Source organism: Thermobia domestica, chromosome 18 (genome assembly GCF_964235325.1).
Source record: "Thermobia domestica chromosome 18, izTheDome1.hap1.1, whole genome shotgun sequence".
NCBI classification, from domain to species: domain Eukaryota; kingdom Metazoa; phylum Arthropoda; class Insecta; order Zygentoma; family Lepismatidae; genus Thermobia; species Thermobia domestica.
The window spans coordinates 131,487,432-131,559,520 of NC_137471.1; the positions used below are offsets into that span (position 1 = coordinate 131,487,432).

General features: G+C 35.3%; 1 protein-coding gene across 1 annotated transcript; it reads left to right on the plus strand.

The window, feature by feature from the left end:
* The first annotated feature begins 5,209 nt into the window (after positions 1 to 5,209).
* LOC145675482 (uncharacterized) lies at positions 5,210 to 53,863 on the plus strand. Its single transcript, XM_081745920.1, has 2 exons — positions 5,210 to 5,801; positions 46,272 to 53,863. Exons 1-2 carry the CDS (start codon positions 5,392 to 5,394, stop codon positions 47,575 to 47,577), a joined length of 1,716 nt encoding a protein of 571 aa, XP_081602046.1. The 5' UTR covers positions 5,210 to 5,391; the 3' UTR covers positions 47,578 to 53,863.
* Positions 53,864 to 72,089: the final 18,226 nt, after the last annotated feature.

The window sequence follows — 72,089 nt, forward strand, 5'->3', positions numbered from 1 at the left end:
GAACACAACATAGCACTAATAAAATTTAAAAAAAAAATATGAAAAAGGAAAGAAATGTAAATTCACCAAAGCCAATTAATACAACAATTAAAAATAATCCCACTAAAATTCACACTATCAAAACAGCATTTTCAATAATTGCTTGATACAATTACTAGAATAATTACAAAAGACACTCTGAACAAGTATAGCACCGTTTTTAAAACATAGAATTTAATGAGAACAGTTTGTTCCATGTACCTGTTGATATACCCGAAATCAAAACAATGATAAAATAGTTAAAGAACAAAAAATCATGTGGTCCAGACGAAATACCAGATGACACTATCAAAAATTGTGCTGACGAACTGGTCACTTCCATTTATTATAATTAATCTTTCGCTAAGTACTGCCATCTTCCCGCATAAATTAAAAGAGCAGAAGTAATACCTACACATAAGCAAAAACAGAAAGAAATCATGTCTTAATTGTATGCCAATATCACTATTATAATAAATTTCCAAAATATGTGAAACAGTTATGGATAAACCGATGATAAATTTCTGTGAAAATTTTACAATAATAAGCCCTGTAAAACAGATTTCTCAAAATAATAATAATAATAATAATAATAATAATAATAATAATAATAATAATAATAAAATAAATAAAAACACATCTACTCCATTAAAATTATGTTAAAATCATATTTACATCCTTTGAAAATAAGACTTCTGCGATTCTGCATAATACAAGGGCAAAATAATATATACATGTTCCTTCATGCAGACTGAAAATATGTAGGAAAAGATACTTTTGGATATGAATTAAATTTGGTGTACAGAACGCAATATATTCAACACAATACAATGGATACTTGTAACACATTTTTTCCAGTCAAGACAGAGAGAACATTGCTAAAAGTACACGCTGACTATATGAATGTCCCTCACTCAATAGCTTGTTCCTGCTATGGTACGGCACCAAATGGACTAGAGAAATAGGCCTCAAACTCATTTCTTATTTCCAGTGGAACCTGCCCTATCCTATTCCCTGCTAGTTGAGAAACACTATGTAATGTGTTACGAACTTCTGCAGATTCTTGTCAACTGTGCATACGAATATGCATTATGTTCGCAGAGGAAATTATGTAATGCACAGATCGTAAGCACTATCTTCTGAACTTTTTCAGCACTCAAATTAATCTTACTGAGCAAAATGCGGAATCTGTTACTCATAATGCCGAAGCAACATTTCACTACTCGCCGTGCCCTACTTAATCGGTAGTTATATACCCGCCTACTCTTACTTAAATTACGATTAGGGTACGGTTTCATTATGTCCCTGCTAAGAGGAAACGCTTCGTCAGCAACGAATACATTTGCTACAGGCTTTGATCTTCCTGGTAAGGGTTGATCGTCCGGAATGTGTAATGCATTGCTCTGAATAGCTCGTGCTAACGAGCTGGCCCTAAATACGCCTCCATCACTCTGCCTACCATTCCTACCCACGTCTACATATACCAATTTGCACTTAGCATCTGCTACAACGAGGAGGACGATGCTGTGTGTCCCTTTATAATTATAATAGTATGATCCCATACTTTTCGGCGGTTTAAATTCAACATGCTTTCCATCCAATGCCCCAATACAATTGGGGAAATATCACATTGTTTGGAAATCCTGGGCTATTTTCTCCCATTCTTCTTTGGTCTGAGGTACCTGTAATACAATAAAGTTGTTAGTAAAGGCAGTGTATGGCACATTTTCCTTTACTAATACAATAACTAATCTGCAAAATGCTATAATACCTACACAAGATGAAAAGTTTTCGATAGCCAAGCCTGTTCGCTTCTTCAGTCACCAACGGAAGACGGGCTCACATGTACACAAACATTTTAAAATCAAACAGTTGGAGTAACATAAGATAAATTATTTCACTAACTTACTTTGCCTATATAAGAGTTGCAATACGTTCTGTTTCGACTGGGACAGTGCGATTGGATGGCTCTTGTTCTGGTGTGCCGTTGGTTAATATTTTGTCCCAGTTCTCAGTTCTGACAAATTTGTCAGATCTTGTGTGCTTGTACTTCCTTCTGTATTTCTTGTGTATTATGACTTAGCGTACCATGCTTAGATCTGTATGAATACTAAGTAAACCTCAAATATGTTCTTAAATATATTATTGTCTACCATATTTTTCTCAAGAAGTATTCTGCCTGCCACCAAGTCATGGTTTAAATAGTGAAATCTGTCTTCAGCAAAATTCTGTCCTGGACGACAAAAGTGTCTTGGCTTTTCAGATACTTTCCATCTAAAATATGAAATAGCTTAATGTGAACAGAAATTACCCTTGTGAATAACCAACCAATTTTGAACCTTGCAATTCAAAGTCATGTTTCTTCATAGGGTTTATATTTATTCTTTCTAGAGGTTTTTGGAATTAATTATTCCTTCCCAGCACCAAAGTTATGTGAAACACGGACCTTGAGCTTAACGCAGGATCCAAACTTCATAAGCAGCACCAATCAGGAATCGAACACAGGCTTACCGCACCAAATGCGCGTACGCTAACGTAGCTACAAGGAAGCTGGATATTGTCTACAGTAATATCCTGTTCTGTGTAAATTTTTTTTGGTGCACAATAAAGAAGTCATATCTTAAGAAATGCAAATCTTTTCGATTATTATTTTATACAGTTATTCCAAAAATAGGAACGTTTTCGTTGCCCTTAACTCTCCAAACTGACAGCTTCGTTTTCGGTGAGTGGATGTATTATTTCATTATTATTAGGATTTTTTTTCTTCAACAATTGGAAAAGTTATACCAGTTTTTGAAGGATTTAATGCGAAACAAATATAAATCATTCAAATGCCAGACAATTAAAAAACAACTTAAATGCCGGTCGGACAAGGTGAAAAATGATTTAAAGAAAAACGGATAAATGGCAACCCTAATAATACAGAAATTATGAAACAAGCAAATACAGTAAATATAAGACGGTATAAATATAGAATTCCGTATACGCATAATATTATAATACAGTAGTTGTCTGTCTACGGTACATTTTAGTTGTAAAGAAGATATTACAAGGACTAAAATATAAATGTCAAAACTCGTTCATCCATACTTAAGGTGAGGTGTACTCCGACGCAGAAGCAGAAACTATTTAGCTGTCAAAATAAGAAGTTACAAAATAAACAAATTATGCAAGATATACATCTATTTTAACTATAGATTTTCCAAGTTTAATATAATTTGCTTTAAACAGCAATGAGCCTAAAACTGTTGGTTTATGCATGCCATGCTAAAGAAAATATCGTACAGACTGAGGATCAGGGAAAAATCAATATAAGTGATACTCATATTTCTTCATTCCAATACAATTCTTTAGCAGTGGCTACGCATGCTGATATCCTACTTAGAACAGGTCAAGTTCTGAAGTACCACAAGCAGTATCTTTTTTTATAAATTACAGTTCATTCCCTAAATAATTCTTAATACCGGTACCCCTTTATTTTCTTTATACTTATCCACCAATTGTGTACAGATTCATAATATGACTAACTTGTATGGGGTAACAATATACTTACATATACTTATGCTATAAATAATATACGTACCAACTAATAAGCTATTAAAAAGATTACTTCTGAAAAAACACGCACCTACCTATTCTAAGTGGCCACTACAAGATAGCTTACCATTTATTTTGATTCAGAGCTAAGTCAACCTAGATGGCTCACGTAGGTGTGAGTAGTGATGGGCAGTGGGAATATTCCCGGTGGGAAGGAATTTAAAAATGGGAATATTCCCGAATTTTTTCCCTGGCCTATAAATTCCCGGGAAGGAATTTATTTCCATTTCTTTACTTTATCTTCCAAATTATAAGAAGCATACGACTAGTTACTTTGTTTTAATATATTATGATTTACTTCAAGGTTTTAAAGAATTTTGAGGTTAAAAAATTTAAAATTATTTGACGGAACTTTATATAACTAATAATATGATTTTTTTTAAAGTTATATTTCAATTTGAACTAAAAAGTAAGGGAATTGTTTAGAATTGGGGGGGCAAATCTACCAAAAAGGAGGATGATTTACGGAAGAAATGAGTTGATAGTGATGTTCAATTAGTCAAGAAAGTATCAAACACATTTTTTTTAGGGCAGTAGGGGATTTATACAATACGGAAAGGTAAGTGGAAGTGATTTATGTGAGAAAAGAAAGTGAATTGTTGGTGACGAAGAAAGAAAACAACGTGCCATGCCGGGCTCTACCCGCCTTCACTCACTAACGCTCGCTTTGCAGTGCTGTCTGAATGTAATGTTGGTAACGTAGTTTAACGTATGAAACCCTAAAACAACAGCATCGGAAAAGAATATCGCAAAAAAGTAGGTGCAAATGTTGGTATCCCAATGCTAAACAATACACAAAATTAGCAACCTACTACGGTAATTTACAAATGATGAAAAGGAACCATTTTGTAAAGTAATGTAGAATTATGTAGAAATAGAGATGAAGTACTATTAATAAACCCTGAAGCACCGTTAGTAAAAAACGTCGGTCTGCCTCCTCTCTCTGACTCGAATTTCTGAAGAGGCACTCTGTTAAATGTGAATTAATGCATGAGATTTCGAAAAATAGGTAGGAAGAAAGATCGTGCATGGCAATGTTACGTGCTAAATTATAAAGATAAATCAGTTTCTTGCAAATTTTGTTAACAGAAATGAGTATGCGCAAATGTTGATAAATTGGAGAGACATGCATCTTACGGAAGTTACCCAATCTAATTTGTTTATAACATTAAAAAAATTAATATGTTTATAATATCAGTAGTAGAGTCAAGTATAGAAAATCCACTTACTTATAAATTTAAACTGTTTAACGGTGTAAAAATATGTGGACTTACTATACCATTTTTTCTACACTTTTATTTTCATAGAGCATAGTGTAAGTAAATATACATTTATGCGTATTATCTAAACATAATAAAATATTAATAAAGCAACATAGAACCGTTCAGAATATACATTTTAAAGAATCTCCTGGAAACAAATGTAATAATATCCTGTAATAGAAAAGGAATTTAACCTCGAAATCTTAATATAGTAATAGAATGCGCTTTTCTTTGTGATTGTATTTAAATTCCCGGAAAAATTCCCATTCCCTGGGATTATTCCCGAAAAATATCTTCCCGGGAATTTAGCCATCAGTAGGTATTGGCAACGCTGGTCCTTGACCTCTTTATATTCTGAGCTTGAAAGAAGAAGGAGGCGCTCAAACGTGTTGCTTTTAAGAAGCAAATAACCTATATTTTCTAAATATCTGCTTGTATGTGTGAATGCAAGTATTAAGTTGCTTCTATGAACGTTCCTGTAAGTCATTTCATTAAAGTGACAGCATAAAAGAAAATGGAAGTATCAATCACACATGAAAATTCTATTAAATGTGAAGATAAGGCGGAGGGTGAGGCGAGTGTTAAATTGGAATTGGTGTGCAAAGAAGAAATTGAGAATAACTTCTATGAGGAAGATCCACTCGAAGGGAAAGGGTGGATATACGAATTGACGACTGACAACAAAAAATCAATATTATCTAACACGGAAGGAGATCAAATAAAGGAGAAGGATCTAGCTATTTATTCCCCGGATATGAAATTGAACATTGATACAGTGAAGTCAGAATTTCCTGTAGGAGATCCTGCATTTGAAAGTAATATAGAAGCGTTAAGAAAAATAGTGGTTGAAGAGACCTGCGCGTCGTACTCTAATGACTACAAGCTTTTAACAACGGAAAGTTTCAATTCATTTGAGCGAGAAAGGTAAGGTTAAACTTTCTATGTAGTAGTTGGTTAAGATGTTAATGCAGTTACACGGGTTCAGAAATTGTATAGTAAACAACAATACTTCACGAGAAATAGTTAGGTATTTTTGATACTGGAACTTAAATTAGTAATCTACGTAAATTAATATTTAATAATCTACGGCACACATAGACTTCCTGTACACAATAAAGAAAAATGAACGATACCACACATACAAATTTTATGTAGGTCGTATCTCAATGGGTACTAATAGATTGTAAGTAATAATTACCGTGTTATTGATTATACATTTTTCACTAACTCTTGTACATAGTTACAAAATGGGTATTCTACGATAATGTTTCATATATAGAGCCCTCTGTGAAAGAATAGTGAGCGTGACGAAAGGACGTCCCATAAGTTCCGAAATGCACACGTATAATATATTGTAGTTGAACAAAATATATGGCCGTATTTTATTTTACCGACGAATTATCTCAAATGCTTCAAGCGACACTTTCCGGAGGGCATCCAAACACATTAGCAAAACAGGAGATACGGGATAGTTCTAACCAAAAATTGGTGCAGATTTATTTTAAGGGTATATATATACATTAAATTCATTGCATTTTTCCAAAGACATTAGGAAAACAGAAGATAAAAGAAAATTATAACCGAAAATGAATACAGATTTATTGTAAGCTTACATACATAAATTCATTGCATATTTGCTTACTTTTAGTTTCGTACTTTCGAATTGGAAGTTTCGGGGCCGTGGTGGCTTAGTACTAGATCGTTCACCTCTGACTCATGGGATCCATGGTTCAATTCCAGCTCGCACCAACTGAACTTATTTGTGAATAGTCAGCATTTGCGTGTCTTTTCTCGGAATGCTCCCGTTTCCTTCCACTTTTTTGTTCCACCATTTTCTTCATTTTTCATCAAGGCAATCTTTACTTGGCCATTTCATTCAGTTAAATCGGTCAATGAATTGTTTCCTCGGAATAGTTTGTTAGTTATCACCAAGAACTAGTTCCTTACGAATCGAATCGGTTAGAAATCATGGTGGTTCCGACTGTAATGCTTCTACTATTATTTACAATATTTCAGGTTTCAAGTATTAATACATATAGAACTAACTGAACTTCATTTCGTACCAGTTGTAAATGTAACTAAGCTTGAAATACATTATGTATTAAATAATAGATGAAACTACAGCAAGAACAACCACACTTTCGTAATGAACATGAGGAAGGGCAAGTCCTCTCTTAGAAAGGAAAAATAAATTATGAGCATGAAAGGAGCACGCCCTTCTAACAACATTACAGTTTAAAAAACCGCAATTAATGCACAACGGAAATTTCACCGAACTATATAGTAGTTCAAATTAAACAACAGTAAACGAAACCAAATCAATATTATACAACTACGGAAAAAATAATAAAGTCTAAATACCTGATATTTCAATGCTGAGTGTACAATTCCACAGCATTTCTCATATATAATACTTTTGCCAAATGCTGTAACCGGAACAAAATTTCCTATTCCATATATAATATCCAAACAACAATATCAAACTCACGTGCTTCCAACCTAGATCTACCAATAAATCTGCCAGTTGGCACAGACAACTGTTTCAAGTATCATAAACATTGAAAATTATAACATCCGTAGTACACTTTTAAACGATTATGTCGGACAGTGCTCAATAGCTTCTGCTCCTTTTCACTACATTTCTATGACTTCCACATCGAAAGGAAATTCTATGGCATTTAACGTGACACAAAGATTAGAAAAATACAAATGAACATCCCACACAACAATGCATCAACTCTTGATCGAACAGAACCTCCATTCTATGGCATTTAACGTCACACAAAAACCACAGTAAGGCAAACGAACCACTCGCACAACTAAACACGTGAAACTGGAGACAATGACACAAGATTACATCCCATTATATCCTTAATTCCCAGTTCAAACAGAACAGCATCAACATAGAAACATTACGTAGACTTACGTTCTTATACCTCGTAACTGCAGAGACAAATATGTAACAAAGTATAAGATTCTCACGTTAACATACAAAGTACACTTTTAACCGATTATGTCGAACTCAATAGCTTCTGCTCTTTTTAACAAACTACCACTTCTCTTAAAGTCCTATAATTTAACAGTACAACAAAATCTATAAGCATCAATATCATTATCGCACAGTAATTTGGTTTTGAAACGGTTCGGTTTGTACAATGGTTCGGTTCGGTTTAAGAACTGTTGTGCTCTTTTTGAGGACTGTTTCGTTCGGTTTCAGTTCAATATTTGAAATCGACAGGAATGCAGTTTGCGTTATTAAGAACCGTCCACACAAACATTACAACAAGGCTGAATGTTACGTTTTTCGGTATAACTTTATTCAGATTAAAATGATTTCGATATTACTGAAACAATTGAGGGGTCGTACTTGTGTGCGTACTTTTACTGATGCTTTGGATTTTGGAATAAAACTCTTAATATCAGTTGGAAGACAAATGTACGGCATGGGCGGATTAAGGAGATATGGTGGTAGGGAGGCAGTTACTTGAAGGGTGGATGCTATTCCAGGAGAAGCTACGTTTAAAATGAAACATTAAACTCATCTTGAAATGAGGGGGCGTGGTGGCTCAGTGGTAGAGCGTTCATCTCCGGTGCTTGGGGTCCCTGGTTCGATCCCAGCTCGCGCCGTGTGGACTGTGGTTGACAAACACTGTACTCGTGGGTTTTCTCGGGGTTCTCCCGTTTCCTCCCACTTTCTTCATTCCACCATTTCACTCCTTCCTCATTATCACCGCCTCCTTTAGCCTAACCTGCATAATCATGGGACGTTAAACTTAAAGATTTCATTTCATTTTTTTATCTTGAAATGACTAAAGGGGAGGGAGTCATGATTTACGCCCTGGATGTGGAATATATCGTGGTGTAATATTATGAGCTAAACAAGAAAATCTGTGCTGTTTTTGAGAACAGTTACTTTTGTCGCGTTAATGTGATCAAATTGATTCTGATGACGTTACACAGTATGGCGCTAAATTCGTTGTACAAAAACTGAGGGATGATTCCTGAGAGCAAAACAAACAAAAAAAAAGTTCCAGGACACATAAGACGAGAAGCGTGTTGTTTGCGTGTTATAGCCAGCCGAAAGCGTGGGAAAACAAACTTTAGAGTTAAATATTGCACAAACTACTGATTGTAGACGTGATGCGGCATGATATCGACAAAGAATCCTAACGTGCTTTATCCAAATTTCCACTTTTCAGATTTGTGCAATGGCGGCGCAGGGGATTCCCCAAAGGACGTTAGGGGTTCCCGGACATTTTATGACGTAAATTGAGTGGACAACAACATGTAAAGGACATTTCACTGCCTGGAAATAATACGGCAGGTCAATACTCATACACGAAGATAAAAGATAGCGGATGAAGTAAAAATTACTGTGTGTGGTTGCATACCTCCTTAAAATATACTAGTAACGTCTTTGTACAAGAATTCACTGAAAACTTTATGTCACTAGAATGTAAAAATACGTACGGCACAAACCGAAAAGTAACATAAAATAAAGAAATTGCGATTGCTGATTTGTTCATATTAATGATATGGCAATGCTTTTGAGAACGCATATACCTTTACAGCTACAGTAATTGAACAAGAACTACAGACAAATAAAGAATGCGTAATAATAATTATTATTATATTAATAATAGAGGAAGAAGAATACACATAACTGTTTTAACACATTTACTTCCATCGGTACATCACACAAATGTGACTACAGTACTTTTTTTTTTTTTTTTGTTTTTTTCATTCAATGTTTTAAACTGACGGATGTGAAACAAAATATTCCTTCAATTCACGATATTTGTACGTACAGTAACAGACGCCGATATTTCTGGTTCCAAAACATATAACGGGACTGCATACAGAAGGTAGTTGTAGGGAGCAAGGTACAGAGGGGAATTTTTGTTTACATGGAAAGAGGTTGGTTTTAAGAACGGACACTAGAAAAGGTGTTGAAAGTTTCGACCCGCCACTTCAAAGCAAAGATTACAGCGGCGTCGAAGGGAAAGATGCAAACGCGTTGAAACACTCCTGGCGTTTCTTGAATGCTCCAGGCTGCAGCAACATTTCGAAAAACCAAATCCTCCTCTGACTTCACAGGCGTCGCGTAGGTTAGTTGTTTCATATGGCCCCCGAAAAAGAAATCTAAGTGGTTAAGGTCGGATGAGCGAGGTGGCCCAGATACCGGTTTTTCTCTGCCCTCTATTGTTCGGAAAGGATGCGTTGCGACAATTTCGCAGCTCCACAGCAAATGTGCTGGAGCACTGTTGTGCATAAACCACATGTTTCGGTGAACAGCCAGTGGCACAGTCTCTAGTAGTTCAGGCAGAATCTCTTTCAAAATTATCAAATACTCCCACCCGGTTAGGCATTGTGGTAGTAGGTACGGTCTAGTGAGAATTATCAATGATTCATGCCCACACATTCACAGAACACCGTTCCTGATAGGCACGAGTTGTCATTCCATATGGGTTTGCCTCAGACCACAAATGTTGAGTGTGAGTGTTCATCACTCCATCATGGGAAAACATACCGTATCTTTGAAGCAAATACGAGACATGAAGCGGATATATTAGTATGGTTCGCGTAGCCACTGGACAAACTCCCGCCTACGTGGTGTTTGTCGAAAATAAATTTTTAAATTTTAAAGTTACCTATATTACATGTAACACTAAACTCGGTCAGACAGTGAGCTATGGCTATTCGTCTCTATCACAAATTTTTTTTTAAACTTTTTTAAAATTTGAATATAATAAATTATATTCAGACTCTTATCTTAAAACAAAATAAGTAATGTCTAGGGTAATTAACTTAATAAACAGGTTTAAAACTCAGGATCTTATCTACATATGAAATCATAACACATGAGTTATCTCTATTAAAAGTTTATTTAGAAAAAAATGATAATTCTATGAAATATCTCTCTTTTAAAGTGCATGAGATATACCTCTTGGGTATTCCCTTCTCTAATCCCTTAATTTTTCTCTAGTTTTATTAAACTTTATTAAGCTAAGATTTCTCTAATTATGTGCCTGTGGCAGACAGAAGGGTTAGCCTTCACTAAAAGCGTCCTCTGTCAACCTTAACTTATAAAGGCATCGAGTCACTACATCAAAAGCACTGGCCTACGACCCTATTTCGTGTACTCCCTTAAATAGAAGATGCACTAGCAGGATATCTATCTTAATACTTATTATAGGGATAGGTAGGTAAGGAAAATGAGTTCGCCTTATAGTAGCGAAAGATCCTTAAATAGATCTGGCAGGTAAAGGTGAGATAAGAACCATACTCCCTGAAATAGGAGACGTGATTCAAAAAAAAATCTAAAAACTCTATCAGTAACCTCTCACGAGTCTACTTCGAGGGATTGAATCCAGGAATCTGTGTTCAGAGTATTCATAAAAACCTAATGTGTCCTGCAAGAGGAACAAAATACTTTATAAGCGACCAAAGCCGTATACAGCTTCAGTTTTGAACATATTCTCAAAAATTGTAATAGCAGGGAATTGTTAATCTAAATGCCATTTCCACCTAAATATGGAATGTAGCATTTCAAAAATCAAATCCTGTCCCTATTCTACAGGGCCTAATTCCCTAGCAAAAATCTTTTTCTTGAATTATTATAAGAAATATTTTCTATATCCCTTCTCTCAGGACCTCATTTTAGTCCAAGAAAGAAGTCCTTAAAAATGAAAACCTACTAGAAAGTAGAACCTAATATACCTCATGCCTTCTGCCCTATTTAAGACTCGGGGATCCTAACGAGTCTAAGCAAGACCTCCGTAATACTCCCCCTGACGAGCCAATTTCACTCGGTCTTATGTACTGCTGAAAGAGTAGAAAAAATGAAAAAGAGGTTTAAAAAACTATGGGAGAAGGAACTCCCAAAAACAGCTAAAAAACAAAAAAGACGTTGCTGCTGTCGTAAGTGTTTAAATCTAGTTAAACTGAAATTTTATAGAGGCAAAAAATGTTTTTCAGATATATGATATATGCTAAAAAAGCACATAATGTTACACTTTTAATACATAAATATATCACATTGTAAATACACTTAACATATAATATTAAATTAAGATAGAAGTAAATAATATTAAGCAGGTCTGACCAATTTCCTCCACATATATAATATATAAATTTTATATAATAATACTATTATACTATTCTAGCATTTTACACAATATAACTCAGCAAGTGACCCAAAGTGACACTTGCAGTGAATTGCGTGTAATGCGTGCACCCTTTGAACATGTAAAGAGTTAGTGATGGGCAATAGGAATATTCCCGGTGGAAAGTAATTCAAAAAATGGGAATATTCCCGTGTTTTTCCCTAGCCTATAGATTCCCGGGAAGGAATTTATTTTCATTTCTCTAGTTTATCTTCCAAATGATAAGAACTATATGAATAATTACTTTATTTTAATGTATTATGACTTACTTTTAGGTTTTAAAGAATTTGGAGGTTAAAAAATTTAAGATTCTTTGACACTACTTTATATAACTAATAGTATTATTTTTTAAGTTCCAATTCCATTTGCACTAAAACGTGGAGTAATTGCTTAGTATTGGGGGGCCAAAATTAGCAAAAAGTAGGATGATTTACGGAAGAAATGAGTTGATAGTGGTGTTCAAGTAGTCAAGAAAGTATCGAAGTATTAAGATAGTAGTAAGATCTACATCTTTTAGATCTTAAATAATAACAAATAATTTCTCTCACTCAGCTGATAGGGATTGTATTTACTTTAGATTGTATTTCAAAGTATTTCAAGTTACATCTTTTGGGTTGGGAAGCAAAAGAAATAACAATCAATTCACGGTTCAATAATATTTCAAATAAAACGATTGGTAACTTCTTTGTAAAATATTTCGGTGTGCCTTTGATTGCAACTATTCTCATTCCAGCTACGGAATATATAATTTTAGATCTTGTCGCTTTTATTAAATAAGTGTAAGGAATTACGCGTTTTATCTTCCTAGAATTAAAAAAAAAAACACTATAAAAATTTCCCTACCTACAAGCTACGACGGATGTTCGGTTCGTTCTATTTAAATCACATTCCAAATTTGCATATCTGATTTGCTCCTCACTGAAACTTACCGTAGAAGTATGTATTTGACATCATGCTAACCTAGTAGCAGAGTGAAGTAAATCGTGATCTGTTCTCTTACAATGAAGAAGGATGTAGAAAACTCTACTGACAAGCAATGAAAAAATTCGCGATCGTTCTACTTGTGTTTAAACTTCTTTCAAACTTATCCTCTGAACTCTTTTCTTTTTTTCTAACTGGTTATAGTATAATTTCAAATCCTGTCATTTCTTTTTGGCGAGTTCTCGAGTTTAGTTAAAAGTTAAGACTTAAATAAAAATAATATTATTTGGATGAACTTTTCGCGATTATCTCCCGTTAGTATCATCTTAAAATAAAAAAGGTAAATTAAAACAAACAAACAGTGGTTCCAATCAACAAAGATGCTTTGTAAATGTTTTCCCTTGGCGTTTTTTTCTTTTTTTGTTCCAAAAATCACTTTTTTATTTTTTGTTCTATTTTCATTTGTTGCCACAGTAAACATGAACAAATCTGCGACCACACACATATATTATAATGATCATTAACACGATAAGAAATTGAAGTTTAATTTTTTCAGATTATTTCCAGGAAACTTGACTTTATTTATAACAGATTACCACGTCTTCATCTATAAAGGTATATAGTTTGTGCTAAACCAATTTATGACTTTTCTTCGTTGTATTCTTTTTCTCAACATATTCTGCAGTATGCATTTAACTAAGTTCTGAAATTTATTTGTTTCTATATTTCCCTTTCTGATGTTATCCCAGGGCTTGCATTTTAGCTTATTTCTAATATCCATAATGTTCTCACTCATTCCGGCGTTTGGTCTAGCGTGGAGTAACATGCTTGGTTATATTCCATGTTTGAACTTTTAATACAGGATTTAAGAGGAATCATGATCTCTAACACTTACTTGTTTCGTTGTTTAATTCTTTCTTTTTTTATTTCCGTATTTTAACGGTTGGTACACATTATTTCAATTTCTTTTGTGTTGTTGAATTTTTCCAGGTTATTTGCTGTCTTCTTTCGATGACTGCTTGTAGATTTTCTGTACTAATCGGAATTTTTCCAATTATTTTCAAAATATTTGCTCTTCCTTTGTTTAAATACAATTTTTGTTGCTCTTTTTCTCCAGTAGAATTGCTTAAGTATACGTCTGATAACGGGACATTCATGACAGTGCTGATATGCCCCGAAACATAACAGACCGGAATATTCCTCCATTGGAAGCAAGAAACAATGAGTAGCTCAATATCACTTACGAGGGAACCTATCCAAGTGTAACTCTGAGTCGAGACTGGCCGTTGGATACCTTGTCCCTGAAAACATAACACGGAAAGGGATACATCCTCGATCCCAACCGTTCCGGAGATATAAGCGTGAAAAGTTAGAAACTGAGCTTCATACCATACATTAAATAGTCAGATTCCGGGTCAGATTTTCCGGAAATTGTCAGGTAAGGAAATTCAGCGAATACATATGAAATTAGTGTGGGGAGCACAGCACTATTTGAATGGAAAATTTGTGTCCCCAGGACACTCGCAGGGTCCCGGGCGGGGTCCAATTCGAAATTTGCAAATGGAACTAGGAATCAAGTAGCATATTGTGTGAAAGCTATTCTTAAATAAAAGAAGATAGAATAAATCTCAACTCTCTACGATAACCCTGTGCAAACGGGCAATTGGGCAAAATGTCAATACAGCCTACATCAGAAAATCTATGGCCACGCTTTTGAATCCGTTAAGTTGCGACAATAACAAAACAGAAAAACACGTTTAAAAGCGCAAGGTATTCAAGTAAAGCAAATTGCTGTAGAGTTTGTCTCTCAAAAGCACCCTCCGACATATTTTATTTCTGAACCATTATTAGTTTTCTCCAACCCCACTCCTCTCCAAGTTGTCTCACAGTTTCAAGGTTACTCCTTTTCTTCTTTACCATCACGTTTCTCGTTCAGCAAATCCCCCAATAGAAATTTCACAGTACAATCTGTGAATACGGGGTCCCGATGCGCGACGCGTATACCGTTGCCTTTTGACCTTCTCACCCTCCATGATTATTGCAATTGACAATATATCTTTTGCCTTGAACTTTCAACCTGTTTTTCTATTTTTTCATTGTCGCAACTTAACGGATTTAGAAGTGTGGCCATAGATTTTCTGATGTAGGTTGTATTGACATTTTTACCAGTTGCCCGTTTGCACAGGGTTATCGTAGAGAGTTGAGATTTCTTCTATCTTCTTTTATTTAACAATAACTTTCATACAATATGCTACTTGATCCCCGGTTACATTTGCAAATTTTGAGTTGGACCCCGCCTGAAAACCTGCGAGTGCCCCGGGGACAAATTTTTCATTCAAAAGGTGCTGTGTTCCCAGCACTAATTTGATATGTATTCGCTTAGTTTCCTTACTCGACCTTTTGTGGAAAATCTGAACCGGAATCTGACTTTGTAATGTATAGTATGAAGCTCAATTTCTAACTTTTCACGCTTATATCCTCGCAACGGTTGAGATCGAGGAAGTATCCCTTTTCGTGTTATGTTCTTTTGGGACAGGGTATCCAACGGCCATACTCTCAACTCGAAGTTAAACTTACACTTGGTTAGTTTCCCTCGTTAGAGAAACCAGCAAATAGATAGGAAAAACTCAATTCACATTGAGTTGTAAGCGATGAAAAGTAAGTAAAGGAATATAATATGCATCATATAGTGGCAGGGAAGTGTGGACAGTGAAAGGAAATAATAACGCTCTAAGATAAAAAAAAAATCTGCGTTCCGTTTTACCTTCTCTCTGTTATTGGGTTTTCTTCCTTAATGGGTTAGAGTTCTTTCAGTAGCAATCGCTAACATAATCTACAGTTCTTAGTACCTTGAAGAAATACTGAATTTCCAAGCTGGGAGTTGAACCAAGAACCTTTAGAGTGAGAGTCGAAGATGCTGTTTACTTAGCTGCACAGACCACGAGAGGCATATAATTAAATTACCCATTAAACTCCCAGCTGTCATCGAGTTACCACGGTTCCATTTTAAGTTTGTTTATTGTTTACGGTTTTTAGTCGTCTGTTGATCAGCCTTACCTGGTTTCTTCAAAAGCATTTGATCTGTAGATCAAACCATGCAACGTTAATTCACTATCTTGAGAACTTACTGTTCCACCAACATATATGTGGTATTAATTGAGGATTAACAGAGTGACTTTGTAAATGTACGTAACGATTCCTAGTTGTAAAAGGAGGGTTAAAAGTCTGATTTCGTACATGTATGAAACGAGTTTTAGCTCTTGAAGGTGTCGCACCAATAATTCACGTGCGAATGAATCTCGTACCGTTGGTATGTTACATATGTGCGATATTAATAAAGTTTCAAAAATGTGATTTGGAAGTTCTAGCATGCATACATCTGTAAGATGTTGGATTGTTCAATGAAACAATCTGAGCTCAAATGTCTTCAGGTAAAGTTATTTTTTACTTTCAAAACATATTTCTATATGCTCATATTTGTTATTACTTTGCTATTAATAATTAATTATTGCGTTTTTCGTTGATTATTTTAAATTAGTGATCATTGGTTGGTGGAGTCTAGTTGTGTTCTTTCACCTTTATGGTTTTATTTCTTACGACAGCGTCTATTATTCCGTCGACTGGATTGTGGTTTTTAGGGTGTTACGCTGTGTATAATACGCACATATTTTACAAATTAATTGACCAGTAGAAAATATGTATGTTAAAATTTGTATTGGATGTACCTGAATATCCACAATTTTTTTACAGTATAGTTTATAGCGATTATATCAGAACTGGTTTCAAATTGCATCAGCTTTTTGGACGTAAGGACTCTGTCACTTCACGTTTTCAGCAACACGTAATGCATCGATTCTGGGACAATATTACGGCTGATTTTGAACTATATACATGGGTTTCAATGTTATGTTATTATTCATAATGTGCATAAAACCAAACGCAAATTTGTAGACTTGAAATATGCTGTGGGTAAGTGACTGAAGTCTTCCAGAACGGATACGTCCGTCCACCCGTCTGTCAACAAGTATCAGAGGAAAATGAAAAACGGTATTTAGATACGTTTTCTTGCAATCGGTTCACTGTATAAGGGATAGGTTCCATCTCCTCTGTTAACTTTCTATTCAAACCTGAGGAGGCTAGAACAAGCCGTTTAAAATTTCAACGTTAATCGCTATAGAATGAAAATGGTAATATAGCGAGAAACGGTTCTTTGCAAACGATTCAGAGTCTTAACACGAAATTCATGATTATCCAATATATTCTATCAAAACCGAAAATAGTTCAAATTTCCTATTACGTCTGGTTTTAAAAAGTGATTTCCGTAGAGGATATATGCTAAATGCTTTCAAGATGCTGTTTGTTTATTATTATTTATGTGTCCTAAGATCAGGCCCCATTTCCTCCGTTAACCCGACCGTAAGTAGTTGAAATTAGCCATTTCCAGTTTGCAAATTTAACCGTTACAGAAACAAAGTGGTAACACATAGCGAAAAGTGGCTTTTTGCAAACAATTCAGTGTTGAAATGTAACATATTGTGATTATTTATAGCACTCCGCCAGTATCAAAAACTGTTCAGATCTAGTATTACTTCCTGTTCAATATATTTTTCAACTTTTACTAACATACAGCAGAAACGGTAACATATAACTAGACTCAGTTTTGTGCAAACGATTCAGCGTCTCAATGTAATATATAATGACTATCAAAGAGACTCGCTCAAAATCCCATGACATATTTTTGTCTAATTTCAATACTGATTTTCTTAAAACAAACATGTTAAGAAGAATTAGGTTGCGGTTTCTTGTAATTGATTCGACATTCAAACACTATTTTCATTTCTCCATTGAAATTAAACTAAACTGGAAATGATTACAATTAAACATTTCTTGTTTCTATGTTTATTGTCACAGAACAAACATGACAGTAGATGGCGAGAAACGCTTTCTGCAATCAGTTGAGCGTCTCAAGACAACATATCGTGACCGTTCAAAGCCCTATCAGAAACGAAGGTGCAGGGTTGGCAAAAACCATGGTTTTTATTGAAAAAAAAAACAGGTTTTTTGGTTTAAATCCGGTTTTTTGGTTTAAACCAGATTTTTTTTGGTTCAAAAATTTTGCTGTATGTATTTATATCACATATGGACAGAAGTAAGCTTGTTACGTCTTAGTGTTAGTTTGCAACAACCGGGTTATGCTGTAAGGAGTCATATAAGCTTAAAGCGGAATCCAGACAGCTTCTCGGCTTACATCCAAGAGAAATTGTCCTCCATTTGAATTCGAAACCGGGACTAATTGGCCGCAAATGCGATATGTCTGCTGACTCACTCACGAAGGACTCCTGGTAAAAATACGTTTACTGATCTTTACATATTTGTTAATATAATCGTCGAGAGTCATTAGTACAGAAGGACAAAAAGATAAAAATTGTACAAGTGGATCCATTGTACAGAATTACATATGAACAATTTCAAAGTACTACAGAGTACAGAAGAACTAATTTAGTCCAAGTCAGTTCAGTACGACTCTTATTAGTCCAAGTTAAAGAAATATAATGACTTACTTTGCATATCAGTAAGAAAAGTGAATAAAGATACGAATTGTTTGAGTCCACTTTGGCTCTGACCCATTTATACATAAATAGTTACCAAAGATTTTTGTTATTTCAATAATTGCCTCTCGTGGGGTTTGTATGACCCCCTCTCCAAAAAGTACAGCATATCGATGTTTTATCGACATAGAAAGAAAATGGTAATAAATTGCTATTAGCTTTTGTTTCACAAATGATTCAGCGTCGCAAGAAAAGAATGCATAACTACCAACAACAATCTACCAAAACAGAAAACGGTTAACTTTATTAGTACTTTTAGTATTAAATTTTCATAGAGAAACACTGCAAGAGATATCGAAAAGCCTTTTTTTTGTGATCGGTTCAGTATCACAAGGATAGTTTCTACCTCCTCCCTTAACTTTCTATTTGAATTGGAAGTGCTTCTTATTATCGATTCCTTTCCACCTTTGTCTCCATAGAAAAAGCAGTGTAAGATGTAGCTAGGAATTTATTTCTTATTTTTTGACATGGATTCAGCATCCAACGGACAGGCTCTATCTCCTATCTTGCTTCTCTATTGCATCCAGTTGTTGTAGATGTACCAACGTGTCCAAAATAAATGTTTTGTATAATGTAACTCTATTATTCACATTTATTCCTTCTTCGTTACATTTGTGAACAACATTATGTTATTAGGAAGTGGAGATAGTAGAAAGCAGTGCATTTCCAAAATATGTAATAAAATAAAAATATAAGCAAGGAACACAATTATGCTCGGTTTTGTGTATTCTGGGAATCATGCCTTCGAAGGATTTTTGCAGTAGCTAAACACGATTGCAAAGGGAAATTGACAACTTCTAGTAAAAACACGTAGATCAAGGAACTGGAAAGTGGAGTAAAGTATTGAATGTATCGCTAATTCTAGCCTCTAGACTGCTAAATATAACGTCTGTGACCAAGATATCATACGCAAATACAGAAACGAACAGGAAATCTTTTGTCTTCAGATCGGAAGTGATACCCGCAGTGACTGAAAGAAACCAAAAACCTAAACCAGAAAACAAACCTACAGCAATCTTCGTAGTTTGGTGGGTAGATTAGTTAACTAGAAGTAGTTCTATTATTTTGAAATCAGATCGAATTCCATCCTATCCCTTTCTTTTTCTTTTTCTTTTTTTTTTTTTTTTTTTTGAAACTTTATAGGAAGTGTATATTTTTCATGATATCCGAAAGAATATAATAAGGAAATACCTTATTGATCTTTCCTTTTAATCGACGAATTTATTCAGGGTTAGAGTACCACTAGTAACAGCGATTGTTTTCATTTGATGGTACTCTAACCCGTATACTTTTCCTTCCCCTCCCCGTTTTGGCACAGCAAAGAATTCAACTCACTTCGGACTTGTGTAAATCAGGAACGAAAAAAACACATACGCGACCTGCAGCCTGTCTAATCTGAGCACCAAACCTGACCAAATACAACGAATGAAATATAAAAGCTTGTTGTCGTGAAGGAAAGGAAAAGCTGACGTCAAATTGTTTTCTTGTGGTTTTCTGCTTTTTGGAGTATTGAAAGTTTATTTTCTTTTGTAAGAGTCATTTTCAGGAGTGCAAGGAATGCCATCATACTCATAAGTCTGTGTAATGAATAAGGAATGCTTTCTTTGAAAACCAATGAATTGTACACGTCCTGGTGTGCGGAAAAGCAGACCTTTCAGATACCATAGGTATGCACGATAATCATACCATTCGTCTAAAATATATACTAGCGCGAACAACCAATATTATAAAGATACAACAAACAGACATAAATTATTTTTCCCAGCATGACAAGACATAAAACATTTTTTTTTTTTTTGGAATGACAGATTATGATCTTACGTGTCGGTGTAGGCCTATTCATGTTCACATTCGAGAGACAAAGAAGGTAATGATAGTGATAAAAATCAAATTTGAAATTTCGATTGAATTTAATATTCATTGCCTCCAGCATATCGGTAAAATCAGATTTCGGCATATGTTCTTCTGTTGATCTGTCTGTTCGTCACTATTTACATGCAATCAAAAAGACCATGCCATTCAATGTCTATTCTGCGAATTTTAGACATATTTTTATAATATTATATCGTTTCAAATCTTCCTTCTGGACCTAAATATAAGCGTAGTTTTTTAGGGATGAAAATTTAAAATAACTCAAATTTCTCAAAATCAGCTGTAGCGAGTTTATTTTTTAGAAATAAACATTTTATCAACAATGCTAGACCTTTGTATGTATCATTGCTCGAAAATATACAAAAGGTGTATTTACTGTATGGGATGAGTTTTTTGCACTATTTTCTCAATGAGAGCTCATACATCATTATTTCACAAATACCCTAACAATATGGCATAATTTGTTTGTCATATAATCAGTGAGATGCTTGAGTCAAGGGTTAGCATTTACTCATAGGGTAAGATTTCCCTCTCAACTTTTTTCCTGTTAACGCCTCAGCAATATTCATATTTCGAATAGAAATGTTCCATTAGCAACCTAACAATACTGTATAACTGGAGGGTAAGTCATGAATAAGTGTTTTTCAAGGGAGATTTTTCTTTTGACAATTTTCTCAGAAGCAAGTAGGACGAATGTGTTCATACTTGATTAATAATCATTTGAGTAATTATCTTACAATATGGCATAACTCGCTTGTCTCGAAAGAATCCGTAAAAGGTAGTTTATTTGAGGGTGAAACTTTTCCCAACGATTTTTCTTAAAAACGACTCGAGTTACCTGACCCATATTTCATTCATAAATGGTTCTTAAATAATTTACAATATGACATAAATCGGTATCCTCAAAACTTACAAATGGGGTAGTTTATTTTGAGGGTGAATTTTTCTTGGTGACAATCTCGGAAAGTTTCAGGCGATTTTGTTCGTATTTCATAGAAGTTTTTTTTTTTTTTTTTAAACTAACATTACATAACTTACTTATCCTAAGAGGATCCACAAAGGGTACTTTATTTTTGTTTGTGACTTTTCTGACGTTTCTCTCAGAAATTACTCTTACCATTTGTTCTTATTTCACAAATAATTATTTCTTTAATAATTCTAATATATGGCATAAGTTATTTCTAACGAAAATATTCTCAATGAATGCTTTATTTTCGGGCATAAGGTTTCTTCCAACAGAACGTTCCAAAGCACATTATTTTATTGGTATTTCCCGAATGAATATTTCAGTAATACCAGCTACCTAGCACGATTCAATATGAGAAATTAGAGCAAGAAACTTTAGTGCCTTTATCGCGCCCTTTCTTAAATATTTTTTTTAAAATTTTATAACTAATTCCTTTTTTCCTAACAAACTCGAAACTATTTTCAAATGAAATTCTGCATTGTAGTCGTCAATTGGTTAAAATGCATTGGTTTTGAATTTTATTCCCGGTGAGATTAAGTTTATTTTCATCCAGCCTTAAGGTAAAGATGACACATCGGTGCAAACTATGTTTAAATAAGCTTAATCAAACTAATCACTCATACAAATGAATAATAAATGTTATTGAAATATGAATTATACGTTCTTAGTATTAAGTTGTTGCGACTGAAATGTCCAACGATGTTTGTTCATTTAAGAAAAAATAGAAAAATGCAATACGTGGTTAATCAGTGGCTTGCGACTGTTCTGGTATAAAGTGATTTGGTATAAAGTGATAATCGCTGTCAGCTCTATTAGGAAAATACAGTGGTTGATAAACAGTTGATAAACAGCAAATAATGCATTGTCGCACCTTCGTTTGAGAGCAAATATTAAAGTGTGTATATAGGCGTATATTGAAATAAACATTAAAACACAATATCTGTTAAGAGCTCCTTCGTGGCTAAACGGTTAGCTTATGCGCATTCGGTTCACGAGACCGTATTTCGATTCCCAACGAAAGGTCGTGTGGTTCGAATTCCACGTTAGTCAGTAGTCCCGTCTCCTATAACCTCAATGCAGAAAGGGACGAAATCAGTATCAACAGCAGCAACAACAATATCTGTTAAACATTGCTTCTTGCTTGTGGACAAGTTTGCAGTGCATTTAAGAGGGTTCGATATTGTAGCGACTGTAGTGAACACCTAAGCGTAACCCCCTGTACACTATTATTTAAAATTATGCTAAATTAAAACTCTTCTTGTTTAAGATTAAGAAATGTATAATAATAACAATAAACACGCAAGTAAACGATCATATATATAATTTATAACTAATTGCTATTAAAGCCTTTTTCTTTTTCTGAACGCAACAGCCCTCAGAGTGCCAAGGCGCAGATGTGGACTTGTGGCACTCATCACTTTGCTGTGGTGTGTGGTCAGCACTTCGGTTTCCTTTGTTGTTAGTCCTAGATTTCTAGACCTGATTCAATTATCCTACTATAAAAATATACAAAAATGTACTTTTCTATTACTATTAAAGTAAATAATTATACTAATTCCCTGAATGTGATATTTCCCTCTCCTTAAAACTATAGAGAGCTGATCCTTTGAGAAATAATATATATATATATATATATATGTGTGTGTGTGTGTGTGTGTGTATGTATAGGCTAAATCAGTATGTTTATGAATTCACACTAATACGTTGATCAAATTTTCAACATGGTTGCGGTTTCGCCCTCGCATGTCTTTTATTATTTCAGTTTGACTGTAAAACGTAGAGGAGTGATTCTTATATAAAAGGAAATAAAACTTAATAACTCGTGAGTCACGAGCCCAATTTCGATCAAATTTGCACATAGATGAAGTTCGGGCTTGGGTCATTTCTGCTCGACGGTACAATTTGGTGGAGGGGTGACTTAATAACTCTTAATCAGAAGACCCATGGAGATCAAATGCGCCATATAGATAAGGTTCGAGCATAAGATGGGTTTTTTCTATTACTTTGGTCGTACAACATAGGGGAGTGGCGAAATATAAAAAGTGATTAAAAAATATGACCGATGTTAGTGTCGTATTCATAGGTTTCGGTGGTGCTGAAATAAACAGTGACACTGCCGATGTTGTTTAAATCAAAATTCAGCTCTGCAATTTAAGGAACGGGGGATCAATAAAAAGTGATCGAAAATGACCGATATTCATGACCATTTCATAGGTTTTGTGGTCTCTGAAATTAAAAGTGGCACTTCCGATGCAGTTTAGGCCCAAATTCAGCCTCGCAACTTGCAGGCGGGGAGGGGAAGATATAGGAAAATTAATCTAAAATAACCTATATTCAGGGGTGTAGCCAAGGGGGACTCATCGGGGCCAGGCCCCTCCAAATGGTTTCCTGCCCCCCCCCAAATGACCATCTTTTAAAACATCATAGTAAAATTATCTCGCTTCATTCATTTAAAAGTAACAAAGTTTATTGACAATTAATAACTTATGGTAAAATAGTATGGAGAAGTATTGTTTGTCCATACCGATCGAAAAATAGTATAGTATCTCTTCCTTATACCGATCGAAAAATAGGATACTTTTTTGTGACAGTAGATTACACAATTTACTGCGATTTATATTTGACAGTTTGAAGACAATCGTATTAGTAAGGTACTACAAATACAGCCATAAAACAAAGATACTAAACTGATTTGTAAGTACAGTATATTTTTATATGCTTTAGCAAGTGTTTTAAAAGTGCGTCGGGACCGGAATACAGCAAATTATTGATGCGTTAAAATACTAAATAATACTTTTGATAAAGTGGATACTTTCAAATATCTAGGATCAATATTAACAGAGGAAAATCATATTCACGGAGAAATTAAATGTCGACTAAAAGCAGGGAATTCGTGTTACTATTCGGTTCAAAATCTCTTGTCGCGAATTCTGTCGAGGAATTTGAAACAAAATATACAAAACGATAATCATGCCTGTTGTTCTGTATGGCTGCGAAATATGGTGACTTACTCTGAGGGAAGAACATAGACTGAAAGTATTTGAGAACAAGATCCTGAGACGAATATTCGGACCCAAAAGGAACGGGAATGGCGGAAATTTCATAACGAGGAAGTACATAATTTATATGGTTTACCCAACATTGTTAGGGTCGTCAAATCTAGGAGGCTTAGATGGGCGGGTCATGTAGCTAGAATGGAAGAAAGTAGAGACGCTTTCAAAGTCTTGACTGGAAGACCAATCGGAAAACGACCATTAGGAAGACCTAGCCGCAGATGGAAGGACAATATTAAGGTGGATCTCGCAGAGACTGGAATACAGAGTAGAAACTGGATGCAGGTAGCTAAGGATAGAAGTCAGTGGAGAGCTTTTGTGAACGCGGCATTGAACCTCCGGGTTCCATAGGCCATAGAGTTAGTTAGTTAGTTTTGATCGACGACAATTTCCATTTAAGAGGACTGAAGGACGGAAAAGACATAGAGGATGGAAAATTTGGTGAGAAACAATGCTTTTATTCAATTTGGATTTCATTCGCTCTCTCTTTTATTTCTACTCAGTGTAATAAAATAATTATGTTTTTCTTAGTCACGAATAATAAATAAATATATTTGTCAGGAAACCGTAAAGAAATTAAGTGAAATTTCTAAGAAAATCAATCTTGTGTAGATAGGTTCTGTATACAAGGTCTTAAATTTAAAAGTAATCAAGAAAAGTTTTGTTGGTTTTCCACCCATCACCTTCAAACATTGATATGTCACCTAACCTGGAAAATCAAAAATAGCCCCCTTCAGCATCGACGACCTGAAAACGTTCTGGAAGGCCATGGAATCCATCGCGGTAGAACTTGGTGGGCCGTGAAACGTAGAAAGTATCAGGTGCATTTTGGACTTTTACTAGAGATTTGAACTGGCGTCCTCTAAGATGATTGTCCAAAGAATGGAACAAGTGGTAATCGGACGGTGCAATAACCGGGGAATATAGTGGTTAGTAGTAGAAAAATGATCGATCTGGAACAACCTAGCTCAACCTAGCTCATATTAGAACAACTCACAAGCCACTGAGAAAATGACCACCGTGCACCGTGAGCCCACGGTCTTTTACGACCTCAAATTTAGGGGTGAATTTATTCCCTTTTATGACCGCTTTTTAGGGGGTGTATTCGTTCTCTTTTACGAGCCCATTTTAGGGGGTGAACTCGTTCCCTTTTACGAGCCCCCCTCGGAATTGACCACCGTACAACGTGAGCCCATGGTCTTTTATGACCTCCATTTTAGGGGTGAACTCGTTCTCTTCTGCGACCTCCATTTTAGGGGGTATACTCGTTCCCTTTTATGAGCACTTTTTCAACCCTTATTTTAACATAGGAGATAACACATAAGATTACGAACACATAGAAGAGAAGATAACACATAACACTACGTAACACACAGCAGAACAGATAACAGATAAGAATATGAAACATAGAAGGGGTGTATTCGTTCTCTTTTATGAGCATATTTTCCAACCCCTATTTTAAGATAACAGAAATTACATAAGATTACGAACACATAGAAGAGCAGATAACACATAAGAGTACGTAACATAACAAGGGTGAACTCGTTTCCTTTTATGAGCATATTTTCCAACCCCTATTTTAACATAGCATAGAATACATGGAGACTATGAACATACAGCAGAGCAGATAACAAACACAACCACCTCCATTTTAGGGGTGTATTCATTCCCTTTTATGAGCATATTTTCCAACCCCTATTTTAACATAGAAGAAATTACACTGAGACTATGAACACACAGCAGAACAGATAATACATAGCACAGCTAATAAAAGAACATGGCTTATTTTCCAACCCCTATTTTAACATAGCAGAGCAGATAATAAACACAACAACCTCCATTTTAGGGGTGTATTCATTCCCTTTTATGATTACTTTTCCAACCCCTATTTGAACATAGTAGAAATTACATAAGATTTTTTTTCAACCCCTATTTTAAGACAATGAATACCTATGTAACATAGCGATTCGATACGCTCTTTGAACCGATTTGGATGAAACTCGGCATATGGAGGTTTTCGATCATGCTGAGTACGAATATCATACTTATTTCTACCTGGGTCTGATAGTTTATGTGGGATACGCCCTTTGTATGACACTTAAAACCTAATAACTCGGAAACGGAGCCAAATATCGAAGTGGTGTTTCCAAATATAGTAATTGGTCATTAACTAGTACATGTTAAAAAAGTACTGACCATCGAGGTCAAAGGTCAAAATACTTAAAACCTAATAACTCGAAAATGGAGCCAAATATTGAGATGCTGTTTCCACATATAATAACTGGTCATCAACTACTACAAGTTCCAAAATTAGTCGCCATCGAGGTCAAAGGTCAAAATACTTAAAACCTAATAACTCTTAAATGGATCGACATACTGAGGTGCTGTTTCCACATTTAGCAAGAGGTCATCAACTAGTACAAGTTCCAAAATAATGATCATCGAGGTCAAAGGTCAACATACTTAAAACCTAATAACTCGAAAACGGAGCTAAGTATTGATATGCTCTTTCCACATTTAGTAATTGCTCATCAACTACTACATGCCCCAAAATTAGTGGCCATCGAGGTCAAAGGTCAACATACTTTAAAACCTAATAACTCGACAACTGAGACACATATTGAAGTGCTGTTTCCAAATCTAGTAATTGGTCATCAACTACTACAAGTTCCAAAATAATGATCATCGAGGTCAAAGGTCAACATACTTAAAACCTAATAACACGAAAACTGAGCCATATATTGAGGTGCTGTTTCCACATTTAGTGATCGGTCACCAAAGACCACATGTCTCAAATGTGTCAACCATCGAGGTCAAACTCGAAAACGGAGTCAAATATTGAGGTGGTGTTTTCACATTTAGTAATAGTTCATCAATCACAGCAAGTTCCAAAATAATGACCATCGAGAACTCGAAAACTGAGCAAAATATTGAGGTGCTGTTTCCACATTTAGTAATCGGTCATCAACTACTACAAGTTTCAAAATAATGATCATCGAGGTCAAAGGTCGAAAACTCGAAAATGGATCCACATATTGAGGTGCCGTTTCCACATTTAGTAATTGGTTATCAACTACTACAAGTTCCAAAATAATGACCCTCGAGGTCAAAGGTCAAAATACTTAAAACCTAATAACTCGAAAACGGAGCCACATATTGAGATAACGTTTCCTCATTTAGTAAATTTGTGTGATATATTCAATTTTGTACAAAGCCGAAAAAAAGTGAAGAAGGAATAAATTTGAGAATATAATTTTAACTAGCGCAGAATTTCTGTACCTTTTTAGGCTATTCAAAAGAAAGCAAAGATATGCCATATTAACTAGCTGAGAATTATTTAAGCAAAACGAAGAAAGCGAACATGGACCATTTTACTCAAATTTGGATGGAGTATTTATATTTGTATGAACCAGAAAAAAATGAAGAAGGTCCGTTTTGACTAGTTCAATATTTCTGTACATTTTTGTACTACCCAAATCAGAAGAAAATCAAAGAAGGGTCATTTTAACTAGATCAGCATTTTATACCTTTTTGTGCTATTCAAATAATAGAGGGAACAAATTTCAGTGGTCTATTTTATTTTTGTACCAATCAGAAGAAAAGCAAAGATATGCCATTCTCAGACTTTTATACCATTTTACTACTCAAATAAACAATGAAGTATTTAGTTTTGTACGAACCAGAAAAATTTGATTGGATTATTTCCTTAGGTACCAACTGGAAAAAGTGAAGGGTCATTATTCAAATAAACGAAGGAATACCAGAAAAAAATAAGTGAAGAATGAATAAAATTTAGGTGGATTATTTTCTTTCGTACCAACTGGAAAAGAGAAGAAGAGCTACTTTAACTAGCTCATTATGTACTGTTTAAGAAAACGAAAATTGACCATTATGTAACTTTTGAACTACTGAAATGTTCTATTTTTGTATCAATCAGAAAAACCCGAAGAAGGATAATTTTAACAAGTTGATAATTTCTGTAACGAAAGAATAATTTCGATGTTCTACTTTTTATACCAACGAGAAAAAATGAAATAGCTGAATATACGAAATAATAAATTTAACTGACCTATTCAATTTTGAACCAATGAGAAATGGCTCAGCAAAAGGCGAAGAAGGACTATTTTATATAATTTTACTACTCAAATAAACAATGAAGTATTTAGTTTTGTACCACCAAGAAAAAAAATTGCACCATTTTGGAGTATTCAAATAAACAAAGGAATAAATTTGAGTGACTTATAATTTGTGTCAACTCTAAAATCAATTAAACGAAGTAATGCATTTGAAAAACCGAAGTTGAGTATTTTATAGCATTTTGTATTATTTCAAAAAACAAAGGAATAAGCAAAAAAAGGATCATTTTATATCATTTTAAACTAGTCTAATAAAGGAAGGCATAAATATGAGTGAGCTATTTAATTTTGTAGCAACCAAAGGATTTTCACGAAAGAACAAAATTGTACTAATCAGGAAAAGCGAAGAAGACCTATTTTAACTAACTAAGAATTTCTGTACCTTTTTGTACTATTTAAACAAACGATGGGATAAATTTGAGTGACCTGTTTTTTGTACTAACTAGAAAAATCGAAGAAGATACCTTTGTACTAGCCCAATGAACGAAAGAGGAAATTTGAGTGTTCTACTTTTTATACCAAACAAAGAAGAACCATTTTGTACTACTCAAATAAACGAAAGAAAAAACGAAAAAAGACCAATTTAACTAGCTCAGAATTTATATACGTTTTGTTTAGGTGTCCTACTTTTTGTACCAGCGTGAAATGCCATTTTAACCAGCTCAGTAGTATTCAAATAATCAAAAAACCTAAGAAGGATCATTTTAACTAGCTCAGAATTTCTGTACTTTTGTGCCATTCAAACAAATCAAAAAACTAAATTTGGATGGAGTATTATTTTTTGTGCCAAGCAGAAAAAGGAAAGAATTTGTACTGACCAGAAAAGGCGAAGAAGGATCATTTTATACCTTTATACCAATCAGAAGAAAAGCAAAGAAGGGCCATTTTAACTAGCTGAGTATCTTTGTGATACACAAATCAACAAATGAATAAATTTGAGTGACCTATTCAATTTGGTATCAATAAGAAATACCATTTTAAATAACTCAGCATCTTATACCTTTTTGTGCTATTTAAATAAACGAAGAAAGCGAAGGAGGTCCAATTTAGCTAACTCAGAATTTTATACCATTTTGTACTAATCAAATAAACGAAGGAATAAATTTTTGTGACCTATTCAGTTTTGAAAACAAGCAGGAAAAGAAAAGAATTAACATTTTGTACTAATCAAATAACCATATTAACTAATTCAAAGAAACGAAAGAATAAATTTTGAGTGGCTTAAGCAAAGAAGGTCAATTTGTACCTTTTGTGCTATTAAAACTGAGTGACCTATTCAATTTTATACCAAGTAGAAAAAATTTTGTTTGCAATTAAAAAAAACGGAGAAGGTCTACTTTTTGTAGCAACCAGAGAAAAAAAAGAAATACCATATTCTGCTACTCAAACAAACGACGGAATAAGCTCAGAATTTTATACCTTTGTGATGCTACATTTTGTATTATTTTTGTGTCATCCAGAGAACAATTTAAATTGACTCTCCCTGACAATTCAGTTGCCAGAGTCCAATGTTAGTTAAAAAACCAGAGTTGAGTCATAATTGTGTAGAACAGACTCCATAGTAAGTTGCGTAACATCATGCATGGCCATTTTTGATCACAGCAGAAGAAGAGATCATATCAAAGTAAGAAAAGTTTTCAAAGTTCCATGTTGCTGCAGATATTTAACATTTGTAGTGCTAGTATAGTGAGGGTCCTAAGGTACTGCCTATTGTTCAACGATTCAATTATTTTTAGACTTTCCTTCCTCGTCTAAGTCAAAAAGACAAATATATATTTTTGCATTTATGTATTTTATTATAATGGAATATAAGTTTATGGAGTATATTTGGAAAATAATAGAACATACATCATGATGTTGTATTGTTTTGAAACATATTATTAAACACAGAGAACACATCTAGGTAAATAAATAGATGTATCACACTTGATTTGTTTTTGCTGAAGAGTAGAAAAATGACTAGCATGGAGATTGTTTATGTTTCACCTAGAGAAAAAGAAATTCAGCGTGAAAACGAGAAACCTATACTGTTAATCCAGCCGTCTGACCCCGATTTGCCAGATGAATTACGTGATAAAGTGAGAATCATATATCCAACACAAGAAATAGAAGTGTATTATTTTAGACGCTATAATAGATATAATGATGAAATACTCCCGGAGAGTGATGATGACAGTGTTTCAAATATTACCTGTTTTGAACTGGAAGCTAATGAGTGCGAGTGTACTAGTGAAAGTATTAGTCATACATGTGTTATACAATTATTTAATGAGTATACACCAAATTCAGTATTATTATGTGAAGCATGTTCTAAACATAATGAGAATGAAAAAGATCACAGCTGTTTGCTGCAGTATGATTACGAATTATTGCAAAAGGTGTGGACGATCTTAATTAAATGTGAAATGAGAGAGAAAATCTAGAAACTTTATATAAAGAAGCATTTTAAAGGTTGTAATATTAAGAACACTTATACTTTGGAGAAAAAATTTAATCTGGTATATGAATACATTACAGAGTGTGATTATTATATCAACAAAATAGTAGAAATGTTTTTAGAGAAAGATAAACAATTATTTAATTCTGTAAATGAACGCTGAGCCCACTTTAGCATAAGTATTTGATTGTGTTAGAAGAACTTGAACTGTTAACTGAATCAATTTGTAGTAAAGTAATATTAAGAATTTAATAGATAACTAACATTGGACTCTGGCAACTGAATTGTCAGGGAGAGTCAATTTAAATTGTTCTCTGGATGACACAAAAATAATACAAAATGTAGCATCACAAAGGTATAAAATTCTGAGTTTATTCCGTCGTTTGTTTGAGTAGCAGAATATTGTATTTCTTTGTTTTTCTCTGGTTGCTACAAAAAGTAGACCTTCTCCGTTTTTTTTAATTGCAAACAAAATTTTTTCTACTTGGTATAAAATTGAATAGGTCACTCAGTTTTAATAGCACAAAAGGTACAAATTGACCGTCTTTGCTTAAGCCACTCAAAATTTATTCTTTCGTTTCTTTGAGTTAGTTAATATGGTTTTGATTAGTACAAAATGTTAATTCTTTTCTTTTCCTGCTTGTTTTCAAAACTGAATAGGTCACAAAAAATTATTCCTTCGTTTATTTGATTAGTACAAAATGGTATAAAATTCTGAGTTAGCTAAATTGGACCTCCTTCGCTTTCTTCGTTTATTTAAATAGCACAAAAAGGTATAAGATGCTGAGTTATTTAAAATGGTATTTCTTATTGATACCAAATTGAATAGGTCACTCAAATTTATTCATTTGTTGATTTGTGTATCACAAAGATACTCAGCTAGTTAAAATGGCCCTTCTTTGCTTTTCTTCTGATTGGTATAAAGGTATAAAATGATCCTTCTTCGCCTTTTCTGGTCAGTACAAATTCTTTCCTTTTTCTGCTTGGCACAAAAATAATACTCCATCCAAATTTAGTTTTTTGATTTGTTTGAATGGCACAAAAGTACAGAAATTCTGAGCTAGTTAAAATGATCCTTCTTAGGTTTTTTGATTATTTGAATACTACTGAGCTGGTTAAAATGGCATTTCACGCTGGTACAAAAAGTAGGACACCTAAACAAAACGTATATAAATTCTGAGCTAGTTAAATAGGTCTTTTTTCGTTTTTTCTTTCGTTTATTTGAGTAGTACAAAATGGTTCTTCTTTGTTTGGTATAAAAAGTAGAACACTCAAATTTCCTCTTTCGTTCATTGGGCTAGTACAAAGGTACCTTCTTCGATTTTTCTAGTTAGTACAAAAAACAGGTCACTCAAATTTATCCCATCGTTTGTTTAAATAGTACAAAAAGGTACAGAAATTCTCAGTTAGTTAAAATAGGTCTTCTTCGCTTTTTCTGATTAGTACAATTTTGTTCTTTCGTGAAAATCCTTTGGTTGCTACAAAATTAAATAGCTCACTCATATTTATGCCTTCCTTTATTAGACTAGTTTAAAATGATATAAAATGATCCTTTTTTTTGCTTATTCCTTTGTTTTTTGAAATAATACAAAATGCTATAAAATACTCAACTTCGGTTTTTCAAATGCATTACTTCGTTTAATTGATTTTAGAGTTGACACAAATTATAAGTCACTCAAATTTATTCCTTTGTTTATTTGAATACTCCAAAATGGTGCAATTTTTTTTCTTGGTGGTACAAAACTAAATACTTCATTGTTTATTTGAGTAGTAAAATTATATAAAATAGTCCTTCTTCGTCTTTTGCTGAGCCATTTCTCATTGGTACAAAATTGAATAGGTCACATAAATTTATTATTTCGTATATTCAGCTATTTCATTTTTTTCTCGTTGGTATAAAAAGTAGAACATCGAAATTATTCTTTCGTTACAGAAATTATCAACTTGTTAAAATTATCCTTCTTCGGGTTTTTCTGATTGATACAAAAATAGAACATTTCAGTAGTTCAAAAGTTACATAATGGTCAATTTTCGTTTCCTTAAACAGTACATAATGAGCTAGTTAAAGTAGCTCTTCTTCTCTTTTCCAGTTGGTACGAAAGAAAATAATCCACCTAAATTTTATTCATTCTTCACTTATTTTTTTCTGGTATTCCTTCGTTTATTTGAATAATGACCCTTCACTTTTTCCAGTTGGTACCTAAGGAAATAATCCAATCAAATTTTTCTGGTTCGTACAAAACTAAATACTTCATTGTTTATTTGAGTAGTAAATGGTATAAAAGTCTGAAAATGGCATATCTTTGCTTTTCTTCTGATTGGTACAAAAATAAAATAGACCACTGAAATTTGTTCCCTCTATTATTTGAATAGCACAAAAAGGTATAAAATGCTGATCTAATTAAAATGACCCTTCTTTGATTTTCTTGTGATTATTTGGGTAGTACAAAATTGTACAGAAATATTGAACTAGTTAAAACGTTCCTTCTTCATTTTTTTTCTGGTTCATACAAATATAAATACTCCATCCAAATTTGAGTAAAATGGTCCATGTTCGCTTTCTTCGTTTTGCTTAAATAATTCTCAGCTAGTTAATATGGCATATCTTTGCTTTCTTTTGAATAACCTAAAAAGGTACAGAAATTCTGCGCTAGTTAAAATTATGTTCTCAAATTTATTCCTTCTTCACTTTTTTTTCTGCTTTGTACAAAATTGAATATATCACACAAATTTACTAAATGAGGAAACGTTATCTCAATATGTGGCTCCGTTTTCGAGTTATTAGGTTTTAAGTATTTTGACCTTTGACCTCGAGGGTCATTATTTTGGAACTTGTAGTAGTTGATAACCAAATACTAAATGTGGAAACGGCACCTCAATATGTGGATCCATTTTCGAGTTTTCGACCTTTGACCTCGATGATCATTATTTTGAAACTTGTAGTAGTTGATGACCGATTACTAAATGTGGAAACAGCACCTCAATATTTTGCTCAGTTTTCGAGTTCTCGATGGTCATTATTTTGGAACTTGCTGTGATTGATGAACTATTACTAAATGTGAAAACACCACCTCAATATTTGACTCCGTTTTCGAGTTTGACCTCGATGGTTGACACTTTTGAGACATGTGGTCTTTGGTGACCGATCACTAAATGTGGAAACAGCACCTCAATATATGGCTCAGTTTTCGTGTTATTAGGTTTTAAGTATGTTGACCTTTGACCTCGATGATCATTATTTTGGAACTTGTAGTAGTTGATGACCAATTACTAGATTTGGAAACAGCACTTCAATATGTGTCTCAGTTGTCGAGTTATTAGGTTTTAGGTATGTTGACCTCGATGATCATTATTTTGGAACTTGTACTAGTTGATGACCTCTTGCTAAATGTGGAAACAGCACCTCAGTATGTCGATCCATTTAAGAGTTATTAGGTTTTAAGTATTTTGACTTTTGACCTCGATGGCGACTAATTTTGGAACTTGTAGTAGTTGATGACCAGTTACTATATGTGGAAACAGCATCTCAATATTTGGCTCCATTTTCGAGTTATTAGGTTTTAAGTAGTTTGACCTTTGACCTCGATGGTCAGTACTTTTTTAACATGTACTAGTTAATGACCAATTACTATATGTGGAAACAGCATCTCAATATTTGGCTCCATTTTCGAGTTATTAGGTTTTAAGTAGTTTGACCTTTGACCTCGATGGTCAGTACTTTTTTAACATGTACTAGTTAATGACCAGTTACTATATTTGGAAACACCACTTCCATATTTGGCTCCGTTTCCGAGTTATTAGGTTTTAAGTGTCATACAAAGGGCGTATCCCACATAAACTATCAGACCCAGGTAGAAATAAGTATGATATTCGTACTCAGCATGATCAAAAACCTCCATATGCCGAGTTTCATCCAAATCGGTTCAAAGAGCGTATCGAATCGCTATGTTACATAGGTATTCATTGTCTTAAAAGAGGGGTTGAAAAAAATCTTATGTAAATTCTACTATGTTCAAATAGGGGTTGGAAAAGTAATCATAAAAGGGAATGAATACACCCCTAAAATGGAGGTTGTTGTGTTTATCTGCTCTGCTATGTTAAAATAGGGGTTGGAAAATAAGCCATGTTCTTTTATTAGCTGTGCTATGTATTATCTGTTCTGCTGTGTGTTCATAGTCTCAGTGTAATTTCTTCTATGTTAAAATAGGGGTTGGAAAATATGCTCATAAAAGGGAATGAATACACCCCTAAAATGGAGGTGGTTGTGTTTGTTATCTGCTCTGCTGTATGTTCATAGTCTCCATGTATTCTATGCTATGTTAAAATAGGGGTTGGAAAATATGCTCATAAAAGGAAACGAGTTCACCCTTGTTATGTTACGTACTCTTATGTGTTATCTGCTCTTCTATGTGTTCGTAATCTTATGTAATTTCTGTTATCTTAAAATAGGGGTTGGAAAATATGCTCATAAAAGAGAACGAATACACCCCTTCTATGTTTCATATTCTTATCTGTTATCTGTTCTGCTGTGTGTTACGTAGTGTTATGTGTTATCTTCTCTTCTATGTGTTCGTAATCTTATGTGTTATCTCCTATGTTAAAATAAGGGTTGAAAAAGTGCTCATAAAAGGGAACGAGTATACCCCCTAAAATGGAGGTCGCAGAAGAGAACGAGTTCACCCCTAAAATGGAGGTCATAAAAGACCATGGGCTCACGTTGTACGGTGGTCAATTCCGAGGGGGGCTCGTAAAAGGGAACGAGTTCACCCCCTAAAATGGGCTCGTAAAAGAGAACGAATACACCCCCTAAATTTGAGGTCGTAAAAGACCGTGGGCTCACGGTGCACGGTGGTCATTTTCTCAGTGGCTTGTGAGTTGTTCTAATATGATCTAGGTTGAGCTAGGTTGTTCCAGATTGATCATTTTTCTACTACTGTGGTTGCAATATTGTTTCCCATCCAAGGCGGAAAATGGTGTACTGAGTCATCTTAGCCACGTGGGACTTAGCGTTGACGTAAACGAGGCTCCCATTTGCAATTCAGAAGTGATGGCTCCAGAGTTTTGAGTTATTGTTGAGCACAGCTCAACTGCTGACACTACACAGTTGCATCGATACTCTGACCAGCTGGTGGCAGTTCCCGATGCACGATGCACCAAACACACAGGAGGGCCTTCTTCTGGTACAGTGCTGGTTTCGGCTGTTTTGAAATCGGTTCATGGGATGTTAAAAATGATGACGGCGCCTTGGAGCTTCGTATAAGACACACTTTTTATTACATGTCAACGCCATGTCCAGAAATGGCTCCGAAACAGTAAATAAACACAAGCGACTGCCGCGTTGCCTTCTGGCCTGGAGTCAAAATATGAGAGACCCATCGACTCAACTTGTAGTGCTTCACAAGCTGATGGATGTGCTACCGAATGGTTTCTCTACACACTGAATTGTAGTCCCAGTTCCTCTTTGTACATGTGTTGGTCTTCTGGCACGTGGTGTTTTCGGGTGTTTCGTCATCGTCCTTCACGCAATCTATCGCTGCAATGTCCGCGTCGTTACGACACCCTCACCAAAGGCCTGGCATATCTTCTGTCCCGCTACAGCGGCGTTTGACCTCCATTTGAACTCGTTCAGGATACATGCTCTTATGACGCTCTGTGGATGTCCCACGTTCCCTCTTCTTTACGCAAGTTCACAGTGTGTCTGAATTGACACAGACAGGTAGTATGTTGGATATACCCACACCAACAACTGACGTTCGCCTTATTTCCACTCGCATTCAACTCACGGTGTGAGGTCCAATTGAACACAGATCTCCACGAAAAGGGACAGAACTTTCTTGATTACCTTTATAGTTATGCACTAAAGTATAGCGTTTGGTCCCAGGCAGTAGTTCTTGATTAAGCATAATAAAAACTATCTTGAATATAATTTATTAATAATAATAATAATAATAAGAAGAAGAAGAAGAAGCTAAAATAGTGTTTTTAGTTTTCCAAAAGGAAACCAAAATTTTCCTTTCTTTCAGGCCTCAAAAACACTAGCAGCAAAACATTTTTTTGGCTTTGTACATTGTAGCTGGCCCCCTCTCAAAAACGTCGGGCCCCCCTACACAAAGCTGCTGGCTACACCCTTGCCTATATTAGTGTCGAATCCAAATAGAGCGCTTTTCACAGGCGCCAACACATGAGATATTGATTTCTACATTTAAAGTTTTTATTTTAACCCAGCAAGCTGGTAATTTACGCTAGTAATATATAAAATTATTTTTTTTTTTAGTAATTGGTAAACATTTGCATCACAGTGTTCACCTTTGGAATACGTTATCCTATATGCGTATCGAAAATGGTGCGCGGCAATGAAAACTTGATCCACCAAGCATCTTGACCCACGACTCTCTGACCCAAAACCCATCATGACCCATTTTCACCCACTATTTACTTTTACCCACCATGAATCATTATGATATACTCCGACCCACCAAAACCCATCGTTACCAACTCTTACCCGTGATCAATGACCTCCTTTCTACTGACTAAGGAGTTTAAATTTGTAATGAAACAGAACTGTCAAATTATCACTAATCGGAGTTTTAATTTCTACAGTCAATTTCCCAAGTACCGCTCTTTTATAATACCGATGAATTTGACCTTTATGATATAAAATGGTAAACTGTTTCTCATGGATGGAATTGCGATAAATTTCAATGTAATTATCGTATATAATTATTTCCTTATTCAATTATACATATCTCTCAGTGGAAAATAGAATAAAATCTGTCTCAAATCTAGGAAAGTCGATCAGTTCAAATGAGAAAAAGTAAAAGTTTTCATATAATTAAGGATACCCTATAAACTTAAAATGTACATGTAATTAAGCTTAGAGTACAAATTTTATGTCTATTTTTCTCACAACTATATGGCTTGATTGCCCTATGATCTAAACGCTGCATATAAGAAACGTAAGCTTCAGCAGTTATAGTAGTAACGGTATATATAATGAGAAGCACTGTGCTTTCAGTTTCTACATTTGTTTCTCAACTACTGTCGATCATTTCCGATTATCTTTACAAACCAATCCACTCGCAATTTCTCATAAAAATTCCTATCCCCACAAAAAAGACAATTTGAAAAACCTATGAGACATTTTTTTATTTTTAGTAACGAGTTAGTATGCCGAATTTTAGTTTCCAAAAATGAACGACTTGTGAATTACTCAATTTGTCGCAATACTTTTTTTTTTTCCAGTGCTTGATTTAACGTCTTTTAGGTACGTTTTGTTTGTTCTTCTAATTGAGTGATGGAGACTTTTAACTGAACGTTAAAATTCCTACTAGCGTTTACAAATTGAACTAAATTTCCATACTCTGAGAGTTTTGGACTTTATAGACTCAACTACTGATATTAATTCATTTGTCGTAATTGCTACTTTATCTACGATAGCATCGGTTGCTACAGATCAACACCAATGTAAAACATTACCGAACAAATCTATGCTATGCTTAGTTCGACTTTTAAGGAAATTGAAACTTAGCCTACTCATATTATGCGATTCTATAATAGTTGTCAATTTGTCAACATGCTGGACCAACGAACAATAAGATAGTTTGTGTTTGTTCCTTATAGGGTAAATTTCTTTGCTAAGTTTTCTAGTATTTACGTAATTTTGCTTTAGATTTGGAAGTTGAGTGACTTGTTGATGATAGAGTAAAAGAATGGTAGCTTCATATGTAATTACCACAAAGAACTTGTTCCAAAACACAATGGTGGTTATGGGTTTTGATTTTGATCAGCTGAATTAATCAGGATGAGGATGAGTAATATAGCTTGAGTTATTGAATTAGCGATCTGTAGGAGAAGAGTTGGGGCAAACGATTTTCTCCTAAGATAAATTTACGCTACGTTATATTTTTAGATACCGTGCAGCTGAAAAAACATTCATTGTGATATGATATGACAATAATATTATGATATGGCTAGGTACAACATATTTCTGTCCACTTGCAATAAGATTTATATATCTTTTTTTTTAAAGAAAGCATATACATGACTACAGGTCTCAAAAGCCAATATTGCTATTATGACGATTAGATATATCAATATAAATAAGTGTCTGAAGTTCTCTTCTCATTTAGATATATTCACCTCAGGTAAGTAAACAGAAACAAATGAAAGAGGAAGTAAATTGGAGCCCTTGAAAGTAAAATGTAGACAAATTCACCAGTTCTCAAAAAGATGCTATCTACAACTTACTGAGCAGAGTGGGACGCTGAGTCGATTGAATCAGTGAGGGAGACTGGATCATGGTAGGTCTGTGTATCATGCTAGGTTACGGTGGGCTGTGAGCCGCTGTACATCACGTCCTGTTGACCCAAAACCCATTGACCCACTTACAAATTTTGACATACTTGATGCACTCCATCTCTGATACATAATTGTAAAGCTGTAACAGAATATTTTTGCTTGAACCATAAAATATAGACAATATAGAGACAACTATACGTATAGTTGTGAAAACCATAAAATATAGTTGTTTTTTAATAGTTGCGTGAACCATATTTATTGTTAAATCTACCATAAATTTAACAGTATTTTGTATATACAAGTATATATTGATATTAAAGTAACCTGTACGATACGATGCATTTCTACAATACTGATGTGGTTCCACCTACCATACAGCATGGTTGTTACAATAATACTTTATAGTCCGGAGGGCAGAGTTTGACCAGGTGGGCCCAGCCCGAAAAAAAATGGGGGTTCTTTCGGGTTGGACTCGTCTAAAACCCCACCTGTTCCTTTTACCTTTTTGCTAGTTGTACTTAGTGTACAACTAAGGCAATCGCATTGAAAGTGATTTTTGTCAGATTTTCGGCATTCCTTGGGCGAATTAGATGCTTTCACGTTAAAGTATACAACAGTATTCAACGTAAGACCTTTACAAAATTGTGAATGCATTGAATAAATAAAAAAGCTTAGCTTGAGTCAATTACGGAACAAATTAATGTATAGATTATGCTTATAACCTACTTGAAGTAAAATATGCAAAATTACATTTCAGAAATTACTCTCCGACTTGGCTACGCAAGGGACGTTATCCGTCATACGTTTGACGAGCTTAAGATCATAGTTTCCGGCTCCACCAGTAAATATGCAAATACATTAAAAGACATCAGTATTATTTCTTACATTTGATGGTAAGATATGTATTCGTCAGTAAAATTATGTTTTCCAACAACAACAATTTAGTTCAGTCATTTTTTGCTACTTCTCAAATAAGCATTCTGTGGAATCAAAACCAACAATAGTGTAAAAATTCTTGTCAAATTTAAGAACTTTAATATTCGGAGTTCCGAAGACTAGGTAACGCTTACTACTTCAAGTGCTGAACCCAAACATCCTGCCTGTGGAAGCATGGATGTATAGTAAAGAAAGTTGCATTTTCGGGAAAACCTCGTTTGAAAGAAGTTTTCGAGGAATTCCCGCAACTGAACGCACAAAACATCGCAAGTGAATACTTCATCAATAAAACTATTTACTTTACAACGAAAAATATTTAACTTCATTTAAGACATTTTGAAACATTTACTTTATAAAATATGAATTCTATCTTTGGTAATTGTTTTAAATTAATTTTCGGGAATGATTCCTTTAGCAGCAAGTCCTTAGGTAATTCCCGTAATTGAACGCATAAGGTATCGGAAGTGAATTTGAAAAATGTAACCATTTATTTTACGCTGGAGACTGTTTATTTCATGTAAGGCATGTTGAAACATTTGTTTTATAAAAGATGAATTATATTTCTGTTTTAAATTAATATATTTGGTATTCATAATTGGCGAATGTCAGTGACGCTCTTGACATTCTCGATCTACATTTGTTTATCTGCCTGTACCACACACACTACATTTAAGTATAAATTTGTCTGGTACAAGCACGAGACTCTAAATTTCTTATATAGATTAAGGCGGCATACCAACGTAAATTTTCAAAATAGCTAGTATCCACGATTAAGGGTGGAATTTTTCGACTTTTAAGTTGCAAGTTTGAATGTACACGTCCGAGACATTTTAAATTTGCTGTATAGATTTTCTCGGCTATCTAATGTAAACCTTCAAAGTTGCGGCATTTTTATTTCGAAACAGCAGTGAATAGAAAATTGTTACAAGTTGTGACGCAGACATATATCTCAACATACAAATCACACTTTGACACTTTTATTCCAAAGAAATTCAATTATTTCCAAGAAAATTAATTAAACTCAAAAATAGCCGAAAAAACATAGGGGCCCAGGTAGAATGTTATTTTTTTAAAAAAAAAACGGGATTTTACAAATCCTGCAGGAGAGTCATATTACCATGCTGTATTGTTGGAGGAACCATTAGTATAGTTACGTGGACCATATTTTATAGTTATTTAGACCATAATGTATTTTTGTAGAAACCGTACCCTCACAGTGCATTGTTGTGAGAAACATTGTATTGTTACAGAAACGTTACCTTATAGTTATCTGGATCATATTGTATTGTTACGGGGAAGATACTGCATTGTGTAGAAACCATACCGAATATTCGCGTCTAGCACACGTATATTGTTATGATTATTATATGACTAGCAGAAAGTTTTCCGAAACCTGAAAACGATCTTGCCATGTTCCTCACACCCAAAAAAGACAAAACTTTATTTAATCTTTCTCAAATGGACTTTTGATTTATCTGAATATGAGGAACACTGTGAGACGATTTTAAGCTTTTCATAAACATCAAGGTAGCCATATAGTACATATAAGAATATACTGTACATGGGACTTCACAGTATTCCAGCACACTGGATGCAGGAAATATAAAAAGCAGTGAACTTTTTTCACATCTATATCTAAAAAATCACGAATATCTGCGAAAAATATTAAATAAAATTTCGACTTGATGTTATGTGAACACACCAGTTGCTCATATGTCTCAAATCCCAGGTTAATCTGTAGGTTCACATCTCATCCAGCCTCGCTTTTAAAAGGATAATAAACCTCAGAATCAATCATTGTATTACGTGGAGAACACTGTGCGAGTGAGATTTCACGGTTTCGTATTAGATAACATCCTATATTGCGAAGAATATTACAAACAGAAACATGAGTTAAGGTCAATGCAGTGAAAAAATGTGAGAAAAAGTAGTTTTCCAAATTTTTCAGTTTTTATAGTTTGTTGAGATACTAACGTTTAAGACGCAAAAAAATATCATACTTTGAAAAGTAATTACGATGGTTTCATATGCTCCATTGTTACCAGTAACAACGAGCATTAGATATATGCTTCCACTGAGCGTTAATTGTCCAGAGTAGGGCATATATTGACCGTCGTAAATTTGATGCTATAGTCAGGAGTATCTCTAATGCAGGGTGGTAAAGTTTTCGTACAATAATAATAGGATCAGAGTAGATACATTAAAAAATCCGGGGGTGTTCAAAAATTTTTGATCCGTAGTGTATATATATATACAGAGGCGGATCCAGGATATGATCAAGGGAGGAGCTAAACCATATTTTGCCGTTTTATCCAGTGTAAAGCAGGATTGAAGTCCATTTTTTCCAGTGTATACCTGAGCGTCAAAGGGGGGCTATAGTAGTCCCAATAGCCCCCTTGGATCCGCCACTGTAGATATATATATATATATATATATATATATATATATATATATATATTGATAGATAGATAGATAGATAGATAGATACGTAGGTCTATATGTTTAAGAAGAAAGAATATATCTAAATTTATATATTTCAATAATATACAAATACGAGATACATATACTCTAATATATTACAATATCCTTTCATTACTGATTACCGAAATTTAGTTTTCGTTTGGAAATATATGCTCTACTTCTAAGAATATCATTGTAGTTTATATATACAGGATCCGGCAGCGTTCATAGCGTATATTGAATTGCGTAGTACAATGACGTACTGCATGAATTCGCACCAGCTCGTGCCGCATTCGTGTACTAATGAGCTATTTCAAGAATAACGACTCTGTTATTGCAACCCACCGTCTATTACGGCAACATTTGAACTTGGGACGTCATGGCAAAGCTCCAGATGGACGGACCATTGTGAGGTGGGTACGTGCATTTCGAACAACAGGTTCCGTTTCCAATGGCAAACCGGGAAGTAGTGAAAGAACTGTGCGGACACCAGAAGCCGTGGAAAATGTTCATGGTGCAATATTGCGTAGCCCAAAAAGATCTGCTCCTCGTCATTCGCAAACGGTGCATATGTCCGATTGCTCATTCAGAAGAATATTGCAGGAAGATCTCCATTTTCACCCATGTAAGCTGCAGATTGTTAAGGAAATTAGGCCTCGCGATTGGGTTTCACGAGAAGCATTCTGCCCAACCGTAGGTCATCTCACCAAAATCCACAAATGTTGCACACCATCGTGATGTCAGATGAAGCTCATTTCGAATTATGTGGTTCAGTAAATAAACAGAATATTCGTTATTGGAAAGATGTAAACCCGCATGAACTGCTCATCAAGCCCTTGCACAGTTCTCGTGTCACAGTGTGGTGTGGAATTGCTTCTTTTGGAATTATTGGCCCTTACTTATTGAGGATGACACCGGCGTGGCTGTAACTGTCATCAGTGAACTCTACCTAAAGATGCTGCAAGACTTCGTTCTTCCCCAATTAGGTATGGCCTATGTGCATGTGAAACAATTATGGTTTCAACAAGACCAAGCGACCTCGCATACAGCCAGAATTTGCATGGATTTCTTGCGACAGACATTTCCATGTAGAGTAATTTCCCGTTTTGGTGACATTTCCTGGCCGTCTTGCTCACCTTATCTTTCAAGTGCAGACACTTTCCCTTGAGGCTACCTGAAGCAAGAAGTGTTCCGAACACGTTGTGCCACCATTCCTGAGCTGAAGGATCGCATCAGAACTACCGTCGGCAATGTCCCAGGAAATACATTACGCCGGGTTATGGAAAGCTTCCAACTCTGCCTAGATGAATGTGTTGTGCAGAGGGGACATCACTTGACAGGAGTCATTTTCGAAAAGTAATCCACGCAATGGACAATGACTTATACATTAGTAAATGCCGTGCCTGTATCTATTAAGTGACCTAAAAGGTAATAATTAAATTACACTTACTGCCTGATGGTGTGCTTTTAATATCCTACTATGAACGATGCCGCACCCTGTATAATATGTCGCTAAATTCGTTATAGAAAAACAGAGGAGTAATTCCTGAGAGCAACACTAGCAAGAAGTTGCAATAATCATAGAACGAAAAGCGCGTCATTTACGTGTTGTTGCTCCCGAAAGCGTGGGAGAACAAAGTTTAGAATTCAATATTGCACAAACTACTGATCGTAGTCGTGATACGGCATAATATCGTCGAAGGATCCTAACCTGTTCTTTGAAAATTTTTCAGTTTTCAGATTTGTGCAATGGCGGCGCAAGACATTCTCGAAAGGGCGTTAGGGGTTCTCAAACATTTTATGATGTAAATTCAGTGGACAGGAACATGTAAAGAACGTGTCACTGCTTGGAAATAATATTACATGACAGGCTAATACAGAAAAATATATGTAACTTAGACATCACAAGCTTTGTAATATGAAGTAGAGTAAAATACGAATTGAAATAGTTCTTAATATGTACCTTAAATACACTGAACTATAACAATATTTCACGAAAATAGCAAAAAATAAGAAAATAAGTTGAATAGAAACCTGTTACAAGGATGTGCTCATAATTATTCAAAGAAACGTGCACTTTTATGTAGTCCATCTGAGCAAAGCTACTAAAATGTAATGCTTAATACTTCCATGTTTCACTACTATTTTTCCGTCATAAGTGCAAGTGTTCCTAAATCCAAACTTATCTGATGTTGCTTCCCAGAGCTGCAAGTAGTGAGAACACAGTTTTCCACGAAATGTTAGTTTAGTTCCTTTCAGTTTAATCTTATGTGCAATCCCCTAAGCCCTGGTCTGATAACTGGTGAATTATCAGTGAGATTACTCATTCTCTATATCCTCTGCTGCCTTATGTAGTACAGCGAAAAATGATACACTATGACTTCGCGAATATCGTACAAAATGTAGATTGGAAAGTTCTGTAGTGAGAACGTTGATAGTATCGTCCTTTTTCTTCAGCTTCTCTTCAAGTCATGCTCTCTTTTTTATTGCATTAAAAAATATCTTCAATACGTTGCACTGCAAGACTTGTCACAGCTTCTATGATATTGCCGATGATGTTTTGGATCACTTTGGGGGATTATATCACCAACTTTTCCTCCGCACAAATTTGATTTGCCAGTTCGCGGTTAGAAAGCTTTTCTGGGTGACAAGATGGGCTACTGACATTCTCTAATGGAGATTTGCTTTCAAAATATCTTTATCATGACAAATGTCTTTACTTAGAATACTTAGGAGTTTGGAAGCACAAGACCCATACAGTATCCCACAAATAGTTGTTAGTTTACATAGAATATCGTTCTGCTTTCTATAAAATACTGTGATTTTGCTAACACCACGATCAAAACAACTCTAACGTATCGCCGCCATATGTATCACACCTAACCAGCGAAATGTATGTCAATAGAAATGAAAATCGTAGTTTGGATCAAAATTAATATGTCAAAGTTTTGAGCTGATATTAAAATCACTAGAAGAGATTGGCAATCTGCTTAAGATTGGTATTTTTGTGCAAAGCTTTAGGAGATGTTTTACGCTTCCTTTGTTTCTTTGTCTTTATTCCAATTGTTTTTATTAATTTTAATTAGGACAAGTTCACAGACTTACTGAATTTTCTAGCGCGAAAATTAATGATGAACGTTTTCAGTAACATAGAACTCTATTTACACCTATAATAATGATGTTTTCATTTTATAGTCTACCATGCGTTACTAGGTATCTACTTAAGTTTGATATCTTATATATCAATTTAAGTTCAATTTGAGATAATTAAGCAAAGGACATTTTCTTGTTTGCAAAATAGAGAATTATGATCACCCCTCCATAGCTCTCGGTTCCATATTTCTAAAAGATTTTTTGGAATAGTGCAATAATAGACGTAGCTTTATTCTGAAATATATGAGTAACAGTATCTGGGTATGACAAACTTTCAAGATGCAGTATTCTTATTGTTGTATGTTACTTACAAGCGTTCTCATTTATTGTGGATTTCTTGTTAATTTAATCGTTTTGCACTTCCCTGTTTATTGAATTCGTTACAGGTGCCGTAGTGATACTCTTCTCACAATGGCGAATAAATTTGTTACAGAAAAGGAAACAATTTCGCATCTGGATAATAAATCTCATAGTTGCAGCAAGTTTGGGAAACAATTTACTCAAACACATACGTTAACGCATCAAAGTGACAAACATACATTCCAAAACGGTGAAAAGGGATTTAGTCGAAATTCAACTTTAGCTAGACACATGTTACTACACACTGCCGGAAACCCTCAAACGTGCCGAATATGTTCAAAACGATACAGGAAAAATGCAGAAATTGCGACAAACACGGTGGTTAAACGTCGCACCTACCAAGAATGTAAAAAAGGACTAAGCAGTTGTTCAGAGCTGTCCAAGCACAAGTTAGTTCACACAGTTGCGGATCATAGTATATGCCTAGAGTCTGGAAAGGGATTTCGTCAACGTTCAGGTTTGGGAAAATACAAATTAATACATATAGATGAAAGACCTCATACTTGTGAGGAATGTAGACAGGGATTTGTACATCCTTCACATTTAGCGAGACATAAGTTAATGCATACAGGTGAAAAGCCCCATATCTGTGAGGTTTGTGGAAAAGGTTTTACAGTCCGTTCTAATTTGTCAACACATATGTTAATACATTCTGGTCAAACACCTCATATATGCCAACAATGTGGAAAGAGATTTCGTCGGAGATCAAGTCTGGCAAGACATACGTTAATACATACAGGTGAAAAGACCCATATTTGTGATGTTTGTGGAAAAGGATTTACAAACCGTTCCAATTTGTCAACACATATTTTAATACATTCGGGTCAAAAACCTCATATATGCCAACAATGCGGAAAGGGATTTCGTCAGAGTTCAAATTTGGCAAGACATACGTTAAGACATTCAGGTGAAAAGCCCAATATTTGTGAGGTTTGTGGAAAAGAATTTACAGACCGTTCCAATTTGTCAACACATATGTTAATACATTCGGGTCAAAAACCTCATATATGCCAACAATGTGGAAAGAGATTTCGTCAGAGTTCAAGTTTGGCAAGACATACGTTAATACATACTGGTGAAAAGCCCCATATTTGTGAGGTTTGTGGAAAAGGATTTACAAATCGTTCCAATTTGTCAACACACATGTTAATACATTCGGGTCAAAAACCTCATATATGCCAACAATGTGGAAAGGGATTTCGTCAGAGTTCAAGTTTGGCAAGACATACGTTAATACATTCAGGTGAAAAGCCCCATATTTGTGAGGTTTGTGGAAAGGGATTTACATACCGTTCCCTTTTGTCAACACATATGTTAATACATTGGAGTTAAAAAACCTCATATTTGCCAACAATGTGGAAAGGGATTTCGTAGGAGTTTAAGTTTGGCAAGATATATGTCAATACATACAGATGAAAAGAACCATATTTGTGAGATTTGTGGAAAAGGATTTGCAGACCGTTCCCATTTCTCAACACATATCTTAATACATTCGGGTCAAAAACCTCATATGAGCCAACAATATTGAAAGGTATTTCGTCAGAGTTCAAGTTTGGCAAGACATACGTTAAGACATGCACGTGAAAAGAACCATATTTGTGAGATTTGTGGAAAACGATTTGCAGACCGTTCCCATTTCTCAACACATGTGTTAATACATTCGGGTCAAAAACCTCATATGAGCCAACAATGTGGAAAAATATTTCGTCAGAGTTCAAGTTTGGCAAGACGTACGTTAATACATACAGGTGAAAAGACCCATATTTGTGAGATTTGCAGACCGTTCCCATTTCTCAACACATATGTTAATACATTCGGGTCCAAAACCTCATATGAGCCAACAATGTGGAATGGGATTTCGTCAGTTTTTAAGTTTGGCAACACATACGTTAATACATACAGGTAAAAGCCCAATAATTGTGAGGTTTGTGGAAAAGGATTTACAGACCGTTCCCATTTGTCAATACACGTTAATACATGCGGGTCAAAAACCTCATATGTGCCAACAATGTGGAATAGTATTTCGTAGTTCACATTTGGCAATTCATTAATAATGCACTCAGGTGAAAAACCTCGTACTTGTCAGGTTTGTGGAAAAGGATTTACCGAACTTTTACGTTTGGGACGACTAGTGATGGGCAGTGGGAATATTCCCGGTGGGTAAGAATTTAAAAATGGGAATATTCCCGGGAAGGAATTTATTCCCGTTTCTTCACTTTATCTTCCAAATTATAAGAATCATATGACTAATTACTTTATTTTAATATATTATGATTTAATTGTAAGTTTTAAAGAATTTGAAGGTAAAAACTTTTAAAATATTTGACGGTACCTTATATAGCTAATAATATGATTATTAAAGTTCCATTTCCACTAAAAAGTAAGGTAATTGTTTAGTATTGGGGATCCAAAACTAACAAAAAGTAGGATGATTTACGGAAGAAATGAGTTGATAGTGATGTTCAATTAGTCGAGAAAGTATCGAACACAATTTTTTTTAAGGCAGTAGGGGGTTTATGCAAAACGGAAAGCTAAGTATATGTGATTTGTGTGAGAAAAATGAATTGTGGTAACGAAGATAGAAAACAACGTGCCATTCGGGGCTCTAACATGCCATCATTCGCTAACGCTCGCTCTGCAATGCTGTCCGAATTTAATGTTGGTAACGTAATTTAACGTATGAAACCATAAAACAATCGCATCGGAATAGAATATCGCAAAAAAATAGGTGCAAAACCTCGCCCCCAATGCTAAAGATCAGCCAAAATTAGCGAAGTACTAATTTACAAATGATGAAAAAAAAAACATTTTATAAACTAATTTAGAATTATGTAGAAATAGAGATGAAGTTCTATTAATAAACCCTAAACCACCATTAGTAATAGACATCGCTCTCTCTATTCGAATTTCTAAAGACGTACTCGGACTTCTTTTACATGTGAACTAACGTATAGAATTTCGAGAAATAGGTAGAATGAAGGGTCCTGTATGGCAATGTTACGTGCTAAAATATAAACATAAGTAAGTATCTTGCAAATTTTGTGAACATAAATATCTATGCGCAAATGTTGATAAGTTGGTGAGACATGTATCTTCTAGCATTTATCTAATCTAATTGGTTTATAACATTTATAAATTTAATGTGTTTATAATATCAGTAATAGAGTCAAGTTGAGCAAATCCACTTACATATAAATTTAAACTGTACTATATAATTTACTATATATTTTTTCACACACAATTAATTGATATGCGTACTCTATAAATACAATAAAGTGTTAATAAAGTAACATAGTAGGGTTCAGAATATACATTTTAAAGAATCCTCAGTGGACAATAGTAATAATATGCTGTGATATAAAAACTAATTCCACTTTGAAATAATAATATAGTAATAGAATCAAATTTTCTTTCTGATTGTACAGAAATTCCCATTTTGGGAATATTCCCGAAATATATCTTCCTGGGAATTTACCCATCACTAGGCACTACACAAATTGATACATACAGGTGAAAAACCTCACACTTGTCAGCTCTGTAGAAAGGGATATCCACTATGTACACAGTTGGTTAAAAGTATGTTAAAGCATACAGGTGCAAGGGCTTAAATTTGTCAAGAATGTGGAAAAGGATATTATCTACACTCACATTTGGTAAGACATAAGTTAATTCATACATGTGACAAACTTGTACTTACAAGCTTGTAGAAAGGAATTTACCGAACGTTCACATTTGAAAAGACACACCTTAATACAACGGGTCAAAACTTCAAATGTGCCAACAAGGTGAAAGAGGATTTCGTCAGATTTCAGATTGGGCATAACATGAGTTAACACATGCAGCTAAAAAAAAAAAAAAAAAAAAAAAAAAAAAACAGCAATGTAGATGGGGATTTATACAACGTTCACACTTAAGAAAGTATGTAATCCATGCAGGTTTAAAACCCGATATTTTTTTTAAAAATGCGAAAATGGATTTGTTGAAACTCCAATTTGACAAGCCACATGGTAGTATATACAAATCAAGCATCTCATAGTGCCAAGAATGCAGAAAGAGTTTCCGTCGAAGGTTAGAATTGTCAATACATATATCTTAATACATAACTTCAAAAACCTCCTACTTGCAAAAAATAAGGAAAAGGATTTCGTCGAAGTTCAGAATTTACAATACATAAGTCAACATATGCAGCCAAAATATTTCAAACTAGTTAGCTATATGGAAAGGGATTTACACAATGTCCGCATTTGCCAAAGCATATGTTAATCCGTACAAGTGAAAACGCCATACATGCTAGAAATGTGGAATGCGATTTGCGGAATGTTTACATTTAACTAACTATATATTAATATATGCAGGTCAAAAGCTTCATACGTACCAAAAATGTGGAATGGGATATCATCAGGGTTCTAATTTGGCAAGACATTTCAGTTCTTGCAGGTAAAAAAACCTCATACTTTGTTAGTATATTGAAAGGGATCTATCCCATGTTCAAGTTTGGCAAGGGATGTTAACGCACACAGAGGAAAAAGGCATGACATCATACGTAATAGTAATGTGCCCAGAGATTTGTGCTACGTCCAAGTTTGACAACAAGTCTGTTTACACATTTTTGTTTTACATATCAATGAAGAGCATTTATATATCCTTAAGGTGTAAAGAGATTTGGTAATCAATTAGACGTGAAAACACGCAAATTAATATATATATATATATGTAAGAAGATTCAGACATGCCATAAGTGCGGAAACGGATTTAGACAAATTTCAATTTTTAAAAACTCATGCTAATGCATACGAATGGTTAATCGTGCAGGAACCAAATATGCCGAAAAACAGTCGATATTCAAACTTGCGAAATCATGTTATAATGCACATGAAAAACTTCCCGCGTCTCAAGTTTTGGAAAAAAAAATATTGAATCGAAGTTCACGTCCGGAAACAAAAGTTAGGAGATGCATGTGCCAACACAATCCTGGTAAGAGGAGAAAAAAGAATCAGTCGAAACTCACATCTTTGTCCATACTGTTTGGAATATATTACACGTAAGGAATGTGTACAAACCGATTTTTTTGGTTACTGTGTGATCTGGGAAAACGTTTGTATAGATATACCTAGCATTTTATGTGTTTACCATGTTAAAAATAATTTGGTGAAAGCTCACACTTGAATGTATACATGTTAATGCAGCAACGAAAAGTTTTTGAGGTCTCAAAAGTGTAATGTTAGTGATAGTCCAATTTGTTAATATATATGCTAATGGGTACTGATAAAAAGTATCAAAAATTCTAAGTGTTTGGAAGAGAATAAGGCTACGTTAATGATTGTAAAGATATGTTCACACAAATGTGAAAAATTTACACGTGCTAAGACCGTAAGAATGTTATGTTGATAAATCTTACCTTGCAAAACACATGTTAGCGCACAAGGATAAAAACAAAACTGGTTCAAAATGCGGTGAAGACAGCTAATCAATCTTCAAATTTTGGAGGATACATGTGAATACACGTAGGTGAAAAACTTTAAGAGTGTGCGGAAATGGTTGCTGAAAAGTTAAGCTGATAAAAACATAAATGCTACATACAACTGAAAAACTAAACACGTACTAAATGTACACATTCCAGATATGTGAATAAAGAGTTATTCGACGTCGGATTTCAGAGAGAAACACACTTAATGAATAATAAAGATAAGAAAAAAGTGTGCTAAAATTTTATAGGAATGTTAAGTGAAAGTTAACATTTTGCAAGGAGAAATACCTTGTAAAAAATTGGATGGTTTTTATTGATAAAATATGGTAAAATACGCTGAAAATACCACCGGAAGTACTTAAGATTGTGGGATAGAACTTAAACGAAAATGAAGTTTGGTAGAACATTTTAACATACAATCGTGAAAATCATATTTCGTAAGAGAGTGATGTGGGATACAGACACATTTCACATTACGATAAGAGCACGCGTGTTAATACAAGGAACTAAAAAGTTACACGAGCAAAGATTGTGAAAAGAGATTTAGTCAAATCTCAACTTTGCTTGGGTACAAGTTAATACATGCACGTGAAATTCATATATTTCAGAGAACAAAGAGGAATTTATTCAAAATTTATATATTACAAGACATGTTAAGACGTGCTTATGATGAACGTTTTAACTGTAAGGAAGTTTAAAGTGATTTATTAAAAGATCACGGTACCAACAAGAGGTATTTCAAAAATTGAGATGTAATCGAAATTAGAATTTTGCAACAAATATGACTACACTAACGTATCTATTGTGTATTTAGGTGAGAGATACCATAGGCGCCAAGAGCGTGGTAAAACATATAATTGGGTTCACTGGAACGACCACAATTGCGAAATATCGTAGCTCTCAGAAATGTGGGAAAGGGTTATGTCCAAAGTCTACTTTCCTAAAGCCTGTGTTAATTTTCACGTCATTCATCTTCCTGGATGTGGCAAGAAATGTCTAATTACCGCTTTTTTTTAACGTAGTTATCCACTTCTTCATTTGTAATATTATTGGTCAAGAGAGGTTCATGAAGAGAGCCTGAATACCAACAAGGTCATAGTATATTTCTGCACTAAAGCTGATGGTTGGTTACACAAAAATGCGAAGACTTTTGTTTTACAACCCTCTAGCGTTGTTTATTCCCAATCAAGCTACCTTGTTTTTAAGTTTGACGGTTATTAAAAGTAGTGCAGGATTGCACGCTTAACTGCACAGACTAACACCGCTGTGAACATCTTAACAGATATCAAAAATATATTCTTGCTCCGTGGTTAACCTTATTATAAGAAAGACAGTCACGGTGGTTACAGAATCTATGTGCGGCAGGTGTGCAGAAACACGCGCCAACTCTCTGAACAACTACAGCTTATTTGAATACATAATGAAGATGAACGTACCAGTGTGGTTTGGAATCAACGGGGAACCATCGATAACTAGAGGGGCTTTACAATTGAGAAATATGATCCACTTTCCCCGATTTGTTCTACACCACTTAAGAGATCTGGTTGATAGTGTCATTCAACAAAACGCATTCTTCGCCCATCCTGAAAATATGTTAGCTTTCATAACTGACAAACAAGAAAACTTCGTTGCCGAGAAATTAAGAAAATAAAAGGATTTTTAAAAAATCGCACTTTTGTTTTGCGAACCAAAAATTTTAATCAATAATTATTCTATTACCTGTTTGATTGAGCGTAATGCTCCCTTCACGAATCTCCGTTGAACAATAATATTAGAAATGAAGAAGTAGATGATTATGCTAAAAGAGCGGAGATTGAAGACATTCCTTCTCACAACCGTGACCAAATTGGAATGTAAAGCACACATGCTGATATTTCGAAAAAAAAAGTGATTATAAAATCCTATTTGCCACATACCCTGTGCTGAATCTCAGTCCGCTAACTCCACTATGCACTATGTTCATAGCTTACGAAAATAAGTGAAACGCTCGACAATAATTGAAGAACTGTTACAAATTATAAAGCCAAATCTTTTATTTAATTATTTATATCAGAAAACTTTTCGAATAAAACACACTTAAATCCTATTGGAAAACATGAATATACAAGGGGCATTTTTATCCTTTTTTTTTTTTTTTTTTTTTTTGTCAAAAGCATAAACATCCGACATAGAAAACCATACCTGAGGCAGAAATTGAAGATATTTGTCACAAACAGAGCATTAAGCAATCACAATGCAGAACACAAAATTGCCAAATAATGACATTTTTTTGCAACTTTGCGAGTTACATATTCAAATCACGATCAAAACAAAGTCGATAAATGCCACATAGACAAACTTGAAAAAATCAGGCGTCCTTTTGGACATAGATGGACAATTTTTTGTACTCTCCACCTTAATATTTTTATACACTCTTGTTTATACATATGCGCAAATATCTATATATATGTTATATACTCAATTAATTACAATTATACATCCATTTTACTCTAATATCAGAGAAATTGATCAAAATGCTTTCAATGGATACGATCTTTTTGAAAGTGCTGTAGAATTCCGACTATACGAATCAATTGAAACCGGACTCCATTCGGATAATCAAAAATAAGAATAATTGGATTTTTTTTAAAAAAAAATGATGTTTTAATTAATTACTATATGTATGTTAAAAATGAAAAAAATATTTCGAAAGAAAAAGAGCTTTTAATTAATTAAATGAAAATGCAACACGTTTATATGTTAAGCATACTTACAAGTGCTGTACATTAGTAGAGTATGTAATGCCGTATTGTAAATGAAAGTCTGCTTGCTGAACATATTGGTCAAATGAAGATGGTGACTGTCTTAATCCGTTTCCCGGCAGCTAAGTCGTCATTTACTTGACAGTAGAGGTTGAATGTGGTCACGCTCTGGCTGACGCTCCATCCACTTCAATGCAGTTCCAATGCCGTCAAATGCTTCACTAGAGCTGATGGTCCCGTGTCTGCTTACACTTCAACATTAAGGTCATCCTCTTTCTCGACACTTTCTTCTCTCACACTTTCAATAAGTTAATTTAGAATTTGAAACCCAGGGTCTGACGAATCACATACCATCCACTTTCCTATATCTTCAGCACTAACTCAACATCCAGGAATTTTTTAAAGTATGTTTCTGAATTCTCTCCTCATCGTTACACGTCATCCTCATAATCTGCTCTCTTCTTTTTCTTTTGTTCAGCTTTTTATTTTTTCTCCTTTTCCTTCTTTTCTTCACTTTTTCAACTTTTCTGCACATGTCTTAATGTGACTGCCTTAGCCAAGGTCCAAGCTTCCGCCACCGTATAAGCCCATCTTTCAAATTTGTTTTTTGTGGTTACCCAAAACACCTTCCCCTTCGCACTCTACCAAAAGTTTCCGTAAAAGTTGCCTCCTGTAATGGCGTTTCATGGTTTCGATAACAGTTCCTTGGTTGCAACAGGCTTCTGAAGTTCGGCTGTAAAAAGCCTCCTTTCAACAATTCTTCCGTGGGATGAGTTGCTGCATAACCAAAAATCTAAGCCACTTTACTGCCTTCTTTTCCAAGAGATATTTAGTGCTTTTTCACTTCAGGGATGAAAATTTCGTCGTACCACTCAGTAAACAATACTACAGTCATCCGTCCCTTGGATTTGTCTTTATAAAAGAGGGGAAACTTTAACATTTTTAAATGCTTTTGGGCTTTTTGACTTCACTATCAACAGAAGGGGTATTTTATGGCTTCGTGTAGAGTTCGCACAGCTAAGCACCCAAACACGGTCTTTATTAACCTTATGTCCTTGAGCACTACACTCCCTCTTAGATGGAAAAGTGGATTTAGCAGAGTTTTCCAAAGAAGACCGGTTTCATTGGCGTTGTACAAAAAACTCAGGATCATACGTCTCTGCTACAAGTTTAAATTTTTGAATAAAATTTTCTGCAGCTTTGGGATCTGCTGATAATTTCTGGCCAGTTAAATCTAATTCACGAACACCATGCCTGGACTTAAAATTTCTTAGGCAGGGTTTACTTACTTTAAAGGATGAATAACCAAAATTTCTTAGGCAGGCGTTACTTGCTTTAAAGAATGAATAACTAAGTTTCTGAGCAAAAATCTTAGCTTTTTTTTTTAAACTAAGAATCGCACCCGAAATTGAGTTTCCATAGAATTGCTGCTAAAACCGCTTAAAAACGGCACCTTCTAAATCTTTGTTGCTGCCTTCATTGATTTTCTTGAAGTAGTTCCATCTTCGTTTTCAAGCACTGACACAAACTTTAAAACTGTAGGCTTGCTTCTTTTAATGTCTGATATTGTTGATTGTCCAACACCGTACATCTAAGCCTACTGTTTATCCGAAACTCCTTTATGTCATTGCTCTATAATTTTTAGTTTAACCGCTAATGATAACCCAACGTGTTTAATTTAAGAAGCCATGGTGAACGATGAAACGCATTCACAAAGAAACCGACGCGAATCATTGCCGTCACTGTAGCAGGTTAACGACACACTGACTGACTAATCAAAAAGAACAGTGACAGGTAGGCCTACCCGGCCACCTGGCGATAGACGACAGTCAATAATAGAACTGCATTATGAGACGGTGACTCATCATTCCAATAATGTTCGCACTGCTCTTACACTAGCTTTGCAGAAGGAAGGACAATAGCGTGCGTACACAAAATCATTATTTTGCAAATCGCAGTAAGTTACCGTCTGAAGTTCTCTCTGAAATTCTCAAAGGGATTCGGATAGTCGGAGTTCGGATAATTTGAGTTCTAGTGTACCTTAATACCTTCTAAATCATATCGGTATTTCTTGATTTAATTCTGTTCTCTATATATTCTGAAAGCACATCCTCGTTTTTGCAAAGACTCCAGTGAAAATGTAGAAGAAACTCCCTCAAATTTTAAGAATAACAATTTTGTGACTCCATATTGTTCAAGCGCATCTGCATTGAGAGATCGCTGACTCGCAATAAAAATTTGAAATGGAATACTTGTCTAATCATTTCTAAAGCCTTGATCTACCAAAGTAGATCCTAGAAATATTTTTCACGATTTTCTTGCAAATATACGATTGACATCTCTAACTAAGATTTTCTGTGCAATAAGTCATTAATGTAGAATATTTCAATATGCAGGTTTTCTATTAACACATCCTTCTTTCATACATAAAAAAAATACAACTACCTGCTACCTCTGAATCACAAGTAAAGTAACATTAACATTGTTGAGCAAGGCAGTGCTGCACTTATTAGAAGATCCTTCAAACAATTCTCTTGCTACTACAGTATTGTCACTGCAAGAACTGATCAACAAAGTTAATTAATTTCAATTAAACATAAAATAAAGAAGTTAAATCACAATCATTATACATACAACACGATAGATACCTTGTTAGGAAATTTCATGTTTATTACAAATATTATACTGCAATATGTCACGTAATTGAAAACATACGTCATGTTTGTTGGCGTATTTATTTAATATTGCCGTATTTTTGTAATAACGAAAAGAGAAACTAAATTAACACGTGGTAATAAAAAGTATTAGAAGAGCGAGATTTAAAAGGGAGTTTATTTAAATATATTTGCTAAGTTAAACATTTTATTATTTCTTCATCTGGTAGCATTGTAAGGTATGTAATTGATGTTTCCAAAGTTCACTAGCTAGGCAACTCCAAACAGACGTTATGAAGCCAGGATGCGCAAATTATTATGAACTAAAACACGTTGCACCTACGGTCAGGGGACTTGTACCATGTTAATGTAAGGCATGAGAATAATGTAGAAGGGCACAGGACACTGTCTCTAGGAGGCAGAGATTCCATCCCTCTATTTCATTATTTTAATTCTGCTTTGGTTTATACTGGATGTAAGATTTTCTTTTTTTCTTTTTTTTTTAATTATCTGTTCTTGAACATTTCACTCTACATACAAATTTGTAATATTAGTAGTCTCTATTTCTATGTCTCGTTGTCACTAACTCCTTGTAACAAGTTATTCTTTATCGATGGCTACCAAATATTATAATATGGTCTGAGTTTAGAAAAGAATAGTTACTTTACTAAGATTAAATAAACAACGAAGTCAAATTATTTCTTAGGTATATATTCTCAAAATAAGCTAATAATGATATTTACAAAAAATTAAGTAAAATTAAGAATCAAATTCGTATGTAATATATGAACAGTCATTCACAAAAGTATCCCCCCCTAAGTGCTCTAATTCCATTACTTTGGGTCCAGGTCATTTGCAGTTGTGAGAACGCCTAGGCAGATGTAACCCAACTTACACGTAACTTTTCTCGGCACGAACAGCATTTGGTACAACCGAGTCAAGTTTTATGCAAGTAAAATTGTGAGATGATGATGCACGAAATATTTCTCCATTCTGAGATCAATCTCTTTGGTTGAGAGCGTGTTGCCCAATGAACATCATATGGTAATCTCAATACTGCTGTGCATGAAATCTATCATGTCTTTATATAGTGTATATTCAAAGAAATAAAAACACTGATCACACATGAATCAGAAAATGCTTGAAACTAGACAAAAATATCAAATCAAGAACAGCTACTGGAAATAAGTTTTAAATCACAGTCTCTATTGACAGACTTTCTCCAAATCTGAATCCTTTAACTCAAAAATAAATTATAGAATTTCGCGCGAAAGGCAGTAGTAATTCAGATAAACACTATTCCCTGGAACACAGGTTATGAAATCCCTTTATTCATTATGGCAATTTAATGTTTAACACTGCGCTGTCTGCAACTATGAAACACACAATAATTCAGATTGTTAGGTTCTATAAAGGGGTACATATTAAAATTTAACATGAATATAATGTCAGTGCCTTCCTAACGGATAACGAACCCGAACTTATGTGTATCAAAAGAGTACACACAATCACCATACCAGTAAGGAACGACCCACGTTTGAACTGCTTAGTTTCAAATCATCTGAGATTTATAGTGTACCTAATTTCCTATTTCCTTCAATCATGTATTATGGAAAACATCGCGACAACTAGTGACAAATACAGAAGGGGTGTTGGTGGCGCGCGCGCCCTGAAAAGAAAATATACCCCTTTCTGTGTTATTTTCACGGAACACAAAATCTGTCTAGACAATATGCAAGACATGACTTCCAACTCTCGAAAGTGAAAGTACCGGCAAACCCACTTAATTCCTTATAAATAACCCTGAGTGTGAACTACCTCTGTTCGGACGCATCGAGGACATAATCCAAGGTGTGTAGTACGGAACCACATATTTTAAATGAATTTTGCTAATTATTAATTAATATTATTATTACATCTTATGTGTTGTTGTGACAATCATCCACTAGCAGTGGAAATATCCATTTATTATTTTCTGTAAGAAGTTTATAATCCTAAAAACAGTGTCCTAGTTGTAATATATTTCACTAGATTTGTATTCTTGTGCCTACTCATTGTCTGCGAACAAGAGATGCTTGAGACCAAGAAACATTCGGCGTCGTAACAAAGCTGGATCCAGACACCATACACCTACTCAGTGTTGAATTCAGACATTTTCACCCGGTGGGAGGGGGAATGTGGACTCCTCGGTGAGAGTGCTGTTTTTCTGTATTATTGCAATAAAGCAGCATATTTAACAATTCCATTCACTTACACATCTTACCTAATATTGAGACTAATTGTTAATAAATATTCAATGTGAGATAATGAAAGAAAACAATCATCATTTAATTTTATCTAAAACATTAAATAAAGACTGGCAAAAATATTTTAGATTATAACTGCTATTTACAGTAGCTATTTTTGTTATTATTTCCTATATTCAGTAGTTACTATTTGTTACTAATGTAGAAGTTTTTAAAAAGATTTAAATTAACTCAATTATTTTTTTCCTAAAACAAACATACATAGAAATATCTTAACAAAAAGTTATCATTCTTTCTCACACTTCTGATTCTAAATCAAGCATATTAGACTCGGTTTCTTCATTGCATACACATCAATAGTTTAATTTACGAAATTTTCAGTAGGATTAGTGCCGTGTTGCGGAAAAAAAGAGCCTTTGGGAAGAGTATACGACGGCAGCCCCGTACATACGATTGAGGTAAACAGACCAGCCGCGAAAGATGAGAAAATTTTAAAAAGTAAACCCTTCTTTTCCTTGATTTTGAGCACTTTTTATTAAAGATAAAAATGTTTGTGTTCAATAATATGTTTCTATGCTATCCATGGTAACGTTTATATATATATATATATATAATATGGGTTTAGATATTTATGGGTACGCTTTCAGATTAAGATCATGTTTTGATTCCAGAGCAGTGCAAATAAGCATTCTATTTCTGTCAAAAGACATTTACAGGTTAGGGGTTATCTTATTCTATCCTACTCTCTGAGGAGGAATCCTTAATTTTAGTGTTGTTTTTTTAAACTTGGAACAAAAAAAAAATTTTTTTTCCTGACATAGTATTGCCATTGGGGTGATTATTTAAATTATGCTTCAATTAAATGAAATTTTATGGCATTGCACTGTGCAGCATTCGTTTTTCTTATATTCAAAATGCTTTTAAAATATGGTATCTGGTTATTCCAAACTGTCAGATTTAGTGTGAAAATTTGAATTTTTAATCTTATTAACGGTACAATTAATATGTCCTCTTAGAAGTTTTCGTTGCGCCTATGGCCTAAAAAATTTTTATTTTTCAGTCTTCCTGATGCTTGGCTTCGCAAAAAAAATAATACTGTATTGTGATTATTATTCTTAATATTATTCTTTCTATTTCTTAGGTAATTTTATTTAGATCGTTTCAAAATTATTTTGATGTTCTGTTTTCTTTTCATAAAATTGATGAGTATTAGTCAGTTCAATTAGTCAGTTTTGAATTGTAATCATTTGTATTTAAAACCTTAGACAAACTAGTTATTATTTTTTTCATTTTGGGAGAAACTAAGTTTAGTTAAACTTTCCCGTTACAGCGTTAGCAAACTACAGTAATAGTAATATAAGTAATAAGTGTTACATTTTATAAGATAAGGCCAATCATTTATGTTTGTATGAACACTTGAGAAGTGCAGCACAAATTAATTATTTCTTCGTGCAGCCTCACGATTTTGAACACACCTTCTTCCATACACACTTAACCGTAAGTAACAACTATTAAATTTTATAAGGCTGATCATTTATGTTTACATGAACACTTGCAATGTGCAGTACAAATTTAAAATTTATTCGTGCAGCCGCATGATTTTGAATACTTTTTTTTTTTTTTTTTTTTTTTGCACTCACACGACTATGTTCTGACAGGTATTAGCAGCTATGAGAATGTTGATCCATATTGGTAGTAGTATATTTGCTTTTTTCTTCTTGCACCCATATTTGCAATGATCTGGAAATCCAATTTCGGCCATGTTTGCAGAAGCCCAAACACTTGCTTGGTAAATAGAACATCTGTAATGATACAGAAGAGCATTCTTTGTAGGAGAAAGTTTTTCTGGATTTTGGGTTGCATGGCAGAATAGTGTTTTGCTTAAACCGTTGATGGTGCCATTTTTCCGATTTTCATATAGATTAATTAAAAAACAGTTCAATAGATTTGAATTCGGGTGCTTCAAAATCGAGGAGAGTGCATCAAAATCGAGGAGGTATCCATAATGTTTACCAATACTTCAGTTAGTGACTCAGGGCTCCTCCTCATACTTTAAATGCCATACTTTTCGACTTTTTTCTTATTGAAGAAGTTCAGACACATCCATTGAGAGCATACCATTGTGGCTGAGCACGACTTCAAAGTGGCTGACTATCCTGACAGGTTTCTCCACGGGTTTCCTCACTCACACCAGCCAAATGCTGGGATGATATCTACAAAATAGGTCCTGCCCGTCTATCTTCCAACATCATCTCTCCCACCCTATCCCGGCAGGAATCTTAGATGCCTGGAGGCCATGAAATAAATTGAAATTCAAGTAACTGAATACTCATGCAGTTTCCCAAAATGTTAATGCAAAATTAATGGCACTGTTAGGGTATAGCATTTCATTTCAAAAATAAATTTACTGTATTTGGTCTAATTCGTATAATACTGAATTACATCATTCTCGCTTCGTCGTGGAACAGCATTCAAATATTGTTAGCAGAATAGCTACTATCAGCTTACGTCTGGAATACACGCCTGTTTTCCTTGCATGTCCTTAAGAATTTTCCTGTTTCAGAGATAATGAGTCCGAGTAGGCCTAAGCTTAAACTGCCGGCTTATTCAAACGAAGATGTACAAATTGCTCTGGAGGCTTGTCACAAAAAAACAGTACTCGATACGAAAGGCATCAGCTTTTATGGAATTCCTCCGGTAATTGTGATGGATAAACTTCATGGTTGCAGTCCCGAAGAGCGGAGAACGGGTAAAGAACCATATCTAACACAGAAAGAAGAGGGATTTGCAAACTGGGTCATTAATATGAACAAAACGGCGCTCCACAGAAGAAACATGATCTTCTGAATATGTTTTAAAAAATTTGTGAATGGAGGAAAACCTACAACGCCGTTCAAAGACACCGTACAATGAATCTGGTGAAACCTGGTACCATGCTTACATGAGAAGACACCCACAGACCTTGTCCCGAACCAGTGGCGTATCAGCTGCCCCCACAACCCCCGCAGTGCGGTGGGCCCCGAGGTATAGGAGCCCCGAAGTTTTGCGATGAATAAAGAAGTAGAACTTCAACCTTACTTCTATCGGCTTTACAACTAGGGCCCCTTCTCTATACTTTGCGGGGCGGACGACAAAACTGTGCTACGCTACTGTCCCGAACTCCCGAAACTGTCACAAAATTGCGTATTATCAGGGACTATTGTGCGAAATTGGGAATGCCTGCTTCGGTATCTGAAACCGTAATATTGAGACTAATCTAATGAATCGCTGATTACAATATTTGAGGTCGACTGGTACTCATAGAGAAAAGAATGCAATAAAGCTAGCTAGTCTTAACACTGCAACAGAATATCGATTTATGAATATCTTAAAAGAACATGTGTGTTTGATCCAACTACGTCTTCAAAGCGTGAGAAAAGTCAGCTATGACATTCAAGAAATACAGTGTTTTTTATGTAATATCGAATCTGGTATTCGCCCACAACAAAAAGAGGAACTCTTCAAGAGAATGGTGGTGGTCTATGCGTCGAGTAAATATGCGGAGAATATGAAGGAAGCGGAAACTAAATTACAGGAGAGACATGATTCGGTGCAGATACAGCACAATGTAGCAAATTTACCACAGAACATATAGGTAGTCCTTCAGGTATTGGAGCAACAAGAGAAGATGCAAGAGCATATTAATTACTTGTGGGAAAGATGGGACAGAAAAAAGAAGAAATGTGAATTGTGCAAGAGTGATTAGGAATTACTGTTTTATGGTTAGGTTATGTTGCAAGTTTTAGGTTATGTTACTAGGTATAGGTTTAGTTATGTTACTCAATGTATAAGTTCTTCTGATTTGTAGAAGGGGAAGAAAGTTATAGGATAAGAAGGACGTAGGTACAAAGTGTTCAAGTATGTGACACTAGCCGTTGGTAAGGTAAAATGGGTACGAGTATGTGCAAATAAAGAGAATCAACATATAGATTAATGAGATTAAAGATATAGTTGTTGAGGATTTAAAAGATTTCGTGAAAGATTATAAATATATGAAGAAAGATGATTTAAGAGGATCTACGATGATAATAATGTGAGTTATGTAAAGACATGGAAAAAGAATGGCTCAGATAAAGAATAAATATACAAGAGAAGATATCAGAATTAGTTGTTGGTGTATTTAATATAGTAGAGAGCAAAGTCAACGAATTGACATTTAGATTTATAAAATATCATTTTCAAGATTTTAACAAATTCATAGAGTCTTTTCAACGTTTGTGTGTACGCTTTCGTATTATCAAATTGATCAGATCAAACGAAGGTGCAGATATTTCCGCTTTGTTTGTCCGACACTCCGCTATACTGGTTTAAGTCTAAAGATACACACTTAACCTTAAATTGGACATATCTCAAGAAAGCCTTTTTACAGCAGATTTCGAGTTCAGATCCTCAGCTCACAGTGATAGATAATAAAGGTCAAGTGGTCAATTTACCAGACGAGTCTCACTTGTTATACATACACTATGTGATCAAAAGTATCCAGTCACCTGGCTGAAAATGAATGACAAGTTCGTGGCGCCCTCCATCGGTACTGCTGGAATTCAATATGTGTTGGCCCACTCTTAGCCTTGATGACAGCTTCTACTCTCGCAGGCATACTTTCAATCAGGTGCTGGAAGGTTTCTTGGAGAATGACAGCCCAGTCTTCACGGAGTGCTGAACTGAGGAGACATATCTGTGTAGGTCGGTGAGGCCTGGCACGAAGTCGACGTTCCAAAACATCCCAAAGCTGTTCTATAGAATTCAACTCAGGACTCAGTGCAGACCCGTCTATTACAGGGATGTTATGGTCGTGTAACCACTTCGCCACAGGCCGTGCAGTATCAACAGGTGCTCGATTGTTGAAAGATGTAATCGCCATCCCCGAATTGTTCTTCAACAGTGGGAAGCAAGAAGGTACTTAAAATATCAATATTGGCCTGCGCGGTGAGAGTATCACGCAAAACAAGGGGTGCAGCCCCTCCAAGAAAAACATGACCACACCATAACATCACCACCTCCGAATTTTACTGTTGGCACTACACAATCTGACAGACAGTGTAGCCAGCAGGTTTGTGTAGGAGGGGCCCGTCGTTTTTGAGGGGGGGGGCAGCTACAATGTACAAAGCCAAAAAGAATATGTTGCTGCTAGTGCTTTTGAGGCCTGAAACAAAGGAAAATTTTGGTTTCCTTCTGGAAAACTAAAAACACTATTTTAGCTTATTATTATTATTATTATTATTATTATTATTATTATTATTATCCATAAATTATATTCAAGATACTTTTTATTATACTTAATCAAGAACTACTGGCCGAGACCAAACGCTATACTTTTGTGCATAACTATAAAGGTAACCAAGAAATTTCTGTTCCTTTTCGTGGAGGTCTGTGTTCAATTGGACCTCACACCGTGAGTTGAATGCGAGTGGAGATAACGCGAACGTCAGTTTTTGGTGTGGGTATATCCAACATACTATCTGGTTGTGGCAATTCAAATACACCGTGAGCTTGCGTAAAGACAGAGGGAACTTGCGACATCCACAGAGCGTCATAAGAGCATGTATGCTGAACGAGTTCAAATGGAGGTCAAACGACGTTGTAGCGGGACAGAAGATATACCTTGCCTTTGGTGAGGGTGTCGTGAAGACGCTGACAGTGCAGCGATGGTTTAACAAATTTAAGGACGATGACGAAACACCCGAAAACACCACGTGTCAGAAGACCAACACATGTACAAAGAGGAACTGGGACTACAATTCAGTGTGTGGAGAAACCATTCGGCAGCACGTCCTTCAACTTGTGAAGCACTACAAGTTGGGTCGATGCGTCTCACATGTTTTGACTCCGGGCCAAAAGACAACGCGGCAGTCGCCTGTGTTTATTTACTGTTTCGGAGCCATTTCTGGACAGGGCGTTGACATGTGATAAATAGTGGGTTCTTTACGAAGCTCCACGGCGCCGTCATCATTGGTTAGCATCCCATGAACCGATTCCAAAACAGTCGAAACCAGCACTGTACCAGAAGAAGGTTTTCTGTGTTTGGTGCATCGTGCATCGGGAACTGCTATCAGCTGGTCAGAGTATCAATGCAACTGTGTAGTGTCAGCAGTTGAGCTGTGCTCAACAAAAACTCAAAACTCTGGAGGCATCACTTCTGAATTGCAAATGTGTCCTCGTTTACGGGACAACGCTAAGTCCCACGTGGCTAGGATGACTCACGACACCATTTTCCGCCTTGGATGGGAAACAATATTGCAACCACTATATTCCCCGGGTATTGCACCGTCCGATTATCACCTGTTCCATTCTTTGGACAATCACCTTAGAGGACGCCAGTTCAAATCCCTAGTAAAAGTCAAGACCTGATACTCTCTTCGTTCCACGGCCCACGAAGTTCTACCGCGAAGGATTCCATTGCCTTCCAGAACGTCTTCAGATGGGGATTATTTTTGATCTTCCAGGTTAGGTGACATATCGATGTTCGAAGGTGGTGGGTGAAAAAGCAACAAAACTTCTCTTGGTTACCTTTATATTTAAATTTATGACTTTGTATACAGAACCTATCAACACAAGATTGATTTTCTTTGAAATTTCACTGTTTTTTAAAACACTTGTTAAAGCATATAAAAATATAGTGTACTTACAAATCAGTATAGTACCTTTGTTTTATGGCTATATTTGTAGTACCTTGTTAAAACGTTTGTCTTCAAACTGTTAAATATAAATCGCAGTAAATTGTGTAATCTGCTGTCACAAAAAGGTATCCTATTTTTTCGATCGGTATAAGGAAGAGATAATTTTCGATCGGTATGGAAAAATAATATTTGTCCATACTATTTTACCGTAAATTATTGTCAATAAACTTTGTTACTTTTAAATGAAAGAAGCGAGATAATTTTACTATGATGTTTCAAAAGCTGGTTATTTGGGGGGGCAGGTAACCACTTGGGGGTCCTGGCCCCGATGGGCCCCTCCTTGGCTACACCCCTGCTGACAGATGACGTTCACAAGGCATTCGCCATACCCACACCCTGCCATCGGATCGCCACATTGGGTACCGTGATTCGTCACTCCACACAACATTTTTCCAGTGTTCAATTGTCCAATGTTTATGCTCCTTATACCAAGCGAGGCATTTACGTCCGTCCTTTGGCATTTACCCGCCGGATGTGTGGCTTATGACCAGCCGCTCGACCGTGAAATCCAAGTTTTCTCACCTCACGCCTGTCATAGAACTTGGAGTCTATCCTGATGTAGTTTGGAATTCCTGTGTGATGTTGTGGATAGATGTCTGCCTATTACACTTTACGACCCTCTTCAACTGTCGGCGGTCTTTCAGTCAACAGACGAAGTCGGCCTGTACGCTTTTGTCCTATACGTGTCCCTTCACGTTTCCTCTTGACTATCACATCAGACACAGTGAACCTAGACATGTTTAGGAGTGTGAAAATCTTGCGTACAGACTTCTGACTCAAGTGACACCGAATCACCTGACCACGTTCAAAGTCCGTGAGTTCCTCGGAGCGCCCCATTCTACTTTCTCACGACGTGTAATGACTACTGAGGTCACTGATAATGAGTACCTGGCAGTAGGTGACAGCACAATGCACCTAATATGAAAAACGTATGTTTTGGGGGTGGGTGCAGATACTTTCGATCACATAGTATATATGCAAAGCAATATTTAAGTAAGCAGCTTCCTCTCGAATTAACCTTTACAGAGCTACTATCTGATATTAATAGGTTGTTACCAAAATATTGTGGATTTTGCTCAGCATTCCATCGCATCATTTGATGCTTTAGTGGCGCAAGGAGAAACTTTACAAAGGGCTGAATTCTTGTCCTAAAAGCGGTTACAATCCTCTGTTTTAGAAACAACTGTTAAGTCTGCTGTTCGTTCAGTAGCACCTTCGGAAGACGCTTTGCAGACAATAATTTCAAAATTATATTCACTCACGCTTTTGCATAACACAGTACAAAATTCTTAGAGCAGAAACACTACAGTGACGTTTGCCAACAGTTAACTTACGCATTTTTCAAGGTCTAGAAGCAAGTCACGCAACCGTGACAAGTCTTCCACTCCGCATACATCTCCTTCGGTATCCAGTAATCGGCACAGATCACTGTCGGCGAATCGTCAGTGCAATCATAAATTTTCTACATGTGGATTCCAGGATCGAACCGAGACGACGATACAAACAGTAATGAGTGCCTCTACCGGCCAAACCCACTCACCAAATTCACAACAATCGCCTTTGAACCTCCACATCGCGGCTCACGCAGTAGAAATCGTAAGAGATGTGGTTCATATCAACAGTATCATCAACCTACCCCTATCTATCCTTATGCAATGAACCCAGTGTTCCTACCCCAGTACCCTCCGTTTTATCCCTTTACTCCTTTTCCCTCCCCTTCCTCATTTGGGAATCCGGCTCCGTCCTATAATTCACAAACTTCTGAACCTAAAAACGATTAAACGTAAGGTCCCTAGACACCTCAGATCGTGCTGTACTGGCACCTTCACTTTTAGTCCCATTGTTACCTGCATCTATACATGTAGTTCCTCCAGTATCAACACCTACAGCATCAATATCTTCAGTACCAACACCTACAGCCTCAGTGTCATCAGTAATGGCACCTACAGATTCAGTACTGGCACCTATACTTCCAGTTCTTCTAGTACCGGCATCTATACCTTCAATTCCCTCAGAACTGAAAGCTTTCCCCTCAGTTCCTATACCTTTAGTTCCTTCAGTGCCGGAACCTATCCTATCAGTTCCAGTACCTACCTTACCAGTCACTCCCCACCTCCCTATAGTTACTACTCCTGTAAAATCTTTATCGAGTATAGTTCCCTCACCTTCCTACAATTCCTCAGTGGTAACATCACTTCCCTCAGCAGTTCCCCCACCTCTATCATACAGTACATGGTCTAAAAGGATCCATCTCCCTGATAATGCATCTCCTCATTCTTCTTCGTCCCTCATCCTAGGTTACTCTACCTCTCAAACAACTCAGGTGAAATCGACTACCGTTTCTCAATTTTCTCCATCCTTGCAGATATCGTCTGCTAACCAGTTTCTATTAAAATTTAATAGACATTTACCGATGATAAATTGTCAGATAGAAGGTAAAACGTACCCAATATTCCTTGACAGTGGCTCAGAAGTGAACCTCATTTCTGAATCTTTACTACCTCCAACTGTAAAACTATTTTTTCTAAAAGCGACACTTACTGGGATATCTTATATTGAGCTAGAACTAACGAAAGCTGTAACATTAATTGTATTGATAGGTAACAACTCTTTTACTTAGAGTAACACCAATAACATCTACTCCTTTGCTTCTTTCGAGTCAGTTTTTACAAGATCATAGATTATGACAAACAAATTCTCACACTTCACAGGTTTGGCATTTGCTCCTCTCACCCCTGAAATAGTACGCAAACTGCTACTCTATCTCCAACTCTTGCTACCCGAGTTAAATTAGCATTTAAAACTCGATATAGAACTGTCATTCCACGGGGTCAAATGCGTTTTGTTCCTTTGTTATTACCTACTCGAAACCCGCATACTACTTTTTACATATCTTAACAGAGTATAGCTTTTTCTATAAATAATAGAACGTAACTGTTTTCGTAAGTTCAAGGCTACACACCAGCAACCTACACCTGTTGTTTATAATCCAAGTGATAACACGAGAAACAGACGGATTTCTTTCACTATCAAGAAAATACAAGTAGTGGCAAAGACTACATGCCCCCGAGCTACTTCGATTAAAGACCAAAAACACAAACATACGAGAGTGAGTTGACGTAGTCTATTATATGTAACCATTTTCTCTCCCCATCCCCACAACACACCCAAGACAAATTGAATAAATCCAAAATGTATTAGAAAGCATGTTGTAAGGCCGAAGAGAAAAACAGCCACACAGCTGGATGAGTAGAAAGCCTTCCCGAGTTGTTGAATTTGGTTTCTTGTACTAAACGAAATACATATACATATTCTATAAATGCTACTGGGGGTTATGCTGCTGGCTTTAGAAAATGTCAGAAGTCTGTAATTAACAATTGTTAATATATTTTTATTAACAAAAAATAACTAACAAGAAAATACGCGTAGCTACGAAATTATTTCAATTTAGTCCAACACTTGTCAACTCTTGCTTCTATATGCAATATTTTTGAGTTCAATATTATCTTGACATACCACGAGGACACAATAGTCCTTTTAGCAAAAATGGCGTCAGCCTCAAGTTAAAAAAAAACTGACAAGCAATTATAATTATTATATCTGAAAATGTGTGAAATACAACCCTCGTAAGATTCTCTTTTATACATAGTAACTTATCTGCGATATATATTGCTATCAGGATTCATTATAATTTCACAAAAATAGAAAAACTTTAGCATACTAAAAACATGGAAGTTCACCCACCAGGCAATTACGTCAACTGAAGTATCTGGCAATTTTACATGGCGGGCCAGCAAATTCCCAGCAATTTTCAGTTGATGACAAATAAGAAATTAAATTCATAAACCAAAAATACACTGCCGTAAAATAAAAATAATAACCAGAGTAACGGAACACTAGAAATAATAATAATAATAATATTTTATAAATAGCTAGTTTCTGAATACATTACAGAATATTATCGAAGTTTTGAGTATTATGAAAAGTTTGAACATTATCGAAGTTTGGGGTATTTGAAAGTCTTAGTGTTATAAAAAAAACAGGTGATCTTGAAAATTTGATTATTACAGAAATTTCTGGTATATTCAGTACTTTAAATATTAACAAAATTTCTGATATTCTCGAAACTTCGAGTGTTATCGAAATTTCGTGCATTACCCAAAATTTCTATATTAGTGACATTTAAATTATTGTCGAACCATTCGAAACTTCGATAATTCAAAATTTTTGATTATCAGCATATTTTGTCTACCATGAATTACTTAAAGTGATTTTAGGCCCACCTCTTATGAGCGAGAATAATGGACTCCAAACAACTTTAACTAACTTTCCAATCAAGGACTACTAGCTTCGGAGTGCAGCAAGCTAACAACCTTTGCTAGCGTGGTCGACATGAAATCTTGAGTGCCAGTAAGAATGCTGAAATTAGTAGTATGTCATTTATGAAGGGGAAAATGTGTTTTTTTATGCTTGATATTTTACCAGTAATTGAAAGGATTAGAATTTATCAATGTCGCCCCATAGGAGAGGGAATGGATGATGGATCTTAACATGGCCTTTCAATAAAATTGGGTGGCTGAGATTAAAATCTTATACTCGTCCAGCAGTCCACTGTGCATATTTTTGTACCTTTTGTAGCCCGCCCTATAAGAAGGGACGGACAGAATTGGCACGATAAAAGTTGTCAGTCGCACCATTTCATTTCAAGATAATGGACAAAGAAAATGGAGGGAACGGGAAAGTATTGAAGTATAATCTTGCTAATATTATAAACTAGTGAACCGAATCAAGTGATTTTCTGTCCGATTGCTGTTATGAATCATCTACAGGTTACAGGCATATAATTTGATAGGGCGCGGGCTCCGGCGGGTGCCAAAAGGAATGTTCGAAAATGGCAAAAATGAGGGTTCTTCTGCAATCCACTTATCGGAGGGAAGAATGGGTCCGATTACTGCGGTACGTGGTCATTGGCATTTCAAGATAACGCAAAATGGAAATGTTGGCCATAGAAAGACACGATAAAAATAGAAAGGCGGTCTCAAGTCCTAATTTCTAATCATTACGTATTACTGCAATACGTGATAATCGGCATTTCAAAATGGCAGGCAGCAATCTGGTGGCAAAAATGCGAAGGGTGGCCGAACGGGGGGTCTAGCATGTTTTCCATTCACATGCAACAAGTATTTGATGGAAAGAGGTATTCAATAACGTCATGAAATTTAGTTGTCTGTTACAACCGCAGTGTTCATCTTTTCTGAATGTAGTCAAAACTTAATTGGATTATATAAATTTAAATTATTCTAAAAAATATCAATAATTTGTTGTAAAATATACGTACTTTACATAACCTACATAATACCATGAGTTGACAAAGAGGGAAGAAAAAGGCTGAAATATAGGGTCTACTACTGAAACATACTAAACATCAGATGCTAAAAATGAGAGTAAATGATTGTACTAGGTGCATTTCGCCAGCCCCCCCACCTTGGAGTTTCGAAACAAAACTTATGCCAATCGTTTGTGCTACGTTTGTGCCGGAATGTACCGCAAAAATTTTCGTTTGTACCACTTAAGATACAAAGTTATAAGAGCTTTAAAGTGGGGGGCTAGAGAAACGGCAGCCCCCCCACCTTGGAATTTCAAAACGAAACCTATGGCAATCGTTTGTGCTACGTTTGTGCCGGAACGTACCGCAAAAATTTTCGTTTGTACCACTTCCGGTACGAAGTTATAAGGGTTTTAAAGTGGAGGGCTTGGGAAACGGCAGCCCCCCCACCTAGGAATTTCAAAACAAAACCTATGCCAATCGTTTGTGCTACGTTTGTACCGGAATGTACCACAAAAATTTTCGTTTGTACCACTTCCGGTACGAAGTTATAAGGGTTTTAAAGTGGGGGGCTGGAGAAACGGCAGCCTCCAAACTTGGAATTTCGAAACAAAACCTATAGCAATCGTTTCTGCTACGTTTGTACAGAATGTACCGAAAAAATTTTCGTTTGTACCACTTCCGGTACGAAGTT

Coding starts and splice junctions, on each gene's coding strand:
- LOC145675482 (XM_081745920.1), top strand. CDS start 5,392: ATGGAAGTATCAATCACACATGAAAATTCTATTAAATGTGAAGATAAG. Junction 5,802..46,271: donor AATTCATTTGAGCGAGAAAG/GTAAGGTTAAAC, acceptor AATTCGTTACAG/GTGCCGTAGTGATACTCTTC.